The sequence below is a fragment of the Mustela lutreola genome, chromosome 18 (genome assembly GCF_030435805.1).
Source record: "Mustela lutreola isolate mMusLut2 chromosome 18, mMusLut2.pri, whole genome shotgun sequence".
Classification (NCBI taxonomy): Eukaryota; Metazoa; Chordata; class Mammalia; order Carnivora; family Mustelidae; genus Mustela; species Mustela lutreola.
In genome coordinates, this window is record NC_081307.1 from 3,512,198 (window position 1) to 3,566,835 (window position 54,638).

A 54,638-nucleotide genomic window follows, 5' to 3' on the forward strand; every position below is an offset into this window, starting at 1 on the left:
AGAGGTTTGGCAGTGGCTCTATCCCCCTGTAACAGCAGTTTCTTGCTAAGATTCCCTTCCTCCACGACCCCAGCATTTAACCTTCAGATAAAAAAAGCTCTAATCCTGCTGTCACTCATTCCTGGTCACTCAATATCCCCTGTTGGTTCTCTTAACTGTGTGCACACTGCTGTAAATGGCTCCTTCATCACATACACAGAGGGAAATGGAACACTGGGGAAAAAATTTACACCATGGCATCGGGCTTACTCAAATTATGGTGTCTTGGGCATGGGACGGAGTACAGTGAGGAGAAAAGACTTGGAAAGTCACTGGATTGCTGTGGCAATGATACATGGATTGGAAGCTCTGAAAAAGAGAAGCTCGGGGTCTTAAACTCCCAACTCAAGGCACGGGTTGAAGTGAGACGGCCTCCACGGAGTCTGTTATCCCCATGCGGCAGGGCAGCAATGACGGAGGACAGGGCACCTATTCTGTAAGAGTCATGCCATTATCCCTCATGGTCTCCAGGCACAGAGAAAGAGTTAAACTCCAAAATGGCAGAGTATTTACATGGCCTCGAAGTGACTCTCTACAGTTTGCTCATTGTTGCAAGGAGGAAAAATAATAACAATGGAGAAGTCAGACAACACCTTGAATGAGTGATCACAATAAACATCCCCAGCAAGGGGCGCATGGTTATCATATGCTTCCAGATGGGATCCTTGAGAGGATATACCATGTGCGTAGTATTCGTTCCACCTGGGGATCTAAAGAAGGATCCAAAGAAGGATCAGACGCAGCCAGAATGAGGAGCTTTCTACTTAAAAGAAAATGGATGGCAGCTATAATTCTTCAAAAATGTCATAAAAGACATGACATAAGAGACAAAGAAAGACTATGGAAATATTCTAGATTGAAGAACACTAAGTGAAAAAGTAAATGCAATATCTGATCCAAGACTGGATTCTTCACTCAAGGGGGGAAATGCTACAAAAGAAAAGATTAAACATTGGCGTAGAGATGGTAGCTTGGATAAAACAATTTTATTAAGCTTAAACCTGCTGAACTTGATAACTATACTGTGGTTAATGGGAGAGAATATCCATAGTCTCAGAAAATACATACTGAAATATTTAGGAGTAAAGGGTCATGACATGCAATGTAGTCTCAAGTTGTTTGGTAAAAGCATATATTACGTATACATACATATATATGCATATATATGTGGGGTGTGTGTGTGTGTGTGTGTGTCTTTGTGTGTGTGTATAGGCGGGGGGGGAGGAAATCTATGCATATGACATAGCAAATGAAGTTAACAGTAAGTGAAATTGGGTAAAGGGTACATATTAATTTGCTAGAACTGCTGTAAACAAAGTGCTACAGACTAGGTAGTAGTAGTATCGCTGACTTAAACGACAGAATGCACTGTCTCCCGGTTTGGAGGCTAGAAGTCCTAGACCAAGGTGTCAGCAGGGGTTGGTTCCTTCTAAGCGCTGTGACAAAGAATCTGCTCCAGGTCTGTCTCCTGGCTTCTGAAAGTTTGCTCAAAGTCTCTGGCATTCCTTGGCTTGTAGTTACAGCACCCTGATCTCTGCTTTCATGGTCACGTGGCGTTCTCCCCATGTACCCATATGTCTCTGTGTCCCTTTTTCCCCTTTTGTATAAGGCACCAGTCCTCTTGGATCAGGGCCTAAGCTCATGCAATAACCTCCAGTTTAAAGCTTGATTACCTCTGTAAAGACCTTTTTTCCAAGAAACTTACCTTCTACAGTACGAGGGGTTAGGGCTTCCACAGATCCATTTTTGGTGGACACAATTCAACCAATAACAGATATACAAATAATCTCTATAGTATTTTTTTTAAGATTTTATTTATTTATCTGATAGAGAGACAGTGAGAGAGAGCATGAGAGGGGAGAAGGTCAGAGGGAGAAGCAGACTCCTGAGGAGCTGGGATCCTGATGCAGGACTTGATCCTGGGACTCAGGGATCATGACCTGAGACAAAGGCAGTCACTCAACCAACTGAGCCACCCAGGTGCCCTTTCTATAGTATTTTTATTCTTGTAACTTTTCTCTTTAGTTTGAAATTATTTCCACGTAAAACATTTTTCTAAAAGGAAAAGAAATTCCTGAGGCGCCTGGGTGGCTCAGTCAGTTAAACAGCTGCCTTCGGCTCAGGTCACGATTTTGGAGTTCAGGGATCGAGCCTCATGTCAGGCTCCCTGCTCAATGGGGAGTTTGTTTCTCCTTCTCCTTCTGTTTCTCCCCCACTCGTGCTCTCTAATAAATAAGTAAAATTTTAAAAAAAGAAAATCCTGTACAACCCAGAGAGTTACAAAACCTATTCCAGGAATAGACAAAGGAATATATCTCAAAGGAATCATAAGATTCTACCAATTCACATCCTCAAGAACCTTGGAATGGAAAATAAAGGCATTGATCAGAAAGGACAAATTATAAAATTAGGTAGGACCAAATTTATCAACATGAGTGCACTTACCAAGAATTCTAGATTCAGCTTCTTCTCCAAGAGAACACCAAATGGCAGATGACATGGGTGCTACAGGAGCGCTATGAGGGCCTGGGAGCCCTGGAAAGGGAGGCAGGGTGGTTACCATGGAGGCTCAGGGAGTGGCAGCAGCTTCGGGGCCCCACTGGAGGGAGGCCACAGAGCTCAGAAAGCGAAGGCCGACAACGAGGAGTGGATTCCCATCCCCAAGCTGGGCTGCCTGGTCACAGGCACAAAGTCCCTAGAGGAGATCTATCTCTTCTCCCTGCCCATCAAGGAATCTGAGATCATGGACTTCTTCCTGGGGATATCCCTTAAGGATAAGGATTTGAAGATTATGCCTGTACAAAAGCAGACCCATGTTGGCCAGTGGACCAAGGGTCAAGGCATTTGTTGCCATCAGAGATTACAATGGACACATGGGTCTGGGTGTCAGTGGATAGCCACTGCCATCCATGGGGCCATTATTCTGGCCAAGCCTTCCATCCTCCCTATGCAGTGAAGCTACTGGAGGGAACAAGATCGGCAAGCCCCACACTGTCCCATGCAAGGTAACTGGCCGCTGTGGCTCTGTGCTGCCCCCAGAGGCACTGATGTTGTCTCAGCCCTGTGCCCAAAAAGCTCCTGACGACGGCCAGTATTGACGACCTCAGCCAGGGACACTGCCACCCTGGGCAACTTTGCCAAGGCTACTTTGGATGCCATCTCCAAGACCAACACCCTTGACCTCTGGAAAGAGTATGAGGAATTCACTGACCATCTTGTAAAGATCCACACCAGAGTCCCCATGCAGAGGACTCGGGCCCCAGCTGTGACCACTACATAGTTTTATACAGGAAAAATGAAGTGAAATAAAGCTTGTTAAAAAGAAAGGAGGTGGAGGAGATGGAGAAAAAGAAGGAGGAAGAGGAGAATTATTCTAGATGAGGAGGAGGAGGAGGGCAAGGGGATGGAGAAGAAGGAGAAGGAGAAGGAGAAGAACAAGAAGAAGAATTAGAATTCTAGATTCAATATGTCCAGCAGCAAAAATCTAGGAACTACTCAAATATGCATGTTTTTGTTCCAATAGGCCTTGCTAGAGGTTCCATACATCATTACTATCTATCATATTTGAATTCTACTGGATCTGTTGCAATAGTTTCAGATATGTCTTCCTTCCACTTTGGTCCTTAAGTAGCTGTGAGAGCACCAAATGGCTCTAAGAGATTGTTTGCACAGCCTGATTCAGAGATGACCTAGACTGAGATGCTAAATTTTCCTAGCATACTTTGGAGAATGGGTATGATATCTTAACGAGATGGGAATGTTAGAGTTGATTTATTATGTGCAGCCTGCTTAGCCAACCCTTACCCTACAAACCAGGATGGCTCAGAAATGCATTAGTGGAGGGAGTGCCAGCAGCCAGATAAATCTCTAGATTAACTGTTCTCTGTAGGCCAGAGATACTGATGGGAGATGCTGCCATAGAATTGGGTTCCCTGAACAGCAAAGGAAATTACCAACAAAATGAAAGGGCAGCCTACTGAATGGGAGAAAATATTTGCAATCACATGTCTGACAAAGGGTTAATATCCAGGGGCGCCTGGGTGGCTCAGTGGGTTAAGCCTCTGCCTTCGGCTCGGGTCATGATCCCGGGGTGCTGGGATCGAGCCCCGCATCGGGCTCTCTGCTCAGTGGGGAGCCTGCTTCCTCCTCTCTCTCTGCCTGCCTCTCTGCCTCCTTGTGATCTCTCTCTGTCCAATAACAAATAAAATATTTTAAAAAAAAAAGGGGGTTAATATCCAAAATATACAAAGAACACTTATAACTTAACAGCAAACAAACAAACAATCTGACTTAAAAAGGAACAGAGTATCTGAATAGATATTTTTCCAAAGAAGAGATATGGAAGACCAACAGGCACATGAGAAAGATACTTAACATCACTAATCATCAGAGAAATACAAATCAAAACCACAATGAGATATCACCTTATCCCTGTTAAAATAGCTAACATCAAAAAGTTAAGAAATAATAAGTGTTGGTGAGTATGTGGGAAAAAGGGCACTGTTGATGGGAATATATATTGGTACAGCAACTATAAGAAACGGTGTGGAGGTTCCTCAAAAAATCCTATGTAGAACTACCATGTGCTCCAGCAATTCCACTCCTGGGTTTTTATCCGAAGAAAATGAAAACACTAATTCTAAAATTATATCTGTACCCCCATGTTCATTGCAGCATTATTTATAATAGCCAAGATATGGAAACAACCTAATCCTTGATAGATGAATGGATAAAAATGTGGTTTGTTTATACACACAAACACACACACACACACACACACACACACACACACTGGAATACTATTCAGCCATAAAAAAAATTTTGCCATTTGTGACAACACAGATGGACCTTGAGAAAATTATGCTAAGTGAAATAAGTCAAAGAGAATTATGGACATTGGGGAGGTTATGTGCTTTGGTGAGTGCTGTGAAGTGTGTAAACCTGGTGATTCACAGACCTGTACCCCTGGGGATAAAAATATATTATATGTTTATAAAAAATTAAAAAATTAAATAAAATAAAAGAGAAATACCAAATGATCTCACTTATATATGGAATCTAAAAACCAAACCAAACAAACAAACACACTAACTAAAATCACAAAAACCAAGCTCATAGATACATAGAACAGACTAGTGGTTGCCGGAGGGGAGCACGCTGAGGGGCTTGCCAAATGGGAAAGGGGGTGAAAAGTTCCAAAATTTCCGTTATAAGATGAATAAGTCATGGGGTGGAATGCAGAGAATGGTGACTATAGTTAATAAAACTGTTTTGCATGTTTGAAAGTTGCCAAAACAGTAATTTTAAAAGGCTTCCTCACAAGAAAAAAAGTTTCTTTGTAACAGTCAATGGTAACTATATATATGAGTGGAGGGATGTTAACCAGACTTATTGTGGTGATCATTTCACAATACATACAAATGTTGAAACACTATGTTGTATACCTAAAACTAACATAAGGTTATATGTCAGTTATACCTCAAAAATAAATAAATAAGTAAATAAAAGCATCAGGCTTCCTGATTTCAAGAGAGCTAACAGGATCCCTGTATCCTAGAGGTCAGGCGGTAACACTTGACCATTAGAGGCAAAGTGGAGACAATGACCATAATAAGCCTCGGGCACAGAGTGGCAATCAGAGCACTTTGGCCCCCAGGCATCTGTGGCAGTGGTAAATCCATCACGTGGTTCCCAGGAATAAGGTAGATGGAGAGCCTACTCACTCATAAAATCACAGAAAGTCTAAGCCAAGTGAGCAGAAATCTGACTTTAGTGACTGTAAGTGGAAAGTAGCCAATTCCCAGACTCTAGTCAGTTCACAGATCCAGGGTCCCATAACTGAGGTAGAGGCTACATCCCTTTGAAAAAGGACTTTTCAAGGGGCACCTGGGCGGTACAGTCAATTAAGCATCCAACTCTTGATTTTTGGCTCAGATGGTGATCTCCGGGTCGTGGTCTCAGGGTCAGGGGATTGAGCCCAAAGTCAGGCTCCAAGCTCAGCATGAAGTCTGCTTAGGACTCTCTCTCCCTCTGCCCCTCCCCCACCACGTGTGCTTGTGCATGCATGCTCTCTCTCTCTCTCTCTCAAATAAATAAATCTTTAAAACACACACACACACACACACACACACACAGAGAAATAGGACTTTGCCACTTAGCCACAGTTTCATATCTCCCTTAAAAGGCTTCCACAGAGGACATGCAGTCATTTATCAGGATGATAGACACTGGGAAAGAGAAAACCTGGTTTCCTCAGGGTTGTTAGATAATGAATTAAGGTTGAATTAACTAATTCTGAGTTAGTTCATGACCCCTGAATAACATTAACTGCTGAAGGCCCAGAGCACCACAGCGCCCTACCAGTCAAGTCGTAAGTGGTGTCTTGGTCCAAGGCTATCTCAAAGCATGTCCAACAAACCTCACAGGAAATGATCCTGTAATTATTTCCCCACCGATGTGCTTAGAAACTAACAGAAAGAACCTTCTAATTGGTTTCCTCACGGAGTAAGAGCCATTTTGTAGGAAAGGCAGAGTGAAAGTCTCTATTACTGCAAGATGCATGGTAGGTGATTCCCGTTACATCACATTTAATTCAACTGATGGTTCATCTTTGAAAAAGCAAGATGGATCTTGGAGAATGACTATGAGATGCCATGAACTTAATCAGATATTAGTGTTAACTTCAGCTACTGTTCCAGATATATCTTTATTCTGTAGTTAAAAAAATTAGCACAGATTCTGATACTTGGTAAACAAATACCAAGTCAAGTGGGGCCCAAAGGAGCAGAGATTCTAATAGAATTCTATGCTTGTGACATAGAGATATTGTGTGGAGCCTCTGACATGGGCTAACGGAAGAATCACAGTCTGAGCTCAAAGTAGTCTCATTTGAAAAGCAGTTCCTAGGGGCTCCTGGGTGGCTCAGTGGGTTAAAGCCTCGGCCTTCAGTTCAGGTCATGATCCCAGGGTCCTGGGATTGAGCCCCACATTGGGCTCAGCAGGGATCCTGCTTCTCCCTCTCCTCCCTGCCACTCCCCCTGCTTGTTCTCGCTCTCTCTCTCTCTCTCAAATAAGTAAAATAAAATCTTCAGAAAAAAAAAAAAAAAAAGAATGTCTAGAGTACTACAGGAGCCTGATGGACATTGACCTCTGACCTGTGGGATATCCACTGACCTGTGATCTGAGGTGCCCATCATGAACTTTCTATTAATAGAACATCATTCATGATCCCATCATAAAATTAGGAGTGTAAAGAATCATTCTTCTATTTAGTGGAAATGCAATAGATAAGAGAGAGCCTGAGCAGGTCTGAAAAGCACAAGAAATTTTCATAAGCATGGCTCAGAGTCCCATGTAGATATGTCTACTGCCCTACCACCTCTCTCTGAGCTCACATCTGTGGCCTCATGAGAATACCTGGTGACACAAAGGTGTGTACAGTATGCTGGCATCTGGCAGTGGGTGACCACCGAAAGACAGCTAGACTCAGGGTTAGCCCTAAAACAAAAGGAAGTATCTCCAGCAGGTAGAACTTTGGGCAGTTCTTCCAGTGTTCCACTCTGGACCTGAGGTAGGAATCTCTGCTGACATGGGAAGTCAATGACAGATTATCTGACAGATCAGGGGCTTGGAAAGAGCATTATTGGAAGATTAGTGACAAACAGATCTGGGAAAGTAGGAATGTGGACTCTCAGAATGGGTACAAAATGTAAAGGCAGTTGTATTTTGCATAAGTGCTTCCCAGAGGACATCCACGGAAAAGAAGAATCTCACTAAATCAGTGGAAACAAGAAGGCTCAGCCTATGGATGTTGGTCAATCTCTTTCCCCAGCCACTCAGCATTTGCTCAGTGAATCCATGGAAAAAGTGGCCATGGAAGCAGGGATGTGATGTGTGAGCTCAACAGGAACTTACCCTCACCAAGGATGATATGACTGGAGTTACCACTAAGTGCCCAAATGGCCAATGGCAGAAGCCAAAACAAGACCCCCAGTACAGCGCCATTTCCCTGGGGGTGGAGGCTGAGGGGAGCAGTCAGCTACCTAAGCTGATTACTTAACACTGAACCCACTCTTCATGGAGAAGGGAGTGATTTGTCCTCATGGGAATTCACATTATTCGGATTTGCCCCCATAACATTCTGCCCGTTCCACCATTCACGCACTTACAGAACACCTTATTCATCACCACGGTATGCCATACAATATCATTTCAGGCCCAATAACTCATTCAACGGCAAAAGAAATGTGGCAGAGTGCATTCACTGGTCTTACTCTGTTCCCATCACCCAGAAGTAGGTGGCCTGACAGAATGGTGGAATATGGACTCCTGGAGGTTTAATGAGGGTGTCAACTAAACCACATCCTATGAGGTTGGGAAGTGTGCTATTGACATAAGATATGCTCTAAACCAAGAAAGGGTGGGACAAGAGAGAGGCACCTCAAAATATACCCAATAATCCACTGGTGGAATTTTTTCAAACAGTTCCCCTCAAATCTTGTGCCCTGAGAACTTGGAAGTCCTATTCCAAAGAGAGGAGGGTAACCACCAGGGAACACAGTCAGGGCTCCACTGAATCAGAAATAAGACCATTTGGTGCTCCTTGCCCCACTGAACCAACAGGCACAAAGGAAAGGGACTACTGTATTAGATACTGATCCTAATTCCCAAGGGAAAATGGTTGCTGCTACACAAATGATGCAAAGGGACTACATCTAGAACCCAGAGGATTTATCGGGTACCTCATAGTGCTCCCATGTCCGGTAGTAATTATTGCCTGACCTGGGTTACCTAGAAATGCCTGAGACAGGGATTTGGGAATGCTCTATTTATTGAAGGAGTGCCCTTCAAGAAAAGCCCCTAAGGAAAGGAAACAGGATAGGGAAGAAGAAAGAGCTGAACATAGATGTGGCCTCAGACAAACTTGCCCTGAACATAAACTATGCGATAGATTTCCTCTCTGTGAGGCAAGGGCACTATCTTGCATACCTTGTATCACTCCTTGGGAATGGCCAACTTTTGAAGGAAGCTGAAGGCATCCTCTACAGAAGGGCAGAGCTGTGGGCAGTTAGCAGCCCTTTATAGCAGTAGGGGACAGGTGTGCAGACTGGGAGAGGGGAACAGTGCAGGGCGTACAGCATCTACTAGGAACAAGGGGAAGCTGCAGCAGCAGCCCCCGCCCAAAACCCTTGCTCTGCTGGTAGGAATCCATAGAAACAGATGTACACTGTAGATGTGAGAATAACTGATTAGGCAGATTTGTCTGAGGAAGCCAAGCCTATAGGATTTGGAGCACAGGTGAAGATTTTGGCCTTGAACAAAAGGGACCCTCTATCCTCTGAAACCAGAGAGAATGAAATCTCAGGTTTAGGCAAACTGATAAGCAAAGGGTGAAAAAAATTCAAAACTCACCTAAATTTTATTAAAAGTCTACTATTAATAAATGTCTGGCATATCTTAGGGGCCAAGACAGTGATAGCATGAGACTGGCCTCTGATCTAATGGAGCATCATATGTGGTAAACCATTAGTTATAAAACAGTGTAAAGGCAATGACCAAGGAGGGGTGGGTCAGGGAAGTGTTATCTGAGACACAAAGAATTAATTCCCACCATGATAGCAGTAGGGAGTATTCTGAGTAGAGCAAAAATGACAGCCTACGTGAATGCCTGGAGATGAGGGAGAACACAACACAGGGAAGATCTGAAAGAAGTTTTGGTGGCGGGGAGGGGGGTGGTGGCAGAACCACCATAAGATAAGGCAGAGCCATGCCTACAAGTCAGGTATCAGCACAGTTGGAAACCATCAAAGGGTTTTAAAAATATGTACCTTGTGATCTGTTTGGTCTTGAACCACAAATAGGGCCATGGTTCCAAAACTGAAGGAGGTTGAGTAAGGCCTGGTGGCCTCAATCTACTCCATTAAAGGCAAAATCAATCTGTTCAAGGTGAAGAGTATGAGTGTTTGAGAAAAATGACAAAGCCTTCAAACAGCTGGTGAAAGAATGGGAAGTAGGAGTAGTTGAGGGCCCAAACTGATACTAAGCCCTGGAATTTGGTGCAGCATCAATCTGCGCCTGTGTGTGCTAGTCACCAGCAGAACTCGGCATCCTCTCCATTTGCCAAACATACATTAATTGCACCTATTTCAAGCCAGCTGTATCATCTAGGAAGATGCACGTGGGCTGGATCCAGGGTCGGTAACTTGAAGAGTGGATACACGGTGTGATAAGGATGCACAGACCTTGAACGTGCTGCATATCAGAGCACAGGCTCTAACAGCAGGAAAAGGAGGAGGTCCAGGAGGAGTCAAATATACTAGAAGAATGTAGGTGTCAAGGAAATAGAAATTTGTGGAGCTAAAGTCCAGAAGAGAAATGAGGAAATTGCTGAAAAGAACCAAGTGCAGGCAAATTACCAGGTTGCATTTGTGAGTCTCAAGTTTTCGAGATGGAAATTTAAAAAGCAACATAGAGTTTAATACAAGTCACTGACCTGAGTATAGGGAGCTTCAGGCTGGATGCTGGGCATTTTGCATGGTTAGTAGTTGTGGCAGAGCGGGGAGCCTGAGATGCTCAGTGGGTTAAGCGTCTGCCATCGGCTGAGGTCATGATCCCAGGATCCTGGGATCGAGTCCCATGTCAGGCTCTCTGTTCGGCAGGAGTCTGCTTCTCCCTCTCATTCTCCTGTGCTCGTTCTCTAAAAAAAAAAAAGAAAGAAAGAAAAGAAAAGAAGAAGTTGTGGCGGAGAACATGGGTCAGGAGCTCAGATTCTTAGGCTTTAGGATCACAGTAAAGAGGCCAGAAGATGGTAATTCCCTTTGTATGGTACCACCTCCTTTCTGTACTTCCAGAAAGGAAGCATGACAGCCAGCATGACATCCTAGGAGAAATGTTTAGCTGAACACCTTTCAAAATTAAGAAGCTGGCAAGAAAATAGCTACAAATCTTACATGGTATTCTAGCAAAAAGCAAGAAGCAATTTCAACTGGTTGGCACCTAACCAGAGTTCCTTTATTTAGCCCCTAGATTGAAAATATTAATTTGCAACTGTTACCTAAAAGAACACTAGAGAACTAAATACTTAGGGACAAGTGTACAATTTCGCTTTGGATTTTGTTTTGGTAATTCCAGACCCAAAACATAAAGTTTAAAAACCAAATCAGTCACCCAAAAACCCTTACATAACACTTTATTAAAATTAAATAATGAAAAAAATTTAAGCCAGCTATCTGTTTTTATGACCTATATAAAATAAAAATTACCCTAAGCTGTTAAAGTTCAATTTCCTTCTACAAAGCCAAAAGAATTCTGTCACTGGGCAATCCTGGCCTACAAAGTGATGGCACGATTAGGCTATTGCTGTGCATAATCAATCAGGAGACATTAAACAGCCTCTTTGAAACAAGAATGTTTCCTTAAGTACACAACAGATAGATCACAGAATGACTGATACTAATACAGTGAATCTAGCTAAATATCTTCTGGGTGACTAATGAAACAAAATCAAATTTTTTAAAAATTTTTGAGTAAAAGGGGTGCCTGGGTGACTCAGACAGTTAAGCATCTGCCTTTGGCCCAGGTCATGATTGCCCAGAGTCCCAGGACAGAGCCCCACATCCGGCTCTTTGCTTAGCTGGGGGTCTGCTTCTCCCTCTGATCCTCCCCCATATCATGCTTGCTTGCTCGCTCTCTCTCTCTCTCTCTCACTTTCTCCCAAATAAATAAATAAAACCCTTAAAATTTTTGAGTAAAGGGGAAGATAATTAAAAGTGCTATCTTTAGAATGGTATCATAAACTAAACAGCAAAATAAAAGAGCTTGGATTTGATAGCAGTGGTGCTTTATACTGCTTCTTTGTGCCTGCCCTTCTTGGCTCTTAATGTCTAAAGTTAGCATACTAATTCACCATTAACTTGAAGATCATGTATTTATAAATTATCACGATTAGTAAGAATATATTAAACCTTACATATACCCATGAATAGTAATGTATATATTCATACTTATTTAACATACAGTTTTTCACATATGTAAGTACCTAGTAATTTCTATTTTTAAAACATACCAGCTTTGAATCCTTAATCTCTTGGCTTTAAATCAAATAAATCGAAGATACCCGTGGCAAACAGAACTTGCTAAAACTTTCTGTATATAGAACTTGGCTTGAAAACTAATGAATCCACATTTTGGTACGTTCTTCTTAGTAGGCAGGTATCCCCTTCTCCAAAGCAGGGGGACTCTTTTGTTCTCCTTCTCTCAAATGGAAAACAAATCTGGAGTGTCGGTGAAAATGACACTGATTGATGGGATTGTTGGTAAGAGATCCTGCAGGCCACAGGTCCATATCATTGTAAAACCCCTGCTGGGACAGGAACAACCTTTGTCGCTCCCACTGCAAGCAGCAAAGCACTTTGCACGTGCTAATTACTGCAAGAGCTCAATGTTTGTTGCAGAAATCAGCAAGTAAAGAAACAACAAGATAATAGGGACATACTTAGAAAAGATGAAATGCACCAGAACGAACGGTAGGCATCTACCATGGCCCTCTGAGCCTTGGCCCCTAATCTGGACTCAAGACTTTTTCCCACAAACCCAATCCTGAGCAACGACCCAGGGACAGGTTCCTCAACTCCGGCGGGCCGAGGGAGCTCTGCCTGCTCCTTCCCACAGCCTCCGAAGCCGCCCTCTTCTTTTTCCTCTCAAACTTCTTCCCAGCCTGGTCCGGGGTACCAGATCTCGAGGTCACCCACGGACCGTAAACCCGCACATCTCCAGGATGATGGAAGCATCCGCCGAGGCAGCGCGGAGAGTACCGGCACCGCGCATGCTCCCTGACTGGACGACGCTCACGCTGAAGCCCGCAAGAGTGGTAATCCACTTCTCCACATTTTGGAGGTAACCTGGAAAAGTCCTTACCGAAACACTACGTCCTCCAAGGAGGAAGGGGCCGGACGGTTACAGGGGGAGGACTGGAGGAGGCTGCTCGCAAAACACGGAATACTTTCCCGGATCGGCCAACCTCGACATGCGCAGAAGCCTCTCCCGCGGCAGCGGCGGCGGCGGCGGCGTCTCCAGAGCCGGAAGGTAAACGACCTCGGCTGCCCGCGGCCCGACGCCTCCCGGGTTATGTCGGCCCAGGGTGACTGCGAGTTCCTGGTGCAGCGAGCCCGGGAGCTGGTGCAGCAGGACCTGTGGGCAGCCAAGGCTTGGCTGATCACAGCCCGCAGCCTCTACCCCACCGACTTTAACATCCAGGTGAGGTCCGGCCCGCGCGCACGGCTGCCTCCGTGGAGGTGTGAGCGCTTCGCCGCCCCGGGGCCGCCCTGGCCGCCAGCCCTTCCCGCCTTGGGGGCGGCCGCCTCCAGTTCGGCCCACCCCGACCCCTGCCTTCCCACGTCTCCCCACCTCCCGCGCCCCGCTCTCCGCCACCCCTCGCACGCCTTCTCCCCCGCGGGGCGGGCACCTGAGCCCCAGCGGACCTCGCCTGAGGTCCGGGCGGCTGGAGACCGGGGTGTCTGCTGCTCGGTGGCCGGGCGGCGCCGCGTCGCCCCGCGGAAAGGCCGTTCTCCGCTCGTTCGTCAGCGTGGCAGCCATTCGTTGAGTGCCTGCTGCTGCGGAGACGTTATTCGCCCCGTCTTGGGGACCGAAGGATCGTCAGTGAGCCCGAGGGTCGCACTCCTGAGTCCCGCGGCTCTGGGCCGCCGGGTGACGCTAGGCTGTCCCGCCCTCCCGGGTTAGGGGCGCTCGGCCGAGGCCGGCTGGCGTGGCGGGCGGTGAGCTAGGCTGCGCCCTGGGCGGGGGTCGTGACCCTCGCGGCCATGTGTGTTGCAGTACGAGATGTACACCATCGAGCGGAACGCCGAGAGGACCGCCACCGCGGGGAGACTGCTGTACGACATGTGAGTGCGGCCCCGGGCCCTGGGTCTCGCGCGACGCTCTGTCTGTGCGTGCAAGCGGGGCGGGGGGGACCTCCCCGTGCATCTGCGGCTCGGGTACCCGCGGCTCACTTTGTTGCTATTGCGTCCGGGCCCTCCGTTAACGGTGGGTGCCTTGTGCAGAGAAGGCTCCCGGTGTTTGATGCCTGCCGAAACTTTTCTTTCCGATCATTTATTTTACTTTAGAAATAGTCGGTACCCTTGCAGTTCAGGCAGTACTGACGCATAGAGAATAACAAGTCCGAGTCCCTCCGACTCTACCGCCGTTGAGTTTCGTGCGTCTGTGTGTGCATGTGTGCACAGTACAATACGTATAAGTGGGGAAGGGTACAAAAGTGAAGTCATACTACATACGTCACGCTGCAGCTTGCTTGCTTCGCCCTCTGTCATGGAGCGATGCCTTGGTTTTTCAGTATGTGGAGCTCTTCTTTTTCATATTTGCGTAGCATTTCGTAATACTGGCGGACATTGAGGTATTTCCAATTATTTGAGATTATATTCAGAGTATCAGTAAGCAAATGTGTACCCGTATTTTAGTATTTTTCTGTAGAGTAGATTCTTAAACATTGATTTTCACAGTCAAGGATATTATACAATACACTATCAAATTACTCTAAAAAATAACTGTTCCAATTTACATGTTCACTTGTAATAAAGAAAAGTGTGTATTTCTCCATATGCTAATGCTCTTTTCTTTGTGTAATACTATATAGAATCTGACATTTTAATTTATTGCATTCATTTTAAAATAGGTTTGTGAATTTCCCAGATCAGCCGGTGGTGTGGAGAGAAATCAGCATTATTACTTCAGCATTAAGGAACGACTCACAGGATAAACAAACCCAATTTTTAAGAAGTAAGAATAGAATGATAAAGGTGTATAAATTACCATTTCTGGAACACTAATTTATGTATAGCCGTTTCATAGAAAACTCAACATCTGTGGTATTGGTACCCAAAGTCTGTACAAATGGTGTCACTTGGTCCCTTGAGCATTTGCTTAGAAACCTCTAAGCTCCCTTAAAGAGTGTAGATTTATCAGTTAGCCCAGGGAATCTAATATATTTTTAACAGATTTTATAGTTATCAGAAAGCATCTGTAGATTAAGCAGATCTCCACAAAACAGGAGAGGAACTTTTAGTGATTTATGACCTTTTTCATTAACCTTCAGTCTGTGTTGGTTGTGATAGCCAAAGATTTCAAATTCTGGATGAAAGAGTGGGTGATTTAGGTCATTTCAACTTAAACAAATGCATCCTCTTTATCTCAGCCAACAGCAAGCACTGTTATGACCCTTCACCTAGGCCATTCTTACCTTCTGAACCCAAATAAGGCCTCCAAATGATCCTGAAAGGATCATTCAGCAAACATCTGTGTCCAGTACCATCTGAGCCAAAAGCCTCTTCTAGGTTGTAGGTAAAACTCAAACAGTGATTCTAAATGTAGACTTACTGTTCTATATATGAAATTGTCTTATTTCCACTGTAGCTTCAGGATTTTCTTTCCAAAAGAAATTTTTTTAAGTAAAATGTGTTATGTACAGGTTTGTTTGAAACTCTCCCTGGTCGGGTCCAGTGCGAAATGTTACTAAAGGTTACGGAACAATGCTTCAACACATTGGAACGATCGGAAATGTTGCTTCTACTTTTGAGACGCTTCCCTGAGACAGTGGTACAGCATGGGGTATGACTTGACCCTTTCCTTTTTCTCAAGAGAAAATAAAATCGATTGACACATTCATCAGTTCGGTTAGAAGCTCTAGTGTGTATTATTCTAAAGCAGAAATTCTCAATTTCTAAATATTTAGAATATCTAAATATTCTAAAGCTGAAGAACGCTAGATAAGATTGAACTTGAATAAGGAATCTTCATCAGTAAAGCTAAAAGGATTTCACTATCATCAGACTTCATAAATTTCCAGAAGTTGCCCCGTCAGTGTAAGGAAACAGTGACCGAGTTTGAGCGTGCTATTTATTTGCAATCTGTAAAGTACAGTAGGGTTTTTTTTTAAATCCTATTTCAGAAGTGGCTGGGTGGCACAGTCAGTTGAGCGTTCAACTCTTGGTTTTGGCTTAGGTTGTGACCTCAGGATGGTGAGATGGAGCCCCACATCAGGCTCGCAGCTCAGCATGGAGTCCTCTTGAGATTCTTTGTTTCTCCCTCCTCTGTCTGCGCCCACCCCCATCCCCCGTGCATGCTTTCTTCTCAAATAAATAAATCTTTTTTTAAAATCCTCTTACATTATGGTCAGCAATGTTTGAATTTAACTGAGTGCCATAGTCTGTAGTGTTCGCAGGCATGCTTTTCATGTGCTTTTCCCCCATTCCTTCTATCTGTAATAACTATTGAGTGCTATTGGCAGGCATTGGCAGGCATCTTCTTCCATACTCCCTGGACCCCTTGAGGTAGACAGTATTCCACTTCATAGGTGAGGAAACTGAGTCTTAAATATGTTTCATTAACTCTGTTAATTCAAACTCTACTGTTTATTCTTATCCATACTATCTTTCAAGCTTCTGTCCCTAGTTGACATGTTCTGTACCTCCCTCGATTAGTTTCATAGGGCTACTGTAAAAAAGTACCAGAAAACTGAGTGGCTTAAAACAACCAAAATTTATTCCCTCACAGTTCTGGAAGCTGAAATTCCAAAAGCAAGGTGTGCGTAGAGCCATGCTCCCTCTAAAGGCTCTAGGGGAAAATCCTTCCTACCTCTCCCTGGCTGCTGGTGGTCACCAGCAATCTTTGTCATTCTTCAGCTCAACAGCTACGTCATTCCAGTTTCCTCCTCTGCTGTGATATGGCTTTCTTCCCTGGGTGTCTGTGTTCCTGTGTCTTTACATGATCGTGTAAGGATTGTAGTCACTGGATTTAGGGTTTGCCCTAACCCATTGTGCCCTCTTTTTAACTCATTGCATCTAAAAAGACTTTACTTTTTTTAATAAGATAAAATATATGTAGAGTCACATTCTGAGACTCTTGAGTGGACATGAATTTTGGGAGGATGCTCTTCAACCCAATACAAGCAACCCAATACAAGCAACCCAACCCAATACATTCCTTGATCGTTACTCAACTCTTCGCTTTTTGTGTTATATCATCTTTTCCATTGTTTTACCCCTGCCCTGTGCATGGCCAAGTGATCCCAAGGAAGATAATGCGGATGTCTGGGTGGATTTTGATAAGCCTACTTTCTACTCTGCTAGGGAATCCATGGTAGAAAGGAAGGAAAGGTGGCCTTAAAAGTCACAGTTGTGTCCAGCCTAGCCTAGGCTGAATGACTGGCTAGTGAAAGTGGTAAGGTTTGTCAACATAGTACATCTCGATGTAGAGAGTACAGTTATTTCAACATTTTGTAGAAAATCTGTACATCTCCTTTTTCATTCTAATTCCAGTGGTTCCTTTAAGTTTCTATAGACATTTTGATAGCATTTTAATTTTGCTAGTTCAGAGGAGAATAACCAAGACAAAGTAGTCAGTGGTCAGGTTAAATTGGGGTTTCCTTCTGGGCTGTGTTGCTGATGTATTTTGTTTTCTAGTCCTTAAAATAAGAATATTTGTTTCTTGGGGAAGTTTGCATATACAAAGTGGTAAATACAAAAAGCCATTGTTAATGTAATTCTGACATCTTAAACTGTAACACATTTAAATGATTTACTCTATTTTGAAACAGGTTGGCCTTGGGGAAGCATTATTAGAGGCTGAAACTATTGAAGAGCAAGAATCTCCAGTTAACTGCTTTAGAAAATTATTTGGTAAGAAAAATTGTATTTTGTATTAATTCCTTATGTAGGAATATGCTGAGTAAGTATCATTTCAGGGATAAGGTCATTCGTGGAAAGCAAAGGAACTTTTCATATTATGAAATTTAAATCCTTCTTTATTTTTTTAGTCCAAAAAGCATTTAAACAACTTCTAGGGATGCCTGGGTGACTCAGTCAATTAAGCGTTTACCTTTGGCTCAGGTCATGATCCCAGATTCTTGGGATCAAGTCCCACATCAGGCTCCTTGCTCAGCAGGAAGACTGCCACCTCTGCCCCTCCCTCGTGCTTGTGGGCTCTCTCTCTCGCTCTCTGGCAAATAAATAACATTTGATACCTCTGAAAGAATATATTCAAGTATGAGGCATAATAATAAACATCTGAATTGTCACCCAGTCTAAGAACTAGACCCTCAACCATAATGTAAAATCTGCTTGTGTCGTTCCTTACTCACTCCATCCACTAGTGTCCCTGTGCACTGCAATTTTTCAATAAATGTGCCATAAATGTGGTTTTCCCCTATATATTTTAGATACTACATTAAATGAACTCTAAAATAAATTTCATTTCTATCAGAATTGTAAGGTAGCCAACAACTGAATTGGTTTTTTTTTATTTTTCCTCTTCGACAGTTTGCGATGTCCTTCCTCTAATAATTAACAACCATGATGTCCGATTGCCTGCCAATTTATTATATAAGTACTTGAACAAAGCAGCTGAATTTTATATCAATTATGTCACTAGATCTACTCAAATAGAGAGTCAGCATCAAGGTGAGTGAGAAGATCCTGCAGTTTTATTTACACAGATTTTAGGAAGTTGCAAACTCAAAAATCCCTCATCGTTGTGATTATTCTCTGGATGCGTACCAGTGTGAGTAGTGTTCTAAAAGATGGTTCCTGGAAAAAAATACCACAGGTAAGAAATGAGACTTTTCTGGACTCAGTTTTGCGCTTTGACCGAAACAGTCAACTTGCTGAATCGTAATGTTAATGAACTGAGCTTCATACACGTACCAAAGCTCAAGGGGCATTTTTTGCTGTTCCAGTGGCCAGCTGTGGGTCCTTCAACAAAACACACGATGTGTTGGGATTCTGTGCTCTTGCCTCTTGAATAGGGATTCAGACTTTGTCTTTCTCTCTTAAGTACTACATACATAGTAAATAGTAAGATTAATTGTAGGCCTCTTTTTTCTCATTTCCCAGGTGCCCAAGAAGCAGCCGATTTAATGTCACCCAGCAAACGGAGCTCTCAGAAGTACATAATAGAAGGGCTGACTGAAAAATCATCCCAGATTGTGGACCCTTGGGAGAGGTTGTTTAAGACTTTAAATGTGGTCGGAATGAGATGTGAATGGCAGATGGATAAAGGAAGACGGTAAAAAACTGTTCATTTCTAGAATTACTTAGCAAGTCTTCTGATACCGTAATCTTAGGGTTTTTAAAAACAAAAATACTTTCTTAAAAAGCATATAGTGTATAGATACATTCTTTTCTTTGGGCAGCTCTTTGTAACCTTGGTATCTATGCAAAAGAGGGTGGTTTTCACTTTATTTAAGGATTCCCAACAGAAGTATGAGCTTATAAGATGCTGTTGAGCTTGAAGCATTCTTTGGCATTCAGAGAAAAGAGTAGCTACTTTGTCATGTCTGTGTCCTCAGAGAGTATTCTGATCACTGCTCTAATTCATGCCTCCAGCTACATTTGGTAAATGTCACGCTTCTGTTGCAGCTTTTCTCTAGACCTTTTGCTGACAAGCCCAGAGTAATTAAATAATTTTTATCATCCTTCATCTTTCAGAAGCTATGGTGATATTTTGCACAGAATGAAAGATCTTTGCAGGTACATGAACAACTTTGATAATGAAGCTCATGCAAAATATAAAAACCAAGTGGTTTATTCCACTATGCTGGTCTTCTTCAAGAATGCGTTCCAGTATGTCAACAGCATACAACCATCTCTATTCCAAGGTTGGTTGAAGAATTCTAGAGTCTCCCAAAACTGGCTTCAGTTGGGGTGATGAAGATGATGAAAATGTTTACTTTAACATTGTTCTTGGATCAAAATCATTGTGGGGTGACACGAGTGCTTTTTTTTAAGTTGTTGGTACTTTTTATGTAAGTACATTTTACTTTAAAATTTCTATATCGGGGCACCTGGGTAACTCCATCGGTCAAGTGTCTGACTCTTGATCTCCACTTAGGTCTTAATCTCACATTTGTGAGACTGAGCCCCGTGTTTGGGCTCCACACTGGACATGGAGCCCATTTGATTAATCAATTAAATTTCTACATTAAAGGATATAGTGGTACTGTGAAACTAAATACGGATATTTAGTGCCTCTATTTTGAAAAAGGAGATGTAGCAAAGTACTGAAGTAGATTTCACAAAGGCTTTGCTATAGACAGATTTTTTTTAATTTTTTTTATAAACATAAAATGTATTTTTATCCCCAGGGGTACAGGTCTGTGAATCACCAGGTTTACACACTTCACAGCACTCATAGCACATATCCTCCCCAATGTAGACAGAGATTTTTTTTTTTTTTTAAAGATTTTATTTATTTATTTGACAGAGAGAAATCACAAGTAGACGGAGAGGCAGGCAGAGAGAGAGGAAGGGAAGCAGGCTCCCTGCTGAGCAGAGAGCCCGATGCGGGACTCGATCCCATGACCCTGAGATCATGACCTGAGCTGAAGGCAGCGGCTTAACCCACTGAGCCACCCAGGTGCCCCTAGACAGAGATTTTTTAAATAACATTTTTGCATTTTGCATATAAATTCTAAAAAAAATGAAAAATAGAAAGGTAAGAGCATGAAATCACCTACCCATCCAATAGAATACAGCTCTCATTTTTGTGTATTACCTTATAGTCTCATATTTAGATTTTGTTTGGAATTTGTAGCTATCAGGTATTACACATATAACTTCATATTCTTGAGTTTTTGGCTGATTTTATAATTCATGATTACTATGAAAAATTTGTAGATACATAAGAAGCACTTGTAATCTGTCATTGAGAGAGAGCCTTTATTAATAATCTGTTGTATATCTGTATAGTCTTTTTTCCTATTCATGTATACTTGTTTGTCTACCTAACTGGGATCACTCCAAACATACTTTTTACACCTGTATTTTCAAACAGCAGCTGAGTAAACTTCCACCTGATACTAAGTTTTCTTTTCCTTGCCGCATTTCTAAGTGTTGGTGTTTTCCCCCCATCCATAGGTCCTAATGCCCCAAGCCAAGTTCCACTGGTTCTTCTTGAGGATGTATCAAATGTGTATGGTGATGTAGAAATTGATCGTAACAAACATATACATAAAAAGAGGAAACTAGCTGAGGGAAGAGAAAAAACCATGGTAATACTTTCAGATATGATTATTAACAGATGATATGTTTGTGGTTTGCTGGAAATGAATGTAAAATACAGCTTTGGAGCTAAATTGATAAAGCTTAGGTCTTTTAATTCAATTACTGTGTAAATCAGCGGTTCTCAACTGGAGGTGATTTTGCCCCCTCACCCCTCAACCCAGGGACACGTGGCAATGTCTGAGGACACTTTTTGATTTCCATGGCTTGGTGGGGAGGAGTTGCTGTGAGCATCTCACCTGTAGAGGTGGGGAGGCTGCGAATAGTGCTACAAGGCACAGGACAGCCCCACCACAAACTGCTGCCTGGCTCAAAAGGCCAATGTTGAGAAGCCCTGGTATAAATTAGTCCTACCTGTTGTGACTGAATGGCATCAATTAAAGGTAAAAAGCAAAGCCAGATGAACTACACTGAACATCTAGACCCAGTGCTGTGCTGAATCCTGGCCCCAGAATGGAAAGGGTGAGGTGGTCCGGCTGGGAAGTTGTTACCAGCCAAGGGGAGACGTTGCAGAGGTTTCATGAAGGACATCAGCATTTGAAATCAGCTTTGAAGTATCTTGATAGAGGAGAGGGTTTTGTCATTTGGTGTTGGAGGATGGATTTTGTGAAGAGAAGACCATGTGCACAATGATGTGGGAGGCCAGAGAATGTAAAGACCCATTGGTCTTCTGAGGGGGCCAGGCAGTGGGTCTGGGCAGAACAGTGATTTCTAAACTTATTTTAAAGCAGAACCTTTCAGTGAATGCTTCCATGGAGGCCCGGTGTGTAACAGTATGACAGCGGAGGTGCTCTAGGTCAGGAATCAGCAAACTTTTTCTGTGAAGGGCCAGGAAATAAACAGTGTAGGTTCTACAGGCCCAACAGTCTGTTGCAGCTACTCAGCTCTGCTGTTACAATACAAAACAAACAAACCAACAAACCATAGACAATAGTAAACAAATGAGGTGGCCATGTTCCAATAAAACTTTATTTATGAAAACAGGATCTGGTCTGCCGATGGTAGTTTGCTAACCTGTGCTGCAGGTGAAATAGTGTAGGGGCGTCTAGAGTCTCACCCTCCTTTTTTTTTTTTTTTTTTTTTTTTAAAGATTTTATTTATTTATTTGACAGAAGGAGATCACAAGTAGGCAGAGAGGCAGACAGAGAGAGAGAGGGAAGCAGGCTCCCCGCTGAGCAGAGAGGCCGATGCGGGGCTCGATCCCAGGACCCTGAGATCATGACCCGAGCTGAAGGCAGCAGCCCAAACCACTGAGCCACCCAGGCGCCCCTCTCACCCTCCTTCTGTCCCTTCTCCTCTCCTACCACTTCTTCAGACCCTGAGTTACACTCACTAGCTCCAGGCATGAGGAGAGATGTGCCCTAAAATCAGTTTAATCTGTTGCGTCTGTAAACTGGACTATATGATAAAGAATGGAGCAGGGACAACTGCCTTTCTGAAGGCTTTTAAGGTTATTAAACCTTCTGATAAACTCATTTGTTTCCTCCCAAAGAAAAACCCACACATGCACGATTTCAGAAATTATTTCAAGGTTGAAAGATGCTTTGAAATCCAGCCATGATTCCTAGGTTCAGAACTCTGCTAACCAGGCTTTCCCAGATGCCCTCTGATTCATTTTTTTAAAAGATCACTACGGCTGCTAGGTAGCTACTCTCTCCTTCTCTCCTGACTGTCCTGGTGGGGTCACTCATTAGCTCTCCCTTCTGGTTTCTGGGAGTGTGTGGTTTAACTGGGCACTTCACACTAAGACCACAGTCATCCTTCCTGCCATGTGGATAATGAGTCATCTGATACTAGTTTTAACTAAAAACAGTGCCATGTCCCATGTAAGTCAGTATAAATAACATGGCTTCCTCGGTCTGTTTCTCTCCGTCCCCGCCACCTGCTCCCTAGTCCAAGCCACGCCAGTCTTGCATATGTCATCGGGGGTGTCCTCTTGTCCCCCTTCTTGCACTCTTGCTCCCTACCGTCTCTTCTCTACCCAGCAGCTATAGTGATGTTTTTAAGACCTGAGTCAGACTCACTCCGCTGCTTTACCACCTCTAGTGGCTTCCCATCATGCTCAGACTGAAATCCAAGCTCTTCACCGTGGCTTCAAACCTGTTACTGAGCAAATCTTTGTGCGCCGCAGACGTGCTGGCCTCTCTCTGCACCTCCAGTGCTCTGAGGCCCTTTCTGCCCCTGAATCTCTACCCCCAAGCTGTGCCCTAAGGTTGGAGTATATCTCTCTGCCAGGCTGTGTCCTTGTCACAGCTCTCAGCCCGGCATTTCTCCCTCTGAGGCCTCCTCGAAATACCCATCCAGTTTTCTTTTCTCTTCCTATTACTCTGATTCTGCATCGCCCTTATTGTTGTCTGTTTTCTTGTTTCTTCGTTGGCTGGTTTACTGTCTGTGTCTCCTGATGAGCTCTGTACAAGCTCTGTGGGGCCAAGGACACTGTCCGTCTTGTACCCTGGACAGTGCCTGAGCTGCAGCTGGTGAATGAGTGAATTCCCACTCTTCCCTCTCAGCCTCGGCAACCAGGCCATGGCATAGCTGTTTAAACCCTCTGGCTCCCCAGTTCCTCCCGTGTCTCATCTCTCATGGGTCATCTAGCAGGCCCTATTCTCAAACTCTGGCCCAACCTGGGTTTCCATCCATTTTAGTTTTTACTCTATTAACAGATTTTTTCCTGGTTTTCATTCTGTCCCACAGTCTGCCCCCAACCTGCTGCAAGTCCCACCCTGTCTGAGCCATCACAGCAGAGGACATAAAGCTCCGCTTAGAGATACATCTTGTTTTACCCATGGTGTTCTGCTGCTTTTAATAACTGAACATCTGGAGATTGGGAGATTTCTCATAACAGTTGAGATGTCTGACTTCCTTAATAATTGAAATATTTGATACACTGGCCCCGATGCTGGCTCACAGCTGGGGCCAGATGGAGGCTGCCCACTTCAGACGGGCATACGTTCTCCACCCAGCCTCATTGTCTGGCTCATGTGACGTGCCAGGTGGCTGGAGCTGGGGGACTGTCCTTTCCTGTGGGCCATGCATTTTCCACCCGCCCAAACTTGGTGTATGTTCCCTGTAGTCAGGGTTCTCACTTACAGCATCCGCCCAGAACTCCAGAGTGTACTTCTGCTTTTCAAAATCAATTTCTCTAAATTTTAGAAACTCTTTGGAAACGAGTCTCACATCTGAGGTCCCTTCTGTAAACTCCAACCTTGTTTTGAGGCAGGAATGTTTTCTATAAAATTGGAACAGAGAATACCCCATTCATATCAGTATATCCTATTAGATTGGCAACATGTGGCAAGGAACTGGACCCTGATGAAGTAGGACACCTAATAGGTTTTGATGGTGAAAGGGATCTGGGTATCTGTCATTACTGTGGGAGGGTAAGAATAGGGTAGCTAAGTAGAGTGGGTCCCTAGGCATCAAGGACTAGCAGGAGAATACCAGGCTCTGAAAGTGGGGGGAGAAATTCTGGTGGGTGGGGGGAGGGAGGTGCTTATTTTTTCTGAGGTCAGCTTGAGGAATGGAGCTTTTAGCTGAAATATTTGTACATATTTTCAAATGAGCGTAGTTGGGTGAAAATCTTCAGGGAGAATTTAATTGGGGTCATTAAGTTAGTCAGATAGCCTAGGTAGAATGAAAGGGTCAAGAAATTCTCAGCAAAGTAAAATTAAATGGAGCTGTTTTACCTTGACTGTTTTTTGGCAAAACGTCTGACCGTGCTCACTGGCACTTACATGGTTGCAGTTCTCTGAGACCTCTCTTTGGCTTTATATTTCTTGAGATGAAGAGCAAGAAAAGTAGGGCTCTTTATCGTAAATACAGAAGGCATTGCTAGGTAAATGCAGGCAAACGTAGTTCCTGGCCACCACCGTGCAGTGGGGAGCGCAGCTAGAGAGGGTGGCCGTGGGAGGAGGGATGTATAGGGAACAAAAGATTAGTAAGAGTCATTTCTCCGATTCTTAGGGCATTTGGGCTTTAATTTTATTCCTCTACATGATAAACTTATTTGGAAGCAAATTAAATTGTTTCACACATTGAAAAAAAGAACTATAAAACATATGCCGCGTAAGCTGTATCTCTGAATGTAAAACTCTAACTTGGAGTTTTTAATAACACTTATATTTTTTAAACTGTTGGAAGTTTTAACTCCATAGCTTTCCTTAGAAACCAACATAAGCTTAGAATTTATCATCAGAAAAACATAAGCTTAGTTTTTAAGGTAAAATTGAATGTGTGAGAGTGAAAAGATAGAAAATTTATGCATTAATTTTTAAAGCCAAATTGTTAAGTTCAAAAAATTATCCTCATGATAGTATCCTTTCATATGAAATCCATACAATAATCAGAATTGGTGATAATAAACATAATTTCCGAATAGTTTATCCTTGAACAACATGGGGGTAGGGTGCCAACCCCCATCCTGCACAGTCATAAATCTCTGTATAACTTTGATTCCCCTAAAACTTAACTACTAGTAGCCTCCTTTTGACCAAAAGCCTTACCAAAAACGTTAGTAGTTGATGAGCCTATATTTGGTATGTTCTGTGTATTATATGCTGTATTCTTATAACACAGTAAGCTGGAGAAAAGAAAATGTTATTAAGAAAATCTTAAGGAAGAGAAATACATTTACAGTGCTGGACTGTAAAAAATCCATGTGTCAACAGATCTGGGTAGTTCTAACCTGTGTTGTTGAAGTGTCACTTGTATATGACTTTAAGTTAATCACGTTGTTCACCTTCTCTAAGCAGAGTTCAGACGATGAAGATTGTTCTGCAAAAGGGAGAAATCGTCACATCGTAGTCAATAAAGCGGAGCTTGCTAACTCCATTGAAGTGCTCGAGAGCTTTAAGCTAGCCAGGGAGAGCTGGGAGTTGCTCTACTCCCTAGAATTCCTTGACAAGGGTAAGAACATGCTTTCACATTAGTGCTATTTCATGTGTTATATAAAATCATTGTGCTTAAGAAAGCATTGTTCTTGAAACATCAAGACACTGAAAGCTAAATTGCTTATAGTAGTTCACACAGTTAACAGAAATCTTTCTTGAGTAGACTTTTTTGACTTTTTTAAAAAAATGAGTAAAACTCTTGGCATTATTAATATTAAAATGATTAAAAAATATTCAAATGATCATTTACGTCTTAGCTTCTACCCTTGAGTGTTTATTATAATTAGACTTGGGGTGAGTTTGAGGGAGAGATTTTTGGTCTTTTAACATTCGTACTGCTGGCCTCCTTTCTTTTTCTTGCTGGGTTTGTTTTGTGCTGTTAGTTGTTCTGTCCTGCCTTGTATCTTTCTTAGGTCCTGTGTAGCTGATCTTACAAAAGGTAATGCTATTTTTATCTACACTAACTCCATTGCCTGAAAAACTCACCCTACCCAAAGCCTGTTTTCCTTTTAGAATACAACTATTAAGTATTTCTTCATTACTTAGAAATCACTAGTACATTGCTAAGGTATGGATTTTTACTCTACTTTGAATCAACAGTGTATTTTTACTGTACTTCTGGCCAGTGGGACTTGATCCCTTGGCCTGCCATCACGTACCTATGCAGCACCCTCGGTCTGGTGTGTCATGTCATTTTTTTCTATGTAGAGAGCATCACTCCCTCTGTCCTGGTCACATCTAGAATTATAAACATGTATGTGACCTTTCGGGGTGAGGGGTAGTTTTCTTTTAGTTATAATTTGGCTTTTTAAAAAAACAATTAAAACTCTTAGCTTTTTATCTTTGTTTTCTGAGCTGGCTGAAAATAAAGCTATCTTTTTCTGAGGAGAGTAAAGTAATTTACAAGGAGGTAATATGTGAAAAACATTTCGAACAGCTCTCGGGATACGATATGTGCTTCGTAAATGTTGAGGCCTAATAAAAATGCTACTTGTTGGTTACTGAAAAGTATTATATTCTAATTTTACTATCTAATTGAAATTCTAGATCATTATTTTAGAAATCAAGGTCGATAATTACTGTCCATTTTTTGGAAGTTTCTCTCCGTTGTTTTGCTGGGTTGGTTTTTTTCCTGCCTCTGTTAACATGTAAATTTACTTTTGAATTTTCAGAATTTACAAGAATTTGTTTGGCATGGAAGACAGATACTTGGCTTTGGTTAAGAATCTTCCTCACTGACATGATCATCTATCAGGTAGGGTAATGTATATTTTAAGTTCCTGTGTCTGTATAGGATGATGATTTTCATGAACCGACCATAGCGTGCAAGATGTGTATGTTCCTTCTGTAGACTAGTCATACCCAGAAGACGTGTTCTGTCTTCAGTGGCAGAGGGATGATGGTCCCCTTTCATCTCAAAAAAAGAAAGAAAATGACAAGGCCGCATCTTCTTGTTACTTTCACTATGTCCAGCCATACCCCTCTGTAAAAGTAAGATTTTTACTTTCCAATAAGAGATGTATACATCTCACCCGTCGTTCTGTCCACTCTGGTGAAGTCCTTCTGCTCTGCTCTCCTGTTCTCGAGCCACTTAGGCCTGGGAGGAATGGAGAGAGCTAATAATTCCCTAAGAAGTTGGAGAGCTTCTAACCTGTGTAGTCGGAACAGATAGGTTGCTGCTTCCATCCTACATAAAGGAGAAAGGGTATTATTAGTAAAATATCTGTAAGAAATGGTATATCCAAAATGTATTTTATCCAAAAGCTTGTTATTTTATTTAATCTTAGCACTTAAGACCCAGGGTGTCTGGCTATCCCTGTCGGTAGAAGGGTCACTCTTCATCTCAGGGTCATGAGTTCAAGCCCCATATTGGGTGTAGAGATGACTAAAAAATAAATAAACTTAAAAAAAAAAAAAAGAAGACCAGAAAGAAAAATCTTTGTACATATAAAGTACCTGTATAGAGAACACTCTACCTAGCTTTAAATAAGTGGGTTTGATTATTGCTAAGTCTCCTTTTTCCTCCTGAGATGATCAAGCAGAGCTACCTTATCTGTATGCTTCATTAACTCTGGTGATTTTTATTTATTTACTAATTTGAGAGAGAGCGGTGGGAAGGGGGAGAGGGAGAGAGAGTCTTAAACAGACTCTGTGCTGAACACAGTCCCAGTGCAGAGCTTGACCTCACAACCCGGAGATCACGACCTGAGCTGAAACCAAGACTGTGGCACCCCAACTCTGGAGACACTTTTTTTGTAAAGATTTTAATTATTTATTTGATAGAGCACGAAAGAGGGAATATAAGCAGGGGGAGTGGGAGAGGGTAAGGCAAGCTTCCCACTGAGCAGGGAGCCTGATCTGGGGCTCAATCCCAGGACCCCAGGATCATGACCTGAGCCACCCAGGCACCCCCTGGAGACTTTTTTTTAACGGCAATGTTTTTCACTTCCTTGCTGTTGTCTTTCTTAGGGTCAATATAAAAAAGCAATAGCGAGCCTGCACCATCTCGCAGCTCTCCAGGGATCGCTTCCGCAGCCGCAGATCACGGGACAGGGGACCCTGGAACATCAGAGGGCGCTCATCCAGCTCGCAACCTGCCACTTTGCTCTGGGGGAGTACAGAGTGAGTAGTGTGCACATGGCTTCCTCTTTTCCTAGAGTGGCCTTTTAATTTGGTGCATGTCTATTTGAGATAGGATTTTTTTCTGCCTAGATTTTGTCACCTAATCTGCTAGTAAAAATCTTGATAATTTTATTTTACTTGGTTTTCTCTTTAGTTACAGCTTCCTTGAAGTTAGGCTGTGCCTCTTTTCAGATTTCCTGTTCCTTCTTCCATTTGTTGGAGGATGGCTTCTATTTTTCTTCACTTTCTTACCTGGAATCCCTTCAGAGCAGAATCAGTGCTATTGTACTTGGACAGAAGAGGCATTTATTAAGTGGGAAATGGAGGAGTGCCATTAGCTTCTCTGAGCATCAGATGCCCTGAGTCTCCAGAGTTGGGGTGTCAGTTAAGTGTCTGACTCTTGGTTTCAGCTCAGGTCGTGATCTCCGGGTTGTGAGGTCAAGCTCTGCACCGGGATTGTGTTCAGCACGGAGTCTGGGTAAGACCCTCTCTCCCTCTGTGCCTTCCCGCTGCTCTCGAAGCATGCAGAGACATATGACTCTGCAGTCCACCTCATGGTGCTGCGGAGCAGCTACGAACACAAGTCTGTTTCCCTGTGATTGTGAGCCCCTCCTACGACAGGGCGCAGACCATGTGCTTTACCTTTGACTCTCTCATAGCACTGACCACAGAGGTCGGCACAGCTTTGAATTCAGTTATTAATAATTGTTTGAATTCAATTAAAATATAAGCACATTCTTTATTCTTTTTACTGTATAAGTTCAAGGCCACAACTGAACACACAGACTCTGATTTCTTTCTCATCATTCTATGTGTTAAGTGGATTACTTTGTGATTAGTAACCCTGAGTAAAGTTTTTAAACTTGAACTTTGAAATATGATTTATAATTTGCCATGATGATAATTAGGAAGAAACAGAGAGCATGTTAAGTATGTGCACTGAAAATTGAAAATATTTTTCTTCCATCATTATGTAATTATCAAGTACTAATTCTAAGTTACAGTGAATTCCCTGAGAACTTGAAAGAGAACACATATTTACCCACTCAGATGTCCATATATCATGTAGAATTAGACAGTTACACAAGGCACTGCTGTTCAGCATCATACTAGGGAATATAAAATAAACAGATTTAATTAAGCGGGGCAAACGCATTCTTTTTGAGGGCTTCAGACAAAGCTGATCACCGTTAGGCCTTTATCCTTGGTTTCTAACTTAACCTGCCTCCTGGATCTCAGCTGCCTTCAGCTGTCTGTCTTCAGCTCACCAGCGTGTCCAGATGTGAGTTTCCTTCGTTCTCTTGTCATTAGGTATGAAACTCTCAGGTCATGGTTGGCTCTTAACTCTGCCTAATCATTTTGATTCTTCTAGCATAAAGCTAATATCTTTGGTGTAGTGCCTTTTGTTTCCTTGGCCACCACTCTAATCCATTGCTCTGAATGGAGTTTTTTGCCCCATTTCTTCTTCCATCTTTGAGTTATGGTCATTGCTTTCAAGAGATTGCTGTCATTGTTCCCCTTAACAGAAGTACTGACTTCCTCAGTGTCCAGAGTTGAACTGTGTGCTGGGGGTGGACATATAAGCAGGGTATGGGGAATGGGGGATCCCTGATTCAGGACATACAATTTGAGTTACAGAGAAAAGTGCAAGTATCTATTGAAGACAGTGAAAAATCAAATACTAAGTGGTATGCCCTGACATATGTACAGTAGGCATTCAGGAAAGGGTGTTTTCACTGGGGTCCATGTAGTCAAGAAAGGATTTACAGTAGATATTGGCTGGAGGTGGACATAAGACTCTGCAGCCCACATCATGGCCCCACCACCTCTTAGCTCTATGACCTGGGTCAAGTTACCTCACCAAACTGTCTAACTCCAGCATTCAAGTTCTGAACTTTCAAGCTGGAGATTCACAACCCTGTGGCCCTGGGTGAGTTCTGGATGTGCCAGGATACCAACCCTCTCAGTTAGCTGTGGCTTGAGGCAGCCAGAGCCCCCAGTTAATTCTGCCAGCTCTGAGCAGCCTTACAAATATTTCTGGATGCGTCAAGACATGGAAAAGGGTGGGAAGCATGGGTTTAACACTCCACTTCCTCATCTGTAAAATGGGGATAATAAGAAGGTTGTGCTAAATGCATAGAACATGTTCCCCACTTGGAATCTAGCTGTTATTAGAATTTGAACAGGTAGACCATAGATGATGGCTCACTCACTATAGATGGAGAGCAGTCCCCCCTCCCCCCAACACCCGTGTGGCACTTGAGGCCTCCCTCAGCCACCAGCACTACATCAGGCTGGCTCTGTCTGTGTTACTGCCTAAACCCCGCCCTCCTTCCCCTCACCTAATCACCTAAACCATACCCAGCCCTTCCCCACAGCTTTCTCTCCTCCACTAAAACCCTTTTTTCTCTTTTTCACATTCTAAATTCTTCCGTCCCTTTAAGGCTGAGATAAGGAAAATCTTCCTACCTTGTTTCTCCTTCATTTTACATTATGCTCTATATCAGACCGTGTGTTTCAGTACTCCGTGTCCCATTTTGTTGATTTTTCTATTCAGTGAGTTAGTGAATGCCTTTAAGATGGGCCTAATTCTTTTGGATGCCGCTGTGCTGTTAAACGCATTGGGGGTTTAGTTAATACTTTACTGATTTTTCATTTTTGTTTTTTCGTTTTAACAGCAAAGAAGGAGTTATTATTCCCCCAAAAGTCTAGTACCTCGATTCAATCTCAGTTACCTTTTCTACATTTTTGCTGTTGAGCAAACGGTAATGGTCTCACAGAGTCTTGAGATAGTGCTACAGACCTCCATGTGCATACGTTGCCCAGTCGTCCGCTACACATATATTAGTATTCTGTTGATTTGCTTTCAATGAGAAAATTTCAGATTGGTACCTTTTCATCTGATCTTCTTTAGATGACATGTGAAAAAGTCCTTGATTTGATGTGCTACATGGTACTCCCCATTCAAGATGGAGGCAAATCACAGGAAGAACCCTCAAAAATAAAGCCCAAATTTAGAAAAGGTACAGTGCAAATTTTATTCTTATTTTGTAATATGGCTCTAGGACCCAAGGCTGGGAAATTCTTTACAATTCCTGATGAAATAATACTATGTGATCTGAGGGATTTGACAAACTGTACAAAAAGTTAATCTCTTGCCAAGCTTGTCCTTGGCACCGATTTCATAAGCAGCTGTAAATCTTTCTTTCAAAGTTTTCTTCATTTCCTAAGTTGGTTATCTCTGCGGAATATCCTGAACTCCTTTTCTTATCTCTACCAATTCTCAGAAAACTTGGGAATGATTAGTTAAGAAGTATCTCCTGTCAGTTCCCTCTCAGGCTATTTTGAGCTTCACCTCAAAGAACACATTGCTTGAAAACTTACATAAATTTAGTTGTAATGCTTATATAAGAAAGGAAAAGAGATTCACTGTCAGGGTTCTAAGTTTCTACATTAGAAGTTAGAAAAAGGTAAGCAAATGAAACCTAAAGAAAGTAGAAGACAGGAAATAATAAGTGCAGAAATCAATGCAATAGAAAATAAAATCAAGGAAATTAATAAAGCTAAAAGTTGTGGTTTTTTTGAAAGAAAAAAAAAAAGATAAATTCCTAACAAGATTAATCGGGAAGAAAGTGAGCACAAGTTACCAATAGCAGGAATGAAAGAAGAATTGTCACTGCAGATCCTACTGCAATCAAAAGGACGCTAAGAGAATAAATTACTAATAACTCTATACCAATAAATTCAACAATTTAGAGGAAATGGAAAAATTCCTTGAGAAACACAACTTGCCAAAACTGAAACAGAATGAAATAGAATATATGAATGTTCTACATCTATCAAAGAAATTATTATCAGAAACTTTCCCACAGAACTCCAGATTGAAATGGCTTCATTGGTGAATTCTCTCTAGCACTTAGGAAGAAATAACACCTATCCTACACATACTCTTGGAGAAAATAGAGAAAGAGGGAATGCTTCCCAATTCAGTTTTTAAGGCAAACATAACCCTAACAGCAAAACCAAATAAGAGCATTGCCAGAAAAGGACATTAAAGGCCAATATCCATCATAAACATAGATTCCCAAAGTCCTCAAAAAATGTTAGCAAATTAAATACAGCAGCATATAGGAAGGATAACACATATGATCAGGTAGAGTGGGAATGCAAAGTTGTTTTAACGTAGAAAATCAGTCCCTGTAATATCACCACTTTAGCACAGTAAAGGCGAAAAATCCTGATTCTCTTAATAGATGCAGATAGGTTCCATTACGTTTGCATTTATCATTCATGGTTTTTAAAAAAAAATCTGAGCAAGCTAGAAATAGTTGTTCTCAGCATCATCCTTAACTATGAAATAGCAAATACTTTCCCCCAAATCAGCAACGATACAAGAGTGTTTGCTTTTACCACTTCAATTCAGCATGCTGCACCTTGTAGCTAGCACAATAGGGAAGAAAAAGGATGCATAAAGGTTGAAGACTGCTGTCTTCGTTCACAGGTATGACTATAGCTACATATGTGGCTATATTAGAAAAGCCTACAGAATCTCCAAATAGAATAACCTCAAAAACCATTAAATACTTTGGGAAAAATTTATTGAAAAGTGTGCAAAATCATGTTCATAGGTTGGAAGACTCATATTAGAATACTCATGTTAGGGTTCCAGTTCTCCCCAAAAGTACCTATAGACTCAGTGCAATCCCAGTCAAAATCCCACCAGACTTTTTTTTTTATAGAAATTGACAAATTCAATTCTAAAATTTATAGGGAAGTGCAATCTAGCTAAAACGGTTTTGAAAAAGATAACAAAACTGGACAACTTACCCACCTGATAGCAAGACTTCTAATAGAAAGCCACAGTTATCCAGACAGTATTGGCATAAGAGTAGAAAATCCAGAAAGAGACCTGTACAGATATGGTCAAATGATTTTCAGTGAAGGCACCAGACCAATTCTTTGGAGAAAGGAAGGCCTTTTGAGCCAATTGGTGCTGGAACAAAGGACCTCTGGTGTAGAAAGAAAAAGGATCCTCAAGCTTTGTGTCACATTAATTACTAAAACCAATTTGAGATGGAGCCGAGACTAAATGGAAAGCTAAAATGATAACACTTTTTTGGAAAAAAAAGTATTGCTGCCTATGTGGGGGACGCAGCAGGCTTAGAGCAACCTTCCTCCCTCCCCTGGGAAAATTGATGGGTATGCAAGCCACAGGAGCCTGCAGAGTTTGGTACACACAAAAATGTAGACTGCTTTTCCCTTAGGGTTTCCTTAAAGGGAGAGGGACCGCAGTCTTTCAGCTCCAATGCTGGAGATCGACCCATTTTTATTCTCATCTAGAGTGGCACAGAAAGCCTTTCGGGAACAAAAACCACATAAAGCAACTGGAAACCGCTTACTCAGAGCCCATGCCCTAGCAAGGGGCAGTGCTACTCTCCCCAGGCAAAGACACCCGAGAATGAGGGTGACAGGCCCTTCCCCCCGGAAGATCAACTGGAACATCAGGCAGATGCCAAGTTTACAGAGCACACAGAACTGCCAAACTCCAGGGATAGGGAAAATAGTATATAGAATTCAAGGGTTTCTTTCCTCATGATTCGTTTATTTTTCAGTTTAAATTTTCCTTTTCTTTTTTTTTTTCCTTCTCAACTAGTTTCTTATTGGAGCAACTCTCGAAGTCTTTTCTTTTTTTTTAATTTTTATAATTACATTTTATAAATATAGTCTTCCTTTTTGGCTTCCTTTCCCTGTATTAATTTTTATTTTTGTATATATATGTTTTGTGTTCTTTACAATTTTGGGATTTAGTGTCTTCTAACAAACAGACCAAAATACACCCAGGACCAAGTGGATTGCTCTGTTTTGTCCACCTGGGAAATTATATTCTCTCCTTTTTCTCTTTTTTTCTTTTTTTTCCTTTTTCTTTTCTTTTTTGGTTTCTGACCTTTTCAGACTTTTCTAGTGTGTATTTGTCTTGGGTTGGGGTTGATATTTTTTATTTTGTTCTCTCACTCATTCATTCTTCTCTGGGCAAAATGACTAGAAGGAGGAATTCACAACAAAAGAAAGAACCAGAGGTAATTCTCTGCTACAGATCTAAGCAGTATTGATACAAGTAAGATATCAGAGGTGAAATTCAGGATATCAATTACAAAGTTAATAGCTAGGCTTGAAAAAAGCATAAAAAGCTCTAGAGAATCTCTTAGTGCAGAACTAAGATCTAATCAGGTTGAAATTAAAAATACTTTAACTGAGGGGCACCTGGGTGACTCAGTCGTTAAGCATCTGCCCTCAGCTCAGGTCCTGATCCCAGCGTCCTGGGATCGAGCCCCGCCTCGGGCCACCTGCTCAGCAGGAAGCCTGCTTCTCCCTCTCCTGCTTCCCCTGCTTGTATCCCCTCTCTCACTGTCTCTCTCTCTGTCAAATAAATAAAATCTTTTTTAAAAAATGCTTTAACTGAGATGCAGTATAAAAATGGATGCTCTAACAGTTTGGGTAGATGAGGCAGAAGAGAGAGTTAGTGATAGAGAAAACAAGATGATGGAAAGGAAGGAAGCTGAGCAGAAGAGAAAAACAACTAGTGGACCATGAGGGGAGGCTTTGAGAAATCAGCAAAACCATAAAGCGAAACAATATTTGGATTATTGTGGTCCCAGAGGAAGAATAGAGAGGGACAGAAAGTATATTTGAGTAAATTGTAGCTGAGAACTTAGCTAATATGGGGAAGGAAACCCCTCCAAAATCAATAAAAATAAATCGTCATCCCAACATGCATTAGTGAAGCTTGCAAACTTCAGCGATAAAGAGAAAATCTTGAAAGCAGCTCCAGACAAGAGGTTCTTAACCTACAGGAGTAGGAATATTAAACTGGCAGCAGACCTATCCACAGAGACCTGGCAGGCCAGAAGGTGTTGGCATGATACATTCAGGGTACTAAATGAGAAAAACATGCAGCCAGGAATACTTTATCCAGCAAGGTTGTCATTCAGAATGGAAGGAGAGATAAAGAGCTTCTAGGACAAACAAACTGAAAGAATTTGTGATTACTAAAGCAGCCCTGCAAGAAATATTAAAAGGGATCCTGTAAGCAAAGAGAGAGCCCAAAAGTAACATGAACCAGAAAGAAACAGAGACAATCTACAGAACAGGGACTTTACAGGTAATACAATGGCACTAAATTCATTGTCTTTTGATAGTTACTGAATGTAATTGGGCTAAATGCTGTGAACAGAAGACACATTGTATCAGATGGAATTTAAAAAAGCAAGAGCCATCCATATGCTATCTACAAGAGACTCATTTTAGACCTAAAGACACCTCCCAATTGATAGTGAGAGGATGGAGAACCATTTATCATACTAATGGACATTGAAAGAAAGCTGGGGTAGCAGTCCTCATATCAGACAAATTAGATTTTAAACCAAAGAGATGAAGAAGGACTCTAAATCACACTTAAACTGTCTATCCAACAAGAAGATATAACGATCATAAATATTCTCCTACCTTGGGAGCAGACAATTATATAAACCAATTAATAACCAAATTAAACACATTGATAATACAGTAATAGTAGGGGAGTTCAACACCCCACTCATAGCAATGGACAGATCATCTAAGCAGAATATCAAGAAGAAAACAAGGGCTTTGAATGACACATTGGACCAGATGGACTTCACAGATATATACAGAGCATTTCTTCCTAAAGCAAGAGAATGCACATTCTTCTCAAATACACATGGAGCATACTCCAGAATGGTTCACATACTGGGTCACAAATCAGGTCTCAAGTGGTAGCATAAGATTGGGATTATTCCCTACAAATTTTCAGACCACAATTCTTTGAAAATTGAACTCAGTCACAACAGGAAATTTGGAAATAATTCAAACACTTGGAGGTTAAAGAACATCCTACTAAAGAATGGATGGGTCAACCAGAAAATACAAGAAGAATTTTTAAAACTCATGAAAATGAAAACACAACTGTTGAAAACCTTTGGGATACAGCAAAGGTGGTCCTAAGAGGGAAATACATAGCAATACAAACCTTTCTCAGAAAATTAGGAAATTTTCTGGGGCGCCTGGGTGACTCAGTGGGTTAAAGCCTCTGCCTTCAGCTCACGTCATGATCCCAGGGTCCTGGGGTCGAGCCCCGCATTGGGCTCTCTGCTCAGCGGGGTGCCTGCTTCTCCCCTCTCTCTCTGCCTGCCTCTCTGCCTACTTGTGATCTCTGTCAAATAAATAAATAAAATCTTTTAAAAAAAGAAAACTAGGAAAGTCTCAAATAAACACACTAACCTTACACTGAAAAGACCTGGAGAAAGAACAACAAATAAAATCTAAACTGAGTACAGAAGAGAAATAATAAAGATTAGAGCAGAAATCAGTGAGATAGAAACCAAAAGAATAGTAGAATAGATCAATGAAATTAAAAGGTAGTTTTTGGAAGAATTAAAAAGATCTAAATTAAAAAATGACTTTTAAAAAAATGTCTGAAAAAAATATATCTTTAAGACTTACCCCCCAAAAAAGAGAAAGGACTCAAATTAATCATGAATGAGAGAGGAGAGATCACAACCAACACCAAGGAAATAAAAATAATTTTAAGAACATATTATAAGCGGGTGCCTGGGTGGCTCAGTGGGTTAAAGCCTCTGCCTTCAGTTCAGGTCATGATCCCAGGTCCTGGGATGGAACCCTGCATCAGACTATCTGCTCGACGGGGAGCCTGCTTCCCCTCCCCTGCCCCCGCCTGCCTCTTCTGCCTACTTGCGATCTTTGTCTGTCAAATAAATAAAATCTTTAACCAAAAAAAAAAAAAAAAAAAAAAAGAAAGAAAAAAGAACATATTATGAGCAACTATATGCCAGCAGTTTAGGCAATCTGGAAGAAATGGATGCATTCCTGGAAACTTATAAACTACCAAGACAGGAAGAAATAGGAAACCTGAATAGACCCATAACCAACAAGGAAATTGAAGCAGTAATCAAAAATCTCCCAAAAACAAGAGTCAAGGGCTGGATGGCTTCCCAGGGGAATTCTACTAGACATTGAAGGAAGAACTAATTCTAGTAGAAGGAAGAACTAATTCTTCTGAAGCTGTTCTTTTTAAAAAAAAAAAAAAAAAAAAGTAAGGAAAACTTCCATACTCGTTCTATGGGAGGCCAGCATTGCCTTGATCCCAAAGTCAGACAAAGACCCCATCGAAAAGGAGAATTACAGAACAATTTCCCTGATGAACATGGATGCCAAAATTCTCACCAAGATCCTAGCCAGTAGGATCCAGCAGTACATTAAAAGGATTATTCACCATGACCAAGTGGGATTTATTCCTAGGCTGCAAGCCTGGTTCAACATTTGCAAATCAACAGCATGATACATCACATTCATAAAAGAAAGGACAAGAACTGTATGATCCTTTCAATTGATGCAGAAACAGCATTTGACAAAATAGCATCCTTTCTTGATTAAAATTCTCCACAGTGTAGGGATAAAGGGAACATACCTCAATATCATAAAAGCCATTTACAAAAAGCCCATAGTGAATATCATTCTCAATGGAGAGAAACTGAGAGCTTTTCCTCTAAAGTCAGGAATACGACAGGGATGCCCATTCTCTTCACTGCTGTTTAACATAGTACTAGATAGAGGTCCCAGCCTCCGCAGTCAGACAAGAAGAAGAAATAAAAGGCATTCAGATTTTCAAAGAAGTCAAATTCTCTCAATTCTCTCTTTTTGCAGATGACATGATAGTTCATGTGAAAAACCCAAAAGACTTCATTGCTAGAACTCATACAGGAATTCAGCAACATGGCAGGATATAAAATCAATGCACAGAAGTCAGTTGCATTTCTGTACACTAACAAGAGAGAATTTAAGGAATTGACCCCATTTACCATTGTGCCAAAAACCATAAGATACCTAGGAATAAACTTAACCAAAGAGGTAAAGGATGTGTATTCTAAAAACTACAGGATATTTATGAAAGAAATTGAGGAAGACACAAAGATACGGAAAAACATTCTAGCCTCATGGACTGGAAGAATAAATACCGTTAAAATGTCTATGCTACCCAGAGCAATCTATACATTCAGTGCAGTCCCTGTCAAAATACATTAACATTTTTCACAAAGCTGGAACAAACAATCCTAAAATTTGTATGAAGCAGAAAAGACCCCAAATAGCCAGAGGAATATTGCAAAAGAAAACTAAAGCTGATGGCTTCACAATTTCAGACTTCCAAGATCTATTACAAAGCTGTCATCATCAAGACAGTATGGTACTGGCACAAAAACAGACACATGGGTCAATGAACCAGAATAGAGAACCCAGAAATTGACCCTCAACTCTCTGGTCAACTAATCTTTGACAAAGCAGGAAAGAATATCCAATGGAAAAAGGACAGTCTCTTCAACAAATGGTGCTGGGAATATTGGACAGCCACATGCAGAAGAATGAAACTGCACCATTTTCTTACACCACACAAAAAAATATTAGACTCAAAATGGATGAAAGACCTCAGTGTGAGACAGGAATCCATCAAAATCCTAGAGGAGAACGTAGGCAGTAACCTCTTTGACACTGGCCACAGCAACTTCTTGCTTGACATGTCTTCAAAAGCAAGTGAAACAAAAGCAAAAATGAACTATTGGGACTTCATTGAAATTAAAAATCTTCTGCACAGCAAAGGAAACAGGAAAACCAAAAGACAGCTACAGAATGGGAGAGGATACTTGCAAATAACATATCAGATAAAGGGCCAGTATCCAAGATCTATAAAGAACTTACCAAGCTCAACACCCAAAAAACAATCCAGTTAAGATATGGGCAGAAGATGTGAACAGACATTTCTCCAAAGAAGACATACAAACGGGCGACAGACACATGAAAAAATGCTCCACATCCCTGGGTATCAGGGAAATACAAATCAAAACCACAAGGAGATACCACTTTACACCAGTAAGGATGGCTAAAATTAACAACTCAGGAAACAACAGGTATTGGCGAGGATGCGGAGAAAGGGGAACCCTCCTATACTGTTGGTCGGAACGCAAGCTGATGTAGCCACTCTGGAAAAAGGTACAGAGGTTCCTTAACTTAAAAATAGAGCTACTCTATGACCAGCAATTGCAGTACTGGGTATTTAACCCAAAGATACAAACATAGTGATCAAAGGGGCTCCTGTACCCCAGTGTTTATAGCAGCAATGTCCACAATAGCCAAACTACGGAAAGAGCCAAGATGTCCATCAGCAGATAAACAGATAAAGAAAACAGTATGTATATATATAATCATATATAGATATGATTATATATGTGATGAATTACTACTCAGCCATCAGAAAGGATGAATACTTACCATTTACATAGACCTGGAACTGGAGGGTATTATACTAAGCAAAAGAAAAGAAAGACAATTAACATATGGTTTCACTCTTAAGTGGAATATAAGAAACAGTACAGAGGATCACGGGGGAAGGGAAGGAAAACTGAATGGGAATTCATCAGAGAGGAAGAAAAACCATGAGACCATGAGAAACTCTTAAGTATAGGAAACACATTGAGGGTTGCTGGAATGGAGGTGAGTGGGGGTTGGGGTAATTGGGTGATGGGCATTAAGGAGGGCACGTGATGTGATGAGCACTGGGTATGCAACTGATGAATTATTGAACACTACATCTGAAACTAATGTACATGTTGGCTAGTTGAACTTAAAAAATAAGTAATATGTAACAGAAAAGCAAACAATATGGTATAATAGATAATTTTAAGTAAACATTTATTTTCATTTTTGAAAAAAGAAGAAAAGGTCTTTGTGACTGGTAGGTAGATTTATTAGGACACTAAAATTTTCCTAAAAGACAAAAGCACCCCACCCAGTTCGCCATAATTAAAAACTTGGGCTACCTTTTTTCTGTTTTTACAATAAGGGCTCCATGTCCCCTCCCCATGCCCCCACCCAGTTCGCCATAACTAAAAGACAAAAGCATGACAGTCTTGATTATTACTGAAAGTGTTTAAGGTACATGGAGGACTTTAAAAAAAGAAGAAGAAGAAGATACAGCCCAGACCCCTTCAGAAATAGTGTCTCTGAAACAGAAGCAGATCAGGTAGCTTAAGACTGGACCTAGCTGACTTCAAGACTTACTTTAATAGAGGTAGTATAGTGTTGGCATAGAGACTGACTAATGGAACACAACAGAGAACTAAGAAACAGGTGGTATTGTAATTCAGTGGGCCAAGAATTGAGTTTATCCAATAAGTGGTAGTAAGGCAATTGATCCAAGTATAAAAATAATAAAAATGTGATCTTGCCTTCCCACTACACAAAAATTATTTAAATTTTAAGATTTAAAAATGAAAAGTAAAACTTTCAAGCTTTTAGAAGAAAGGATTCTTTGGGCCTTACAGGTAGAGAATGATTAGGCTACAAAAACCACACAACAGAAAGGAAAAGGTAAGTAAATTTAGTCCCATCAAATTAAAATAGCAACAGTGGGGCGCCTGGGTGACTCAGAGGGTTAAGCCTCTGCCTTCAGCTCAGGTCATCATCTCAGGGTCCTGGGATGGAGCCCTGCGTCAGGTGCTCTGCTCAGCGGGGAGCCTGTTTCTCCCTCTCTCTCTGCCTGCCTGCCTGCCTGCCTGCTTGTGATTTCTCTCTGTGTGTCAAATAAATAAATAAGATCTTTAAAAAAAAATGATAAAATATCAACAACTGTGACAGATACTGTGACAAAGTGACAGGATAAGCCATAGCCTGCAAGAAATTTACACAGCATGGAGAATCAACAAGAACTTTGTATCCAGGATTTTGAAAGAGCTCCTTCAAACCAGTAAGAAACAACCAGCCAACCAGACAACCTGTCATAGAAAAACAGGCAAAGAATACAAACAACAGATTCATACAAGGAGAAATCCAAATGACCAGAAACCATTGGAAGGGACCCATTAATAATGTGAGAAATTTGGGTTAAAAAACAGTAAGCTACCATATCAGACAGGTCAGAATGCAGGGTGGCAGTACTGACTATCGGATGTGAAGACACAAATTGTCCATCTCTTTCTGGAAGGTATATAAACTTATACCATCACTATGGAGACCAATTTAATCATTCCAGGTCAAACATCTCATTACCCAGTTACATAGGTCTTCTAGTTAAATCCCTTAGATCAGTGCTTTTCAAAGTTGGGTCCTCACCTCCCAGGTCATGAATTTCAACCATTCTCTTTTTTTAATGAGATAGAATATAATATTAAGATGAGATCTCCTGTGAAAGGGGCAAATTGTATTTCTTGAACCTTCTGTTTTAGACACATGAACGTGTAATTATGCGTGTACAGGATCTCCATGATTTCTTGCTACTTTCATCCTTAGGGTAGAGAAGGATTTAGGATATAAAGAACACATGCCAGAAAGGAAAAGATTAAGGTCTCGGTTTGAAAACTGTTGCCTAAGGGTTTTTTTTTTTTCCCCACAAGTGCACAAGAAAATCTATATAAGAATGTTTATTTTAACATTGTTTGTAATAGTGAAAAAATGGAAATCCCCCTGTCTACCATAAAAGAATGGGTAAATGTATTGTGTCATGTAAATAGAATACTGTATAAACATTGAAAATCAATGAACTAGAGCTATTGGTATTCATATCAAAAACGGTTTGCAGAAGGATGCATACAATATGACACCATTTATATAGTAGACTAAAAACTTGCACAACTTTCCTCTGTTGCTGAGGAATGAAACCAGCGCAGTGAGAAGAGTACTTCGGGGAGAAGGGAAGAGGGCGGCTGCAAAGGTGCACAAGAGGCTTCAACTGAATCTGTGATGCTTTATGTTAATGTTATGGGGCGCCTGGGTGGGCTTAGTTGTTAAGCATCTGCCTTTGGCTCAGGTTATGATCCTGGGATCCTGGGATCGAGCCCCGTATCTGCTCCCACTGCTCAGCGGGAAGCCTGCTTCTCCCTCTCCCACTCCCCCTGCTTTTGTTATCCCTCTCACTGTGTCTCTCTGTCAAATAAATAAATAAAACCTTTTAAATTTTTTTAAAAAATAAAGGAAAACATTAACATTTTATAAGCTGAGTGTTGAGCACAGTATTACAAACACCTGTGTTTGTTTCTCTACATTTGAAATGTTTTATAATAAAAAGTATTTAAGCAAGGTTAGGAAAGAAGACTGATAAATCCGGAGATCATTCAAAAACCATGAAAAACGTGACAGTGAAACTATATTTGAAATCCTATGACTGTTGCTTATATTTTTTTCTGGGAAACGTCTTAAATATATACTTTCCAAAGCCCTTTTCTTCACTAATAACAGACCCTTTTGTGCACAGGCTCCGATCTGAAGTTGCTGCCTTGTACCAGCAAGGCCCTCATGCCCTACTGCCTGCATCTGATGCTGGCTTGCTTTAAGGTAAGCTGGAGACTGATTAGCATCGGCAAAATTTAATTTGGAACACTTCTGATGATCTGGAGTGACTTGGTGGCATCGAGAGAGCGCAGGAGCTAGCAATGAATAAATAGTAACTGTAGAGGCTTGGGACAGTTACCCGAATAACCTGCCTCTAGTGATGATCAGTAAATATTTTATGAATTTATGTATGTCAGAATATATGAGCTAGAAGAAAAATTGCAAATGCCATTGGGTTCATAGAGGGATGGCAAGTTTGTTATCCTAAAGACGTAGCAGGTGGAAGCGTTTCAGGCCTTAGGATGAACCCCACAGAGCCAGGAAGGTTTCCAGGCTGTCGGAAGAACCCCAGGCCCTTGGCTGCAGGTAGAGCCGAGCCTTTGTGTGCATTTCACCAAGGTGTGTGAGCAAGAGAACAGCAGCATCCGGTCTCTGCTTTAGGGCTGTAATTCTCAGACTTCACTCATGGTCAGAATCCCTTGGGGCAACAGAAACTATTAGATTAAAGTGTGATTTGGGGCTTAGCTGCTCGCTGAGTCCTTGGGCCGGTTCTGCATTTCACTGCCACTCCCTCCCCTGTTGCTCACTGCTTTCTGCTCCCCAGTCCGTGCTCTCCCAAACCTTTGTCTCTCCCCAGCCTTCTGGCCCACCCTTGACCCGCCCTCCCCCTTCAAAGAAATCCCCAGATTCTTGTCTTTGCCACACACAGCCACTCAGCTTCTATCGCCCTTTTCCCAAAGCCGGAGCTTCAGGCCTGCCCGTCACGGCCAGCTCCCGTCAGGATGCTCAGTGAACACACTGCTAGTGACCTTGTTCCCAGCAGGGGAACCCAGGCTTCTGGGTTAGGACTCACCGCCCTTCAGAAGCCCTTATGTTGTTTGCACGGCGGGTATGTGTTCTCCTCTGTTCCCTAGATCACATGTTTTCACATAGCAGCATTTTTTCAGGAAGTGATATTTGGTATATTTACGATCACCCATGATTTCCTTTCCGTTCCGTGTCTGCACAAATCCTTGTCTTGCAGCTCCGGGCTTTCACCGACAGCAGGGACGACATGGCGCTGGGCCACGTGATCGTCTTGCTTCAGCAAGAGTGGCCGCGGGGAGAGAATCTTTTCTTGAAAGCTGTCAATAAGATTTGCCAACAAGGAAACTTCCAATACGAGAACTTTTTCAACTATGTTACAAGTATCCTTTTTCCTGTGTAAGCATAAGAAATTCTTACTTTTTTTTTTTTTTTTTTTTAAAGAATAAATGCATGTTACAGAAGTGAATGAATCATTCCAGGTAGAAATACTGATTTTCACTCTACTTTGGGGGAAGAGAGAGAGAATGATGAGTAAAAATGGGCCTGTGGCAGTCGGTTTCTCATGAGAGTCCTGAAAGGCTTCACAGAGGTGGTGCACCGAATCAGGAACATGAGTAGCTCAGTCACACTTTCCACCTCAGGTGACTTCTAGGCAGGTACCCAGGATGCCTACATGAAGAGCCTTCCAGTTCCTGAGAGGCCCAGAGTGGCTGGTGAGGGCACAGACTAGAATGTTCATTGGCCTTCATCTGTCAGCACAGGGCCTCCTGGGGCCTCTCCCAAGTCACAGGCGTCATAGCTGCCACTGAGAACTCGCCACACGTGCTCCCAGCCCAGCAGCGGCTTCCGGCCGTAGGGAGTGTTGGGTTTCATACTGTTGGTACGGAAAGACCACCTTCGAGTTGTGAGGAATGTGCTGTCTTGTCCAAGGGCCTAGGAAGATATGTAACTGTTTCTGGGGATTCAACACCCCCACTGCCCCTTTCATTTTTTATAAAGAAAACAAAAGAGTTTTCTATTAGGGCCGTACAGAATCTGTTCAGTTAGCATCTGTAGGAGGAACCTACTTATTGTTAAGAGGTAGTCTGGTTGGTACAAGAATTGTTCGTTTGGGAATCAGATCGCCCTGGGTTCCAGTACTAACTCTGGTTGGCTGGGTGGCTGTGGGCAATTTACTTGGTCACTGCCCGCCCGGTCCTCCTCTGAGAGATAGGGCACCTTGTTTCTGAACGTGGTTAACCTGAACCTGGCCTGCAGATATCGATATGCTGGAGGAATTCGCCTACTTAAGAACTCAGGAAGGTGGGAAAATTCATCTGGAATTACTGCCCAATCAAGGGATGCTGATCAAGTAAGCATGCTGTCTCACTCTTCCACGCTACATGCTCACCTTTCGTGTGCTTGTAGGAAATATTTGTAAGTTTCTATAGCTTTGGGAAATCTCAAAAAAAAAAAAAGGAATCCAAACCTGGTCTCCATTTTTGAGAGAGTAGATTTGATTCTGGGTACCTTTTGCAATTTGGTGTTTCCTTAACTACATTTCTGATAAAACATTGTTTAAACTGGGATATTTCTGTCACCTTGGAAACCTTCCCTCTAAGCGAAAGCCTCATTCCTGTTATCTTTTCATCTCCAAAAGGTACAGGCTAATCCTATAAATTTCTGGTTAGATAGAGAACGCTTTTAATTAAGAAAGAGCCATGCTTAATTAAAGTTGTAGTGGATTAGGAAAAGCTACAGACTTTATCTAGAAATTGGATTTCAGTATTTATCTGAAGCCTTCCCAAGTAGTTGTCTTTGCTTGCATAGCGCAAGGGAAACTAGCAGAGACTAGTGTCTCTAAGAACACACCTGCCCGAGAAATAGTGGTGAGGTGCCTGGTCTCAAGCATGCCCTCCCACATCTAGGTGAAGTTGTGACCATTTATGATTTTTAAATAGCTCATAAATCTTGCTTCTATCCTTCAGTACTCATGTAGTTTGGATAATAGATCCTCTGTGCTGTAAATGCCACGTACAGCTTTATTTTCCTACTTCCTCCTTTGCGTCCTGCAGACTCAGCATGGCCAGGAGTCCATGTCCGAGTCAGTGCAAGAGACTGAGTCCCGAGTGAGAAGGGAGCATTGCTAAGGCTGAAAAGCTTGTCCTTTTTCTCTCAGTTGCAAAATGAATGAGTTTTCAGTTGTTGAGAGCAAAAATCCACATCTTTTTCTATCTTTGTAGAGCCTTAGAAATGCTGAGGGGGAAGCTCGAAATGTGCATTGGGGATATGTATGACCGCAAATACCACTCCTATTGAGAAGAGGGTCTTACGGAATCCGTTCTGAAGAATGGGAAGATTAAATGGGGTTTTTGTCCTTCACCTTGTAAATGGGATTAATAGATATTTTAAACATCTAAAATAAAAGAACAAACGCTCTTTTTTGAAAACACGAGACCTTTCTGCATGAGGTTGCTTAGGCGAGATGCGCTGGACAGGCGTATCTTCCCGTCTCCGTTCCCTTCCCTAAGACCGCGAAGAAGAACTGGGGGGAATGATTGCATGGTTCTTAACAGTGTTCGAGAACAAAGATGACTTGTTGCTATGGGAGCTTACGTAGCCCCTTCTGTGGGCTTAAAAATGAAAGATTTCTAGGTTTTGAGGCCGGATATATAAAACATGCCTGATATTAATAGCCTTTTAGTTAACCCACATTAACACTCACGGTACAAATTATCATGATATAGGAACAGCCTTCAAATCACCTGCATTTACTAAGGGTTAAATGTATAGATGATCTCTCACTTCAGATAGTGCTTAACTGTGGAAGTGTGAGTGAATCGACTTTTACTAAATCAGCAGTTGGATCTCGTACTGAACCCTTTCTTCTGTAGCCAGTTTGTATCAAGCTGAACAGTGTCATGGTTCTGTGCAGACAACCCCTAGGACAAGGAATGGAAGCAGGCGCTCTTGGACACCCAGATAATATCACTGTAAAGAGTCGTTTAGCGCAAGGCAGGGAGACACAGCCTGCATTTCCAGGCTTTGAGAGAGAGTTGCAGGCTCCCCCACCTTGGTCAATATAAACTTTAATGCCTTCTAACACCCTAGAGAAGACCACTAAGCCTCTTAGGAATCCTCTTGTTCTGTTTGGAAGCAAGAATAGGGATTGTTACTTAGTGAGCTGACATTCTAGAAACTTGCTTAGTCTTCACTGTGCGAGTCTCAAAGTTCATCGGAAGCCTGCATTTCAGATTACGTCTGCCAAACCAGCAGGAAAAGCAAGCTGCATAAAGCCAGAGAGCTCTTACTAAGAAGGGAAGAATTCGAATCTTGAGCAAAACTATCTATATTCCTTCCCCTTTGGGTTCCAAACAAATTCTCTGAAACCACTGCAGACCTTTGGGTGGCACCCCCAGCTGAGGGGCAGAGGTGTTGTGAGAAGTGTACAGCACCCCCTCCCTTGGGTAAGGTTGTGAGTCTGTCCCGCTCTGCTCGGACGCTAGCGGGTACAGTACCAATGCTGAGCGCACCCGGAGCCTGACCAACAGAACAAAGACACTTTGTCCTTAACATATTTTAAAATAGAGAACAGTTCTTTGCCAATATTTGCAGTATCTTAGTTGTATTAGATTGGGTGAAAATGGAAAAAACCATGTCCTGTGCACTAATTCTTTGTTTCGAATTCAGCAAGGCCATGGGTCCCAGACATTTTATTCCCCGTGTCTGTTCCTTTACTCGATACTTTTTGAAATTAAGGCTCAGCCTTTCTTGGTCAAAAACATGGCCAGGCCCTCTAGTCATCCCAGAAGGGCCTCTTCAGTCTGGGGCTTCAGACCTGGCAAAGATGGTTACCAGAAGCCCCCCAGTCCATCTCTGGTGGGGGCTTGAGCAGAGTGGAGAGTGAAGGAGGCTGGATTCAAAAACGTGTCTTCTCCAGTGTGACCCCTCCGCACCGCCGTTCCATTGCGTCTCGTCATCCTCTTTCTCGGTGGCTGCTTTTACACCAGACCTCGAGTGGGCTGAGCTCGGGGCCCAGGCACAAGATGCTCTGGACATGCCCCAGCAGCAGGTGCAGGGAGAGGACCGCTAGCTTCTCCCGTCCTCCCGAAAGACACCGCTGTGTCCCCGGGGGGCCGTGGAGGTTCAAGGGTTTCCGCATAGTCTGTTCCAGTCTTGTGCATTTTCTCTGGCGTGTTGTTTTTGCAGTGCAGGGCGAGTCGGTGTGGGTGTTTGAATGCTGCTGTTTGCTGTTTTTTAAAGGCCTTCTAGTCCTCCCATGGGGTTACTGCAGCAGGAATTCTTACCTGTGCTTCAGCCCAGCATACAGACTGCTGACAGGTACCACGTGGAAAACACTGCTCATAGTGTGCCGTCTGTCAACATGTTGTACTGCCCATGGTTTCCAGCTCTCTGTTCCTCAGTGCTCTTTTTCATGCTTTATTTATTTTTTTAATTTGTTCTGCATTCCTTGGCAAACCATCTGGTTGTAATATTGTAACATTTCTTATTTTTTTTCCATAAGTTGCCAATGTTTTTGTGTTCGATTTAAAAATCATTATGGATCTGGAGGAAGAAAAAAAAAAAACAAAAGTTATATAAAACTGTGTTAGATTAAGCACACGTTAGGTTAGGAGGCATTAGGTTGTGATTGATTCTCTTTTGATAAAACATAAGGCATTCAGTCATAAATATTTAAGGATGCCAAAGCTCATTTTAAGGAAATTTTTATTCATGGATTTCCATATTAGTGACCAGTGTCGATGTTCTGGTGTAACCGGGCCTTAGCACAGCATTCACTGATTTTCCAGACCTTCCCTTTCTAAACTGAAAATCCTTGGTATGCTGCATTTATTAGCTGATTTCTCCTGTCCTTAAACCACAAAAGCTGACTAATTCTCTTCTTCAGCCACACTCACCAGAGGGATAGAGACTGATAGAAATAGAATGGAGTTGTATTGCTTTATCTGTAGAAACAGTATCATTGAACCATGATTAGCAGGACACAACCTTTTATTGTATCTTTACTAGCATGAAGGGAAGAGTTTGCTTTGAGCTTTCAAAGCCCTTTAGCTTGTTGTCTGCAAATACCAGTAACTCTCAGTCGCTCAAGGGTTGGCTCCCATCAGGGGCTGCAGTCTGGGACCCAGAAGAACGGTATCTCAGGACGGCCTACATGGGTGTACGCCCATTCTCAGTGGGCCTCATGGCCTCAGCCTCACTGACACCATGTCCTAGTTACAGAATTAACCAGCCGACTTCACTAGAAACGTCCACAAAGAACTGTGTTTTCTCCCTGGCACTGCTGCTGTTGGCATAGTTCTCTCAAATGCCCGTGGGCATTGCAGGCTGTCCTGGAGTAGCTTTACTAGTTGGCAGAGCCTAGTTTTGTTTTTCCTCCTGTTACCTGGCAACTTTTTGACTTCTGTTGTACTTATTTTATACAACAGTACACAAGTTAAAAAAAAAACAGGAACATTTTAGAGTGGTTTCAACAATTTTGTTTTGGCCCATACATAAAAATCTCATTTGAAATCCCTGTCATTGTGTCTGAGGGAAGTTAGGCAGTCGAGGTGGGTGCCTTCTAATGGTCTAACCCTACTGAAGTACTGACCCTGTAGTTAAAACTCCTTTCAACAACCCAGCAAATTTTGCTAGATTTTTCCTTTCTTCAATTTGACATCTTAAGTTTTCTGGGATTTCCTTTGTGAGCTCCTTCTCCACAGCACAGCTTCTGGGTATAGCTAGAACTTTTCTTGTGCTCCCACTGACCCTTCTCCTGAGCACGGGGACCAGATCTGGGCCCAGCAGGCTTTTGCAGGACACTGGCTATTCTTCAGTGAGTCTGCTTCTCTCTCCCCACCTCTGCCAGACTCGTCTTGGGACCTGCAACTCCTCCAGCTTCTCAAACAGATGTGAGTCTGGATGAGCTCAGCAGAGCTGTCCTGTTCTGGCATCACCGGGAGAGAGACGCACTTGGAAGAAACCCCAGTGGCTGAGCACAAGCCCCGGGCCTTTCTGAGCCTTCCCGCAGAGCCCCAGGCCCCAACTCGGTGTGGTGACGGGCTTGTTCTGGCTTCCCTCCTCCCTGCTGCTGCCTCTGTGCTCACGCTCGGCTGGCTTGTCCAGACATGAACTGTGTGGCCATGTGGACTGGGCCCAGTTGGCCCAAAGGGACAGAACCGTGCACAAGTCAGCACAGGGATGCATAGTGTCAGAGCTGCAAGAGTTCAGAAGCAAAGCAAGTGGCATTTGACCAGACGTTTAGATGCTTAAAATAGCCTTTTATTGAGTGGGAAACACGTCTCTCTAGTTTTATGTCTTTCTGAGAAGGAATGGGCAGGGGGATTGTTTGGTTAGGGCCTTTCTTCCTTTCTGAATTTTTTTACTTATACTTAGATTTCAGTCAGGTTTTACACCTGCCCCAGAAACACTGACCGGGGATGCCGGCACTAACTGTGGTGTCCCCTCTGTTTCCCTGTCGCTGCCCTCAGGCACCACACAGTCACTCGGGGCATCACCAAGGGTGTGAAGGAGGACTTCCGCCTGGCCATGGAGCGCCAGGTGTCACGCTGTGGCGAGAACTTGATGGTCGTGCTGCACAGGTTCTGCATCAACGAGAAGATCTTGCTCCTCCAGACTCTAGCCTGACCGGGGAACCCTTTCCACCAGAGGAAGCCGTGGGATTTTTTGTGAAGACATAAAGCATTCGTGAATGTTGCCGTTACAACTCTTAGAAAGAAGAAAACCTGAGTTCAACTCCTTGGTTGCTTAAAAATAGTTCCCAAGAGTCTGAGAAGCTATCTCTATTTTTCAGAGTCATTTTTTGTAATTTTTGTAAAACAAAAGAACCTGTTTTGTAAATAAAAATCATCCTAAATTTGGGGCTTTTAAGAATGTATTTCAATTCTTACAAGTTTCTGAACAAGACTTCACTTTATGTAAATGAATATTTTTCATAATCTCAAGGTCTTATTTTCCATAGTTAGGCTTCGGTAGGTATCACGTATCAACATACTTTCACACCTTTCCATGCAGGAAGTTTTAATACTGAAAACCTTCATGCCAGAATGAACTTGAGTGAACTTCCGTGAGGGAGCTGTGGGTGCGGGGGGGGGGGGGGGGGGGTCTGTGCACCAGCCCAGGGAAGGCGCCTCCTCCCTCCCGCCAAGCCCCAGGTGCCTGGTGGCCTGGCTCCCAGGCCTGGCTCTACCCAGCATCCTACTGCCCTGTGGGGGAACAGGTTAACTCCTCTGTGCCTCAGGCTCAGCCTTGAAACCCAAGAGATGATGGTACTTCCCTCACAGGCTGTGAAGACTGAGTGCCCTCACATGACATCTGTGGAAGGTTGCCTCGTGTGTCCAACTAGGCCAATGTTAGCTCTCAGGTTCGTTTTCTTCTTTTCCTGTCCTGAAATATATCAGATAAACGTCAAACAAATACTTGTTTCTAGGGGCTACTTGAAAAAGAGAGGGCTAAGACGTTAGTTACTTTGCATTAAAAGTTTTAGATCTTGGGGCGCCTGGGTGACTCAGTGGGTTAAAGCCTCTGCCTTCGGCTCAGGTCATGATCCCAGGGTCTTTGGATCAAGCCCCACATCGGGCTCTCTGCTCAGCAAGGAGCCTGCTTCCTCCTCTCTCTCTGCCTGCCTCTGCCTACTTGTGATCTCCGTCTGTCAAATTTTAAAAAATAATAAATCTTTTAAAAAATTTAAATAAAAGTTTTAGATCTACAGTTGAACCTTGAACAGTGTGGGGGACTTCTGAGGGCGCCAGCATGCCCCCCACCACTGCACGGTTGAAAATCCACCTATAATGATTCCCCAAAAATGTGTTTACTAATAGCCTCCTGTTGACTGGAAACCTTACTGATAAACTGTTGATTGGCATGTATTTTGTATATTATATGATTTATATACTGTATTCTTACAAAGTAAGAAAAAATGTTAAAATCATAAGAAAAATACATTTATAGTACTGTACTATAAAAAAATCTATGTATAAATGGACCCATTCTTTTCAAACCTGTGTTGTTCGAGGGTCAACTGTATTAAAATCAGTAGTTTAAGTAGTAGACAGCTGATCTCAGGAAATATTCCACCTAGCTCATTTTAAAATTATCAACTTAATATGAGTTGATTACAATATATAAACCATTCCGTTATTTTGATCGAGGAGTGTGTTGGCCCCTAAAAGCTTTCAAATTAAACACATTTTTGGTTTTATGCCTTTCTCAGATCAGTATTTGGGAGCAGCATACATCAAAACAGGACTTTCAGACACTAAAATGTGTAGGCACCAGATAAAAAAGAACCAATCACTTTTTTTTTTTTTTTAATTCAGTAGTGCCACTCCTGTGTGAAGGAGGGCAGGGGCAATGCCATAGAGTAAAATCGGAAGTCAAAGTTTGCAGACAAGGCAGGGGCAGGGCGGGACTGCTGATCACTGGCCCCTGAGGACCCATCCATGCCCTTTGCACTGAAACGTGACCCAACTCCAGCGCAGCTTCTGGCAGCGTCAGGCCAGGTACCCAGGATGACCCTAGACCCCCTTAAAGTGCCTGCCTGAGAAAGCTGCACGCTCACAGAATCTGATCCGGCCAAAGCATGGCGATGAGCAGATAGGTCCCTGAACCCCCTCTTAGAGCAGTTACTTTTAGAAAGCCGGCAATCATAAATCCTTCCGCTGCCCTTTGAGATATGAAACTACTGCCAGAAAATATTGGAGCAACCCAAGCTGTCTCTGAAGAGTGAATACCCAGAAGAGCCTCATTCAGGTGGGCACCTTGCGTCAATGTGCCCCACCACCTGCCACCATAAAGATGGGGGAGAAGTGCCAACTCACAAATCCAATGGCCTTGTCACACAGACCAAGCCCATCACATCCCTCCCTGCCTTTCCCTTAGCGCACCCAGCCTTTTTTAAGTCTGCAGCCTTTTTTTTTCCAGGAAACTGGCTCAGTTCACACCAGACCCCAGTGCAGTCAAGTCTGCCCTCACCCCTTCAATCAAAATGGCTGTTTCTCTTTGACACGGGGACAGGCATCACCTGGGGTTGGTTAAACTGACACAAATGGTCTCCTGGGCAAAGCTGTGTCACAGGCAGGATTTAGCCAGATGGAGGGACCAGTCTCCAAGCGAAACGACCTTTGGAGTTAAGTATCAGCAGAAAAACTATTCTGTGTTGAAGTAAATGTGCATGACTACAAACCATCAAAGACAAGAATGAACTGTCATAAAAGGTGGGAAAAGCAAAGACCTGATTTTTTAAGATTTTATTTATTTATTTGACACAGAAGCAGGAAGAGAGAGAGGAGGAAGCAGGCTCCCCGCTGAGCAGAGAGCCTGATGCGGGGCTCAATCCCAGGACCCGGGGACCACGACCTGAGCTGAAGGCAGAGGCTTTAACCCACTGAGCCACCCAGGCGCCCCAAGACCTCATGTTCTGTCCAGCTCCAGGAGTCCAGACAATTCCACCAGAACCCAAAATGGTAATGGACACTGTGGGAAGCCCCGCGCTCCACACTGCAGGGAGCAAGGCCGGCTGTCTGCTAGGCTAGCACTTGGGATGGAATTCTACAGAGGAAAGCCAGTGAAATAATGGCATCTTTGGTCAGTGGCAGCGTTCTGACATACAAAATTAGGTAAGGGGTTTATGAGGTCTGAGGCAAGTTATGACATAGGGCAAACTAGGACTTCCATCCACTTTAGATTTGGAGATGCATTTAGCCTAAAAACAAACAAACAAACAAACAAACACCCCACCGTGTTTTTAAACTAATGCCCAACAGATACTGATCACCAAGAGAAAAATGTTGGCTCACTACACTCTGATGAAAACAGATGACACAGATATGCAACTAAAGACAAACACTAGCAATGTGTTCTCCCACCTCATTTCAAAGTTCAAACAAAAGGAGTGTTAAAAATCTCAAAAGCTGAAACTATACCAAAAGATGCACTATTAATAGGGTCATGGATCCCACTGTGTACTGTTTAGTGTTTTCAAAAGCCTACCCCGAATTTTTTTTACAATTGATAGAGATCTCTACCCAAAAAGGAGTTTGCTATGTGGAGGAACTTTCTCAAAAGTCCATTTGTCTCCCCCATTTATTAGGAAAACAATTACATTAAAAGGACAAATAAAAACTATTATGCTGGAATTTCATTTAAGCTGACGCCCTTTAATACATCCTGGATTATTGCACCTTTATAAAAGATGCCCTTTATTGACTAGAGTGAAAAGACAAGAAGTGTAAGGACAACAATTTATTCACTTGATTATGAATAGGAATGAGTAATGGAAGTACCAAAAAATGAATAAACAACATTCAGTTACTACATCCCTACTCTAGAACAGTGTTTTGGGCTTAATCACTTTAAGAACCCAACTCCTAACTTCCACGTCAGACACTCTCCCAACTGTGCCACTTGGACACACTCGTTCCCTCCCAAAGCAGGTCATCAATGTAGCCATGCCATGGGCTCGTCAGTGACCCTTGTCACTGCTGGGTCTCATAAGTCAGACAGGAGACTTGTAGCCAGTGAGACACAAGGGGAGGACTGCTGAGAGGCTTCTGGGGAGGGTTTTCTAACGATGTCATGAGATGCACAGATGGGAAGCCCTCTCCTTTGGGTGGGTGTCGCAGTCAAGTGTCTGTAGCTGTCAGCGTGCGCTGGCCTCACAGGCAAGTGAGCTGGAGCCAGCCCACCTCGGGCCTTCCTATGTGAGCCAAGTTTTCCTTAAAACCCAGCTGAATCAGGATTTCCTGGTGCCTACAGCTCAAAACACCCTGATATATTACTCCCTAATTTAAGAAATGCTTCTGGA

General features: G+C 42.5%; 1 protein-coding gene and 1 pseudogene across 5 annotated transcripts; both read left to right on the forward strand.

The window, feature by feature from the left end:
* The first annotated feature begins 2,525 nt into the window (after positions 1 to 2,525).
* On the forward strand, positions 2,526 to 3,319 carry LOC131820520 (small ribosomal subunit protein uS5-like; annotated as a pseudogene).
* A 9,726-nt stretch (positions 3,320 to 13,045) lies between these two features.
* Positions 13,046 to 50,707, forward strand: INTS10 (integrator complex subunit 10). Of its 5 annotated transcripts, none has more exons than XM_059156196.1 (18): positions 13,046 to 13,293; positions 13,870 to 13,937; positions 14,726 to 14,829; positions 15,518 to 15,657; positions 17,645 to 17,726; positions 18,366 to 18,506; positions 18,939 to 19,110; positions 19,533 to 19,702; positions 20,961 to 21,094; positions 25,853 to 26,009; positions 27,166 to 27,248; positions 28,463 to 28,615; positions 31,530 to 31,638; positions 42,948 to 43,027; positions 44,049 to 44,211; positions 45,089 to 45,182; positions 48,074 to 48,151; positions 50,305 to 50,707. In XM_059156196.1, the coding sequence occupies exons 1-18, from the start codon at positions 13,165 to 13,167 to the stop codon at positions 50,459 to 50,461; spliced, it is 2,214 nt and encodes a 737-aa protein (XP_059012179.1). In that variant the 5' UTR covers positions 13,046 to 13,164; the 3' UTR covers positions 50,462 to 50,707. The 5 variants fall into 5 exon arrangements, with proteins under 5 accessions (XP_059012179.1, XP_059012183.1, XP_059012180.1 ...); XM_059156197.1 differs by having other exon boundaries at positions 13,049 to 13,293; positions 25,856 to 26,009; XM_059156198.1 differs by lacking the exon at positions 48,074 to 48,151 and having other exon boundaries at positions 13,052 to 13,293.
* The last annotated feature ends 3,931 nt before the right edge of the window (positions 50,708 to 54,638 follow it).

Bases quoted from the DNA above. Each gene is read 5' to 3' on its own strand.
- INTS10 (XM_059156196.1), top strand. From the start codon at position 13,165: ATGTCGGCCCAGGGTGACTGCGAGTTCCTGGTGCAGCGAGCCCGGGAG. The intron at 19,703-20,960 runs GTTGGTTGAAGA...CCCCATCCATAG, and splicing joins ACAACCATCTCTATTCCAAG to GTCCTAATGCCCCAAGCCAA. The intron at 27,249-28,462 runs GTAGGGTAATGT...TGTCTTTCTTAG, and splicing joins CTGACATGATCATCTATCAG to GGTCAATATAAAAAAGCAAT.